Consider the following 65,751-nt stretch of genomic DNA (forward strand, 5'->3'; position numbering starts at 1 on the left):
AGGAGAGTATGGCGAGTTTAGAAAGAGTATGGAAGAATTTGGTTGGTTGGAAATTTGAGGTTGTTGTTCTGAGGAGTTTTTTAAGACGGTGTTTATTATTCCGGTCAACTAGGCCCCTTGCCCGACTTCTACAGCGTAAAATGACACCATGTACCCCTTTTCCTTGATATCCCTGACGATCGATTCATACTTTGTGACTTTCCTTTGGTGTGCGTCATCAATGTTGGTTTCAAATGGGATTGTCAATTCGGTGATAATTATCTCTTTCTGATCTTCCCGTAAAATTACTAAATCTGGACGCAAGGTGGTTGTGAGAATGTGGGGAGGTATGGTTCCCCCGGCAATTGAATGCCCTTCTAAATCCGTATAAATTTTCCCGTTGGTCAAATTTTCAAGAAATGCTTTGAGCATGAACCTCAAAATGTTATTATGACGCCACTCGTATCTCTCAAGGAAGACTGGGCAGTTTGAGAGTATATGATGGAGAGTGCCTGTGGTACCAGGACAGAATATACATTTATCATTTAGGCGTTTACCCCAGGTATGCAAGTTTGTGTAAGAGGGCAAAGAGTCAATACATGCATTCACAACAAAACTTAAAACTCGTTTTGGGAGATTATACATAATAGATTTCCAAGTTAGGTTTTCATTTTCCAGTAATAACAAGGAGGCAAATTTTCCCTGGACCAAGAGTGGCTCCACTCTATCAGACCAATATTTAACAGTGTCTTCCTCTATTATCTTAACGGTTTTCTTCACAGTATGCCATGTACTGGTCTCAACATTGATAGCATTTTCAACTCTACGATGGGTTTCGTTACATTGTACGACAGTTGATTGTTTACGTGACCATTGTGACTCTCTTTCAATAGCAGAGTCAATCGCTTCATTAACTACTGAATCCGCTTTAACTCTCGATCTGCTAAAAGCGGTGGATTGGGATTGGCGGTAAATGTCGGATAATCTCGGGATATTGAGACCTTGAGGTAAGTGGACCATAGCAATGTTGGCACCTCGGGAAGGGATACCTAACCAAATTTTCAGGTATTTATCGGTTAGAACGTCGAGTTTATCTAAGTGGGTCTTTTGTAATGTATGAACTGTGAGCAAAAAGCGGATAGAATTGAGTACGTATCGTGAGTAAATGGCAACTTTGAACTCAGGACGAAGGGATAATTCGTCTACTCTTTGGATTCTGTCAGCAATTTCCTTATGGACAAAATCATATACTTCAGATGGTTTGCCACTGAAACAGATATTTGATCCCAGAAATTTGTGCGGCTTTTCTCTGATTGAACGGATACTTTCTGTGCCGATTGAGAACTTGATTTCTTTCGGGGTACGTCCAGAGATTGACAGAGTGCAACATTTGGAAGGTTTTAATTGAAGTCCCATCGACGATGTGTATGAATGTAATTGATCAATTATCTTTTGATGTTGAACTTTATTATTGGTTATTAAATTAAAATCGTCGGCGTACGGAGTTGTTATGATCCTGGTGCCATTCAGGTCATATCCCAGACTATCTTTCATTTGACCGAGGTATTCAATGAGGGGGTTAAAACATGACAAGAAGATAATAGGTGAAAGGGGATCTCCCTGGAACACACCTTTTTTAACATAAAAGTTTCAGATGACCATTTATTGCCTTTTACATTACCTTGCAATCTACCATATAAATTACAAATATACACTGACAGATTATTAGGCACATGAAATCGACGTAGGGAATGGGAAATTAGCTCGTGAGATACACTACCAAAAGCATCAGCTAAGTCAAAGAACGTGACATGTACAGTACGTTTCCTAGCTTTACTATGTGACATTATTTCATGAAGGACTTGATTGTGTTCCACGCAACCATTGATACCATTAATAAATGCCTTCTGAACATTATGGTCTATGTAATTATTTGTAGTTAAGTAGTCAACTAAACGATTTGCTAGTATTTGATGGAAAACTTTACTTACACAAGAAGTTAATGAGATCATTCTGAAATTTTCTGGTGCATTGGTATTCCCGCCCTTGTGTATGAGCGTTACTTGACAACGGGACCAGCTCTCAGGGGGGTCGTGTGTTTCGAGAAGAAGTTGAGAAAATAGGGTGGCCAAAAAATGATGAACACACGGGGTATTTTTTAACAAACCATACATAAGGCCGTCTGGCCCGGGAGCAGAAGATGCCTTCTTGGCATATAATACCGATTTCACTTGCTTAGGGGTAACCGGGGTTAAATCAAAATCATGGTTTGAATCATTAACATCAATATAGGGAAACCAATTACATCTATTAAAGTCAACCTGCTCTGTTTGAGAATATTTTCTTGGGTAGTACTCGTCCGCGATTTCTTTCGAGAAAAAAATGGTAGGCGTGGTTTTGTTAAAGTCTCCGTTACATATACTTGTTTCGAAAAGTTCCAAAAGTCATTTCTGTATCTTTTTTCTTGATAAGCTGCGGTCTTTTCGGCTTTTTCTCTTGTCAGATCGCTTTTTCAGAAAAGATACTGCTTTAACGGCCGATCGGAAGTTTTTCCTGTCCTCGTCCGTGCCCTCTTTGCTGAATGCTTTTCGGCGAAGAAAGTTTTTTTTTCTTTTCCGCGCATCGGCGAGGGTTTTTGGTTCATTCTGGACATATTCCTGGGAGTTGTTTTCTTGAACGAAGTCAGGTTGCGAAGCGAAGTAATCGAAGACGGTACGACTGAAAGAATCGGCGGCCTCCTTTGGGGTCTGGATACGATGATTTAAGTCCTCATGAATGGGAGTTATCCGTTCTTTCAATTCATTGTTCTTTTGCTGCCATTCATTTCTCACGTACTGCGGAATGATGAAGCGGGTGAAAGCTTCTGAATGGGCAATATGAACAATGAGTAGCCAAAAGCAGATATGCATTATACCGTGGGAACCCATTGGCTTACGATTGATGATCACGTGGTCAATTGGTGGCGCCAACTTTGATAACAGCTAAAAAGCCAGCGGACTGTAGACGATCGGCTAGTGGGGAAGGTCCCCAAGTCAACGTCTTGAACGCACGTTATGTTCGGTACAGTATTCCTCGGATGAGAAATGCAAAATAATATGACATCGGTTCTCCAATAACGGCTGATAATATTTCAATATCAACGACTGCTAGAAATACTGAGTCACTCACCAAAACGATGATTACATTGACAGTGATGGTGGACGCGGCCAAATCTGGAATTTTAAGCAAAATTTGCAGCGGTGAAAAAACCTTTTCCGAGATTGCCGTTGCGCCCTGATTGATGTTTAAACAATTGATGTTTAAACAAATTTACAATGCCAATTTACAATCGGTATACATTTGTAGCCGTGATATGATTTGTGCAAAATGGTTTGGTAAATAGACTAGGGCATTGTGCTAGTCTATGTATTCAGACGAATTTATAGCGCATTTTGAGAAATATCATAGCTGAGTGCCTTGGTTAAAGACTATGTCAGCTCGAAAACATGAAATGGACCGAAATTTGTAAATCATCGAACCAAATGGAAAGTAAATGGAAAATATTTCCTCCCGGGATTGAGGGGACAGTGATCAAATCACATGGGATCATTTGCTCACTTTGTGGTGTTTTGAGTGTGTTCTCTCGGCCGGCAATTGATTTTTCTTTCATTAAACGGGGGGGGGGGGGAAGGGGGGCACTGACATAATGTTTGGGTGTGAATTGTTTGTGCAACGGTGTATGAAGGGAATATGTATGTAATGTAATGTCTATAAATATACATTCGTCTTGTTTACAAGCCGTGGAAAAACTTAAGAAAGTTATTAAATTATATTCATTTAATAACAATAACAATAATAATAATAATAATAAAAAGCATTTAAATAGCGCCATCTATCTAGAAATATTCTATTCCGAGGCGCGTTGTTATTATTATTATGATTATTATTACCCCGGCTTTAGCTCGAGCTGCCTTTCAGCGCTCATGCATTCAAGGAGTTAATCCTGCCGGGTACCCCTTCACCTCACCTGGGTCGAGTGCAGCACAATGTGGATAAATTTCTTGCTGAAGGAAATCACGCCATGGCTGGGATTCGAACCCACGACCCTCCGTTTTAAAGTCAGAAGACTTATCCACTGGGCCACAACGCTCCACACCAATTATACACATTTCAAATTAGTTCACTATAATGCTCTTAGTAATATTACCGTATCCTAAACGGCTAGACTAGACGATTTTCTTTAGCGGATTTCGTGTGTATCAAAATTCACGACATAATATGATTTTCAAGGATACTTTATAAACGACAACAAGTAGCAAGAATATTCTAAATTATAAGTATTTCGGTTATTCATGAGTAGCAGTTTATTTAATTTTAGAAGTATTTATAATGCTATTAATACTTTTAAATTGGCATATCTCGAAACCAAAGGTGCTTTAATCTTAAATTAACACAAATTAAAAAAATAGACCATAACTTTGATTCATATTCCTGTAATTCAAACAATTTAGAGTTCAGCGAACACTAGCGCTTCCTTATTTTCATGATCGATTTCTTCTTATGATCGTTAACGCACGCTTCACAACTTGCTGAATGTGCGTTCTGGGCTCCGCAACACACATATAAGCGATGAATAGAAAATATGAAAGAACACTTCTGATTGGTTCCTGTTGATTATTTTGGACTAAATGCGCGTGTAACATTGATTTTGATTGGTCAGTCCATTTGGTGATTGATCGCTACTCTTTGTGTTGTGGAGCCCCGAAGTTCACCCTTACAAATGTCGGAAGCTAGTCTATGTATTAAGACTCATTTATAGTGCATTTTGAGAAATATCAGAGCTTAGTGCCTTAGCTAAATAATAAAATGTTCGGTTATATAGCGCTCTTACAATATATCATCGTTTCACAGCGCTTAACACAATGATGGAATAGAAAATTACAATAACGAATACATATAAATATTATTGATTAAAAATCATGTATTGAGATGTTTCTTAAATACTTCCAAAGAAGGAGAAAGTCGCATATATCTTGTTATGTTAGCTCGAAAACATGAACTGGGCCGAAATTTATAAATCGTCGAACCAATTAAGTAAATGGAAATTATATTCATCCGGGATTGAGGGGACAGTGGTCGAAGAACATGTGATAATTTTCATTATCAGTTTGTGTTCTCCTGGCAATTGATTTTTTTTCTTTGAATTAAGCAGGGGGGCACAGACATACTGTTTGGGTGTGAATTGTCTGTGCAGGTGAGGATGAAGCGAATAAGTATATAATGTCTATAAATAGACATTCGTCTTGTTTACAAGCCGTGCAAAAAGTTTTAGTAGGACAACAAATCATATTCATTTACTAACATTTCAATTAATTTCACAATGCTCGTATTCATTTTACTGCAACAAATTAAAGGTAAATGCCAGTTGTGGTAATCATGATATAAAAATGAGCCGTACAGAATCCATTGAAATGACCACCAAAGTGTCTGTTTGTATAAATAAAACGCATGTTCAAAGGAATTATGGAAGAAATTGTGTAATTGCTGAGAAATCGGCAAATAAGCAAAGGATTCGGGTCAAGCGTCGGGCCGACATACAAAGCAATAATACCAATACTCTGTCCCACGTGCGCTTATCTTTGTTGGTGGTCTTCAGTGTGAACTTATTTCAGGGTAAATTTCAAGATTTCACAAAGTTCAGTTTATGTTACTGTAGCAGATCTCGATCCTCGATGATATGGTTTTACAGACTTGCTCATGTGTTTACTACAACAACTGACATTTCTCTTACAGCGACGTTCTTCACGTTGATTCAGTCATTTCTTCCATATGAAAATAAAGTGGACTTTGTGTTTATATAAAAATCCACGATAAAAATAAGTAACAAATTGTTTTTACGCTTCGGTGAAAGAGAGGTATTTATATATTAGATTTAAGATAATGATAAGTAGCAGTTTATTATAAGTTTGGAGTATTTAGAATGCTATTAATACTTTAAAATTGGTTTATCGAAAAATAGAAGGTGTTTTAATTTTAAGTAGAAACAAAATCATTAATTTTTAGCCATATCTTGCATTCATATTCCTGTATTTTAAACAATTTAGTGTTAAGCGAACACTGCTGCTTCCATCACTACTGATCGATTTCTCGTGATGATCGATAACGCACCGTCATAACGTGCTGAATGAGCGCTCCATAACAAATATTAGAGATGAATAGAAAATATGAAAGAAAACTTCTGATTGGTTCCTGTTGTAAATGTGCGTGTAACATTGACCTTGATTGGTCAGTCCATTTAGCGATTGATCGCTAATCATTGAGTTATGGAGCCCTGAATTTCACCCTTACAAATGTTTTTTGTGAAAGCAGAAAAGATCGTATTTAATTTGACTCTGACGCTACCTATATTTACAAACAATGGGAGCGCTTAGACCACTTACTACTTTTGTTTTACACTAGCGATCTTAACCCCATACTATCGCTCTTATATCACCGCAATTGCTTGTGGCTCAGAAGGTAGGTAGGCTGGAATGGAGGGTAGCTATAGGGTTGAGGGGAGGGAAGCAGGCCGCGCTTCTTGGGCTTGGATGAGATGTGGGGGAGGGGGGGGGGCAGTTGGGATGGGAGGGCTTTTTACTTCGTTTACTCATTCAGTTCAGTTGCGTCGCTATAAGATCTTTTGTTCACTCTAAAAAATGAAGTGCTAATTTAGCTCTTAAAGAGCGTGTATAGGCATTTGACTGGGCGTTGTGGCGTGCGCATGTAATCCAAGCTGTGGAGAAGTTACAAATTGATGCAGAGGTTCGAGCCCTGGTCACGTCTTTCGGATGGTGACGTAAAAGGTCGGTCCCAGACGTAACTAATCATATCTGATTGATACACGTCTGACAAAACCCAAATACACACTTCGGAGTGCTGATTTGTCCAGTTCAAATTTGAACTAGACAAATCAGCACTCCGAAGTGCAGTCACTATACACGCTATCGAGAGCTAATTAGCGCTTCATTTTTTAGAGTGTTGTATCTATTTTGTTCTTGATGACTCGATTCTGTATTTTTTATTGTATGTACAATTCTTTTTTGTATTATGAATAATTATTTATTTGACTTTGTGAACGGTGTTTTCTTAATATATTTTTGTATGTATGATTTTGAACTGAATGATTTAATAAATACTACTTCAAAACAAAAAAAAATGCTGGGATAACCCTGCTTTTTTGCTGGGCCAAATAATTCCGTACTAACGGTGGGGTTAGCCCACAGACTTTGCAAAAATGCCGTGTAAAAAGAAACTGGGCTACGTTTAACCGCGTACTATAATAGGTGGTGCTAAATTTAGCCCCATCTATAGTACGGGGTTATAAGGAAATTTTAGCGTGTGTAATAAGGGTGAATGGAAGTTTGACTTCCGACTGGAGCTGAAATATGTTTTGTATATTGAGTTCAAAATTTGATATATAAGCTCCATATTGAGCAAGATATGTAAATCACCTAAAAAGCAATGCGAGCGCAAAGCGCGAGTGAAAATTTTATATAGGGACATGGAAATTAAAAAAAACAACTTCCAAGTCTTCCCCTCATCTTATTTCATTCAATCGTCTTCGTCCTCTTATGTTTCCCCTTCCTTTTTCCTCTCTTTTCCCTTCTTTTTCTTTTTTTCTTTCTTTCCCCCTTTTCTTTTTTTTGCTGCGCCGATGGGGGGGGGGGCTCCCCCTGGATCCGCCTATGCATACAAATAGGCCTGTGTGGAAGCTTAAGGTGTTTTAATATTGTTCTTTAAACAAATTTACAATATTTTGACACATTCTGCATTTATATTGTTGTATTTCAACAATTTAGAACGTTTTACTGACGCTGCTTTATTCTGCCTTTTTATGAGTGTGGTCGATCACGAATTATCCGTTATAATCCATACGCATTTGCAGCCGTCATATGATTTGTGCAAAAAACTTTGGAAAATAAACTAAGGCACTGTGCGTTAACAGGGATGATGATGGCTCGGCGCTGGAGCACCTCGGATGTTAGTCTATGTATTCAGACGCATTTATACCGCATTCTGAGAAATATCATATCTGAGTGCCTTGGTTAAAGACTATTCTAGCTCGAAAACATGAACTGGGCCGAAATTTATACATCATCGAACCAATTACATGTAAGTAAATGGAAAACATTCTCTTCCGGAATTGTGGGGACAGCTATCGAAGCATATGGGATCATTTTCATTATCATCATTATTTTTTGGTATATGCATCGACAAAAACCTTACGTGGAAGAAACAGGTTGACATTATCTGCAATGTGCTAAGCAAAAAAAATGGAATATTTTAGATATTGAGGAATTATGTAACAAAGAGAATCTCAGTTATGTTATACAACTCATTTATTTTACCACATAATATCGTATGGTCTGGAAGTATGGGGTGGGACGTGCAAAACAACCCTGAACCCTATATTATTACTTCAAAAAACGATTAGCTAGAATAATGACTTTCAACCATCATACTTATCACTCTGCTCCTTTATTATATGATCTAAATATTCTCGATATTTTCAAACAATACCAATATTTGATAGGAGTATCTATGCACGATTTAATTATCAATCGGTTGCCGCATAGTTTTATTGATTACTTTTCATTAATAGACAATCCTTACAATACAAGAAATAGAGAAAAGCGAAATGTTAATCTTGACAAAAATAATACCAATTTGGGAAAACAATCAATTTAATTTTCTGGTCCTACTTTATGGAATCATCTGCCAAGTAATATTAGAAACACCACCAGTCGAAAGATATTTAGCAAATCGTTAAAATTAATGCTGCTGGAAGATAATAATTAATTTGGTATGGTAAAAGACTGCCTGAAACTAATAATTCTATATATAGATTTTGTGAATAATTAAAATATTTTTTTCTTGTAAATAGTGTAAACATGTTCACTGAAAATGATCGAAATTTTTTGCAATAGTAAAAGTAGAATTAGTATTGAATTTGGTGTACAATATTGAGATTTAGTAAAAATTTATTGTTAAAACTATTATAATGAGATTATTTGAGGCCAACCTTGATTAGCATCTTGCTATTATGTAAGCTCCAATTACCAAATATTTCGTTTATATGTGATGTACTATTCCTTGTAATTGTACCTGGCAGTGATATTTGGTAATAAATTCAATTCAATTTGCTCACTTTGTTGTGTTTTGTTTGTGTTCTCCCAGCCGGCAATTGATCTTTTTCTTTGCATCAAGTGGGGGGGGGGGGGGCTCAGACATAATGTTTGGGTGTCAATTGGGTGTGCAACGATGGATGAAGGAAATAAGTATGTAATGTCTTTAAATGGACATTCGTCTTATTTACAAGTCGTGCAAGAACTTACAACAAATTATATTTATTTACACACCTTTCAATTTAGTTCATAATGCTCGTAGTAATTACAGTAAGTCTGCAAGCCCCTGCGTTAATGAGAAAATGAGCAAGATTTACCCAAGTCCTCTCGTAGCTGAATTCATGTCCCTGCAAAATCTCGTGAATTATGAGACTATGTTTCTCAAAGAATTTAACCATTTTCTTCTTAAGTAACAGAGTAAAGGTTCCTCTTTTATACTGATTATTTCTTTAAAAAAATATTTTGATAAATAAGTTAATTACAGGCATGAAAAGATGCCTCAAACTGAAATTTCTTTCTCTTTTTTTTTCTTGCAATTTGTGCAAAATTTTGTGTTTTATGAGGCACAAACATTATTTATATCATCAGAAAGCTCAAAATCTATACTTTCTTACAATGTCTCTCTTGATATATGGCACCTTTTAGATGGGTCAGCAGTCAGCTTTTTCCACCAAAATGCAAGACGAGATTTCTAACATTTCTGAGTAGCATAAAATCCAGAGTTCTGATTGGTTGAATAGTGTGTTCAAAACAACAGGCGCGGGTAATTTGAAGAGATTACCACATGGGGAGTGTGACCTTGCAGAAGCCCAGCGTGGGAACATTGGAATTTGCGTGGGTGTGTGGTCTCTATGACCAATCAGAGCGCAGTATTTAACTGCTAAATGTGCTTGGCCTCTGAAAAGCTGGCTGCTGACCCATCTAAGATACCTCTTCGTATAAAATTATATCATATTAAAGCTTAGATCTTTAGCTAAAAATTGTTTGGGCCCTACCAGAAATTCACTGTAAAAACAAAAAGGTTTGCTGCACGAAAATTATTGTTTGTTTCATGTTTTAGATCAAAAGTTTCACCTATGTTACAAAAGCTTTTTAAAAATCCAGACACATGACATGAAACCTTGATTTTTCTTCTTTATAAAGATACAAAAAGCACGAAACTTGGTCAATATTTAGGGTATCAATCAGTCAGAGCGCAACGCCGCACGTAATGAGCTATTTGAGCGGGATTTATCGTACGGTCTCGTGACAGCACCGTCGCTGTTTTGTCGCGAGATTCGTCTGAAAGATTCGTAGCGAGAAATGCATACTTATACTGTATGGGATATAAATGAAGTTAGACACCATAATTTGTATCCTCTTTATCTTTCAACATGATCAGTATAAAATTATCTATCTTTTGATGTATGAATTTTTACATTTCACCTTAAAATGAATTTAAAAAATATATTAAGAAACAAAATATTTTTAGCTTTTTTTTTTAAAGTAAAATTTGCATCAACTTACGTTTTTTGATCACTTGACCCGTGCATTCACAAAAATTACTTCAGATTGGCACATGCTTTGAGAAAAATAGAATTGAGTTGGAGTGCTGGTTAAAGTATTTTGCTTTCGGACGTGAAAACATTAAAAAATCACAAATCTCGTCTTCTTTTTTTCACCGGAAGTTGGAGGAATATTCTGATAGATTGGCGCGGGATATTAGCGGAAGGTAAGTTGGCGCGTGTTTGTATTTTGCAGAAATCTTATGTCAGTCCCACGTATACGGTACGGTGTGCTGCACCAGTGCATGTGCCAGTGGCAGTGTATTATGATGGGGTGTCCAAACTTCGCGCACTTTTCAAAAATATTCATCAGGCTTAATTTTGTTCACAAAATATTCATAATTTATACAAAACCAATTCAAGAAATAGTTACCACATTGACGGCAAGATCGTAAACTATAAAATCATGGAAGAAAATGTAAAGTAGGTCAAGGGGTTTCGCCGGTATCGCGATCTCAAAATTCTATTCCGATCGGCGAATGCGGGCTGTGCTGGAAAACCGTTCAGAAAAAGTGTGACCTAACTTCGCGCACCAAAGCTTTTGTGGAGATTTAAACAAAAACTCAAGCTCAAAAAGTGAAATATTTATATCAGATTGATGGCAAAATGCTATGGAATCGGTTAGTACCATATTTAACTCACATTTTTTATGATTTCTGCTTGCAAAATGGTGATATCATGATGCTTGTTGATTTCTTCAAAACGGTCGCCAGCGGTGACGAATTTGCCGATCTTTTGCCAATATTTTCTTGAATACTGAACTCATCCTAAAGAAACTTTCACCGAAGGGTAATTTCAGGTCGCTTTTCACGTTGATGATGATGTCAGATTTTATGGATATTGGCTAGTTTTGGAGATAATGACCGTCCGCAAAGTTTGGACACGCGCGAAGTTTGGACTCACTGCCATACTAGATGGGGGGTCGGGTGTCCGGACACTTTATAATTTTGAAGCCTTCTTTTTTGTCTTTGGATTACACTAAAAATATCAATTCAATAGCTGTAATCATGTATTTTGTTCTCTACAATATTTCCTAACATTTTGTACTAAAAATTGAAACTTCACTTGTAATTTTTTCCAAATGACTTTCTAAAATTGATCGTCCGGACAGATAACAACTGTATGACTAGTAGTGCCAGTGGATCGTATTACCGCACACTTTTCATGAATTCAATCATATCGAACACATTATTCTCATAAAATTCACCAGACTTTCATTAGTACATAAATTATCGACTACAGTAGGCCTAGGCCTACTACATTTTGCCATTTTTTTTTCTTTTTAGTAGCTTCCTATCGGACCCCTCGCAAATGCATGTGAAATATTTCTTGCGAATCTTGGTCACTTGATTGAATTTGAAAATGAAATGTATCGTATTAGGCCTACCAAATGTGTGTTGGTTAGACTTTAGGAAACAAAATCACTGTTGAGCTATTTTGACCATTCATTACTTTTGGAATATTATTAAGACTGAAAATATTTTTTAAAACATTTTTCATCATCTTTCGCTTTCTATTGACTGTTGTAAGTTCCCTGGCTTTGCTTTGCCTTTTCCCGGATGTAGCAAAATTGTGAGTGTGTATGATTATGAAATTACTTTCTGATGCATACCATGACATGTGCACATATACTAATACAACACTGTTCAGTACTACAAACACTATTGGCCTACTACATTTTTTTTTTTCACACATTGGGGAGTTTGGAAGTTAATGTATGGGCTCGTCCAAATAATGTACATTTAATTTCCATGTAAACTTTTATCTGTGAATGACATATTTGCTGCATTCAGGGGCTTTTTTTATCTTGAATTAACACACTATTACTCTGTGTTTCTTGACAGGCATCAGCTGTCCCTAGCACGGATCAGTCCCACTTTCGTCCATCTCAGCTGTCACCATTTTCTGCCGAAAATTCACCAAATAGTGCTTTGCCATCAACGTTTCCATGTTCTAGGCCAAGTGATGGTTCATTAAATGTAAGTTAGTCACAAAATGATATCATATAAGTAGCTGTACAATAAATATGTACATGTACATCCAAGTTGATAGAGCTTACCCTTACCCATGCTCAATATATTTAACCAAAAGGATCAAGAATTCCCTGTTTTTGTGAACTTTATATCTTGGCCGTCTCTATCTCTAAACACTGCCCTGAAGAAATTACCAATTGCAGAATTCAGGCTTGTGTATTTTAACAAAAATATTAATATAATCTTAACAGTATATGGTCATACTTATATGCCTTGTTAAAAAGGAAAGCATGTTAGTACGCATGTTAGCATGGGTACCAGTAGGAAGTAATACCTTAGAAAGATGTGTGCGCTATGAACGCCTAGCTTAGCCGGGTAATATAGGAGCGCCTTGAGCACCTAATAAGGTGGATATGTGCGCAATATAAATATCCTATATTATTATTAGTAGTAGTATTAGTAGTACCATGTACATGTATATATGTCTCAGAGCTTTGCAAGAATATCATTACCTGGGCAGATGACATAACATGTACAATAAGAATTTTTTTTTAAAAAGAGTTAATATGATTTTTCCCCCTTTCTCTTCCAGGCTACTGGAGTGACCATCTTGTTTCCTACACCTGCTTCCAAAATGACGGACAGCATTGTTCGTCAGCCCTCTGGAAGGCCACCTGACTTGCTGTCCACTCAACCTTTGCCATGCTCACCACCAAGCTTGCCGTCCAGCCAACCTTTGCCATGCTCACCATCAAGCTTGCCGTCCAGCCAACCTTTGCCATGCTCACCATCTATCTTACCATCCACTCAACCTTTGCTAGGCTTGCACTCCAGTCAATCTTTGCCATGCTCACCATCAAGCTTGCCATCATTTAATGACAGCCAACCAACCCAGCCAACAGATAGGCCTCCTGAACCAATCTTGTTGCTGAGATCTGATGTTACATGTACATGTAATACTTCCAATCCATCGTTGGGGTAAAGAAAAGGCTTTTACCTGCATGCCAGAAGCAGGAATGTGGTCCTTGCAAGATATGTAATTGTAAATCTGTTAAATATTCCCATCTGTTAAATGTAAAATCAGTTGAATTAGTTGAACTCATTAAGAATTTATGTCATGTAGATATGGAAAGTTGTATTTGTGCTAAATGCATGGCAAAATACACAAAAAAATTGAAGGATCCCATGTACACTCCACAAAAACATAGGAAGAAAGAAAGGAGTGTTTGTTTTTTATCGTTTTTTGATATGTGCACTGACACATCTCAGAGAGATTGTAATTGCACTCTTGAATCATTCAATAATTGTTTTTCCTTAAAATGTATTTCAATCCCGGAAACATTATCATTATGTATAAAGCACCGCACACAGCTGTCACGGTTCCAGAATTGGGAATGCTGTTCTGTTTGTGAAGATTATATTAAAACGGAAGACAGAAGGTATTCATGTGCAACGATGGTTGACATAGATAAAGAGAGACTTAACAATATAAATGAAAATCTGTCTCTTAATGCCGAGAGTATTTTATGCAGTTCATGTTACAGATACACTTTGAAACAAATGAATAAACCAGCTTCATCAATTGATGAACTACAAAAAATGCTGAAAATTGAAGCTGCACAACATGAAATTAACAAGACAACTCAGGAAACAATACCAGACAAAGTGTTGTATGATGTTTATTCGTATGTATGTACATTATGTGAAAAAGATAAATGTTTTTTGCTTTTAACTGTATACAAATACTATGTTTCAAAACTGAGAATAATATGCAAGGAAGATATGTATTATGAACATATGAAGAAAAGCCCTTCATATCTTAACGGTAGGATAATTCATAAGTTTGGTGATCTTTTGTCTACGCACAGAATTGCACGCAAATATGGTTTGTTTTATTATCCTTCACATTTATCACATGAAGATATTCTATGCGCTTGGCATTTGTCACACTCAAAACTCAACAAGGTCCAAAGTAATCAATCAAGTGATGATATTGAGATGATGGATGATGAATCTTTTTCCTTCACTAATACCGAATCAGATTGTAATATGCAGTTCAGAAAAATTGCACTGGAATGCAATGAATTATTACGCAAACAAGGAAGGGACATAACCGCTCATTTTATTGCGAACCCAATGTCCTTAGCTGAATTCAAATTTGAGACTGCTTTTGATTTATTCACCCCCCTTATTTGGAACATTATTTGTATCATAACATCTACTCAGGATGAGATCAAATTTTTCAAGCAATCTGACATGAATATTGTTAAAGAATATGTACAGTTTCCATCTGAAAAAGGGCAGGCCAGTCACAGAAGGAAACAGAGAAGAGTTGCTACAATACTCTTGTTGCAATTCATCATAAATGATGAGAACAACTACCCTTTGCATGTCATTGTTGCCAACTGTGTCAAGAAAATGTCTCATTCAACAAAGTTGTTAAAGATCTTAAATCAAATAGGATTTTCTTGCTCTGAAAGTACATTAGATCGATTCTTACAGGATATTCATGATAAACGTGCACAAGCTGGGCCCCTCTCTGAAATTGAAACATCTGCATTTACCATTGTGTCCATTGATAATGTTGATGTTGTCACTCCATATGCTGCTGTTACTTTTGATAAATCTAGAAGTTGACATGGGACATCCATCATGGCTCAGCAACCAAAACCAACATCTGAAATTTTACACAAAAATGAGCAACTTGATGTGCAATATGCAGGTCCTGTTCAGGCAGATACATCCTCTATTGACAACCCATCACCATCATTCAGTATTGAGAATCAATCCCAGCCTGCCACTTTGGTAAGAAAACCCAAAGTGCGTAGAAGATTAGCGACTTTAGATTCAAGAGAGGGAAAAAAGACACACAATGTGCTGTGTTTGCATCGTATGTTACATGTATATGGAGTTTTATTGTTACAAGAGCTCACAAATTTGTTTGCAGTACTAATTGCTGTCTCCAAATATAAGACCTGTCAACTAATTTGACAATTAAAGAACTTATTTCTACATGCACATGTATGTTAGTATGCCTTGTTTCATCAAGATTTTTTCTTTTCTTGGAGTTAGACCTGAGATCTACATGTGTACATATATATTTATCTGTGTCGTGATTTGCACGAAGGCAAACCAAACTTTTCTTGACAGTTTGGTCTTTGAAGAAATGGCAGAAACTATTTTTGTTATAAAACGGTATCAAAATCGGTTTGATATCTTTCTCGGCTGAAAACCATAGTGCAATGTGAAAAGATATTCAATACTGAGACTATTATATTTTACCTTTTAACAAACGTTTTAGTATGCAGTCATTTTGTTACCATTGCATTTAAGGATCTCTTACAGACACTATTTTTCATGTGTGCCTACATGTAGCAATATTGTGTTCAAGATTTTATTCTATATAAAGTTGTGTTAACATTTTATATCAACAGGAAATTTCATAGAGCAGTTGTCTTTTATTTTTGTGAGCCTCCAGAGTAATAAGATAAAATGAAGTGTGCATGTTTGACTTTGAACCTTCAGTGTTTTAAGCTGTGTAAGAGTGGGAAAGTGAATAGATATGTTTTTGTTTGTTGTTGTTGATGTATGTGCTGAATACCATGTGAAAACACTTATAATCGACACAAGTTTTCAGAACGGATGGATGTTTCATAAAGTAAGTTACAAATGACTTTGCACACAAGTGGTGACCCTTTCTTGTGCTGAATGATATATTTCTTTGTAACTGGATTAGCACCTGAGAACATTGGAGCAGAAGCAAACAATTTAGGGGGACCACCTGAAATTATGGGATGGATGCAGGTAAAAAATGTGAAAGCAAAAAAAAAGAAGGGTATCAACCACAATCACCCCCCCCCCCCCAAAAAGGTTATGAACAAAAAATTTAGGGGGGGGGGTCGTCCCCCCGCCTCAAATTTAGGGGGGACGGGTCCCCCCCCCGCCATCTAAGCTTGAGAATATGCTCCTGTTGTGCATGAAGTTGTGCGTAGCTTTATGAATAGCTTTATTAGAACTCTCCTGGGGCCCGTTGCAGAAAGAGTCAAGTTTATACGCAACTCAAATTTCAAGCGCAAGTTCCTTATAATTATGTGCATTCATTGGTTAAAAAGCAAATTGTGTTTGATCAGAACTTTCTGCAATGGACTCGGGACTATGTAACTAAACAAAATCATTTAATGGTAGTCATGTTATTGTATACATAAGTTATCAAAATAATTTTGGCTTCAACCCCCCCAATGTAAAAAATGCAGTGTAGACTCATCCAACATTCTATGCTAGAACTTCAAAAAAATTTAATTGTTAAATTGATTTTGCATGTCATTCAGTGCATTGCATGAATCCAATCGGTGTAAATCCCAAGGCACAACACTATGTAACACTATGGCTCGATCAATCTGAACCCCTTCCCCTTAGTTTAAAATATGATTTCTCCTGTTTTTCAACTGCAATGGATAACATGGGTTTACTACGAAACTATCCGACAGTCGGTTTAAAATTCCAAGAAGGAAGTCTGTTTTATTAGTTTGTTAAATTTTGTTTTTAAAATATGTTATCATTCATATCTGGATCCAAGAATTTATACGAAATGTGGTTTTGTTTCTGGGAAACTAGATTGCAGGCCAAGCATAGATCTCCGCGGTAGAGATCTACTGGCAACGCCTGTATGCCTGGCCGGTCAGCTGCGAAATCCATACACTAAGTTGGTTACGTGGGACCGAAGAAATTAATCACGGGCTAAATAACCAAAATCCAAAGCTTAATTTTGTCTTAGAAGAACAGTTTTATCCCTTGAATTGAATAATGATAGAATTATTTTCATAATTAGCACGGGACATTCACAAAACATTTGTTTTCATGGAATAATCCTGACGGAAAAAGTGTCGTCCTTCGAGAAAGTTCGTTCTCATCGTCGCACTCGGAGCTCTGACCAATCAGGTGATCGCATTTTCGCGAAACCTGGAATCTTGTCATATTCGTCAAAATTAACTATGCAAGGCAATGATTTATTCGTTCACCTGACCCGTGCAAACAATTTTGTGATATAATCAGACATTATTCTTAAAGGTAAGAATATATTCTTTCAACTTGTACCTCAAACATTTTGCTTTCGGGTCATTACGCTGGTCTATTTTACCCATGTTTAAAGGTGAAAAATATTCATATTTTTTATGGTTTTCATCCGAATTAATCATATTTTAAATGTTTAATTCTTCAAATTGGTTAGGTTTACGAGAAAGAACAACTCTTAAGCTTTCGAATGGTATATAACTCAACGTAATTGGGATATGGTTTCGGGTCTTACAAGGGCAGTAGAAATTCGGTCTCCCAGCTCATTACGTATTCAAGCCGGCGAGAGTCTTGCATACGCGTACGATAAAATAGCGGACTTTTCTCAGTGTTGCGGGCTGACTGCAATGGCCGAATAAAAAGAGGTATTTTCATCCGCACCAAGCTGCAAAAACTCTCTAGTATTACTTGGATAAAAGGAGCTATTTTTGAGGTCTTTTCGACTGATTGAACTAATTGTATGACGTTTATGATGTCGAATCCGCCAGCGCGGCCAGCGAGTAATATTAGTGGACTTCGTAAATATATCAAAAAATCCACGACAAAATTTGGTAACAATTCATTTTGATTAACAATAGGAAAGGGGAGCTTATATATAAAAATTAAAATTATTTATAAGTTGCAGTTTATTATATTTTGAAGTATTTAAGGCTATTAATACTCTTATATTGGTATCTGGAAACTTAAAGCGCTTTAATTTTAGATAAAAAAAAACGTTTACATATTTTTTACCGTAATTTTCATTCATATTGCTGTAATTTAAGCAAGTTAGAATTTAATGAACGCTGCTTGCTCCCATATAATCAAGATCGATTTCTCCTTATGGTCGATAACGCGCCTTCATAACACGACAAGGGAGGGTGGGGGGGTAAGGACCAGGGCTGAGTTTGTGTTTGAATTTATTTGGGTGAGGAGGCCGAGGTGATGGGTTAAAAAGTATATATGCTGATGGCTTCAATTCGTTTAGGTTTTATTAATGTTTTTTTTATTTATTTATTTTTGTATTTGGAAAATTTCTCTTATTTATTTGACACTGAATAAAAAACAATATGTTGGAATTTTCTGTAGAAGTTTCTTCTTGATGCATGTAATTATCATCAATGTTATTTATAATTATGTATTGGTAGATGTCTGACATTGTGTTTTATTGTAACATTCAGGAAAATATTATGTTTCAAAGTTCTATTTGTTATATATATTTTATTTTGTATATGAATTGAAGTTGTCAATAAAAACTACTCAATAAAAAAAATCACTAAAAAAATAAAATGCTGAATGTGCGTTCTTGGCTCCGCAACATACATATTAGCGATAAATAGAAAATATGAAAGAACACTTCTGATTGGTTCCTGTTGTAAATGTGCGTGTAACATTGATCTTGATTGGTCAGTTCATTTAGCGATTGATCGATAATTTTTGTGTTACGGAGTTCACCTTTACAAATGTTCTATTGTCAAATCAGCAGAAAAATAATCTGAATGATATTGTTGAATGTTTAAGGAAAATTCATCAAATATTTGAAAGTTTTCAGATTTTTTATTTTTATTTCATCATATGCCAGCAGCTCCTCATGTATTGTGAAATTAAAAAAATAAATGAAATGTCACTTTTTAGAAAAATGATTTATTTTTTAAAATTTAAATTCTGCATATATACATATTTCCTCACATCCACATTTTGTGTTTTAGTATTGGCAGTTGTAATGGCAGTTTATAAATACTCGCGTCGCGGCGGGTTCGTAATCACTCGGGTTTTGTGATTTCGAACGCGACGTGAGTGATTACAAACGCGAGTGATTACAAACGTTGTGATCGTATCTCATTCAAATAATTGTTGCATTCGTCACTTGTGAGGTTTATTTGAGAGAGAAAAAAAGAAAAAAAAATATCATTTCATAAAACATAAATTTATAACCCCATTAAATTGGTATAGGGTGAACTTTCGATTCTGAAACCTGCTTTCATCATTCTAAATAAAAAAAAGGAATGGTAGGGTTACATCAAAACCGAATTCTCCCTAAGGAATTCGGCCCAAATATAGCCTGATTCGGGTAAATTCGATAGATTCGGATCCTATTCGTCTCTGATTCGGGAACTCCCCGAATCAGAATCGCCGGGAAACGCACCTATGTATAATAACATTGCTTGGGAGCCCCCCGAATCAGAGCAGAATTGCCCGAAATTGACTGCCCAGAATATGCTGAATACCTCCCAGAATCTAATCGAATTCCATTCGAGTACATACCCTTATATAAGCCTTAGCTAGATCAAATTGCCATTAATGATAACACAAAATGCTGGGCTAGGGCATTAACTTGATCTCAAATCTGGATCTGTCTAATGTCGACCATTGCCATGGTTAATGTACAACTGGTCATTTTAATTCCGAATTTTAAGTTTACTTACGTTAGAGCTTGGTAGCCTTCATATGGAACTAGAAACACAACTGCCGAATTGATTTAATGCTGAATTTAATTGATTTAGATTTTTTTTTCCGATTGGTCTAATGCGAATATTCCTCCAATTACCAATCGTCAATTTATAACCCCATTAAATTGAAATAGGGTGAACTTTAGATTCTGAAACCTGCTAACATCATTCTAAATAAAAAATAAAATAAATAAATAAAAATTGGTAGGGTTACATCAAAACCGAATTCTCCCCAAGGAATTCGGCCCAGATATAGCCTGATTCTGGTGATTTCGGTAGATGCGGATAATATTCGTCTCTGATTCGAGGAACTCCCGATTTAGAATCGCCGGGAAAGCATACCTATGTATAATAACATTGCTCGGGAGCATCCCCAATTAGGGCAGAATCGCCAAAAATTGACTGCCCAGAATATGCTGAATGCCTTCCAGAATCCAACTGAATTCCATTTGAAAACATTCCGAATGTGGCCCGAATGAAACTTTTCGTGCACAGTCGGGAGTTTTATTGGGTTCTTTTGTAGGGGAGGGGGGGGGGGGCATTTCGGCTTCTTTTTTATACTTTAAAATGAGCCGAATCCATCCACGAATGTTCCTGAATTCCTCGCGAATTTTCTCGCATTCGGGGAGGGAGAACTGGAATTACCCGAAAACGTCTATACGGATGGCTCCATTGATGATGTAGGGGTCTAGTTCCTAGTACACCGGAACCGAATCAACTGCGAAACCATCAATCGTATGAATTTGCAGCTGATTCGGTTCTGATGCATACCCAAGCATCACCCGGACATTATACCTTAATCTGGCACATCCCCCCGACCATGGACCTGATAGGTCCATGCCCCGACATAGAATCCGACCGCTGTACATGTTCGATACGTGGGTTTCATTCATATAGTAACCCAGTCCAAAATAATCATTAGTAGTTACCTTACGTTACCACTAGTACCATTGTTACATATCGTGGGTATCCACAAATTAAATTTACTTATAAAAGACAGTTTATCCTTAGTAATGGTAATTTTACTTCAAATTTGGCCAATGTTGGAATTCGAAGCTGCTTTAGTCTTACAATTGCAACTAATTTACGTTATTCATCAAATTTTAAACCATAATTAGCATTTCTTACCCGTATTTAAACAATTCAAATTGTTTTGTAAACACTGCGTGTCTTGTAATATGATCGATTGTGTTTTTCGCTTATGATCGATAACGCACGTTCCAAAACATGCCGATTCGCATTCAGTCAACTTACCGTGGAAAAAATATATATTGGTAAAGATTTGAGGAAAATTCATCAATGATCTTTGATCCCAATCATCCTGAATAAAACACGCACGGCATTACTCAATGATCATTTGAACCGAATTCCATTCGAGTACATACCCTTATATAAGCCTTAGCTAGATCCGATTTTTTTAACACCTATCAAATTGCCATTAATGACAACACAAAATGCTGGGCTAGGACATTAACTTGATCTCAAATCTGGACCTGTCTAATGTCGACCATTGCCATGGTTAATATAGAACTGGTCATTTCAATTCCGAATTTTAAGTTTACTTACGTTAGAGCTTGGTAGCCTTCATATGGAACTAGAAACACAACTGCCGATTTGATTTAATGCTGAATTGAATTGATTTAGATTTTTTTTCCGATTGGTCTAATGCGAATATTCCTCCAATTACCAACTCATCTACTGACACTTGGTAAACCAGCAGTTTATCCACCATCCACATGGACTAATTGCTGTTTGTTCAATAATAACCAGTTGGTCCAATAGCATTTTATTTGTATAAGGATCTTTGGAAAATAGACTAGGGCACTCAGTGCGATAACAGGGGTGATGACGGATCAGCGCTGGAGCGCCTCGAATGCTAGTCTGTATATTCAGACGCATTTACAGCGCATTTTGAGAAATATCATAGCTGAGTGCCTTGGCTAAAGACCATATTAGCTCGAAAACATGAACTGGATCGAAGTTTATAAATCATCAAACCAATTAAGTAAATGGAAAATATTTTCTTCCTGGATTGTGGGGAGGGCGATCGAAGCACATGGGATCATTTTCATTTGCTCAGTTTGTGGTGTTTTGAGTGTGTTCTCCCGGCCGGCAATTGATTTTTTTTCATTAAACGTGGGGGAGGAGGGGAGGGGGGCACTGACAGAATGTTTGGATGTGTAAGGTGCATGAAGGGAGTAAGTAAAGTATGTCATGTCCATATATGGACATTCGTCTTGTTTACAAGCCGTGCTGATACCCAAGTCATCAAATTGGATTCATTTATATACATTTTAATTCACTTCCCAATGATGCTCATAAGAATTGTACCACACTAACTAAATTACATTCTTTGTGTTAGATGTGCCAGCAAAGCCAGGCTTTTTTTAGTGGGTTTCGTGTATATCTCAACCCACGACAAAATTAATATTTTAAATTTGTAGTTTACATATGAAATGTATAAGAGAGTATCCTAATAATGTTAAATTTAAGTCATTCATAAGTAGCAGTTTATTCTATTTTTTAGAGCTATAATGCTATTGATACATTAAAATGGGCTTTTAGGGGAAATTAAATGTGCTGTTATAATTCATTAAAAAATTACGAATTTTGAACCATAATTTTCATTCATTTTGTTGTATTTAAACAATTTAGAGTTTAGCGAACACTTTTTCGTTACAACGCTTTCCATGATCGATTTTTTCTAAGGATCGATAACGCACTCTTCACAACATGCTGAATGCGCTCTCCGTGACACAAATATTAGCGATGAATAGAAACTATGAAACAACACTTCTGATTGGTTCCTGTTGATTATTTTGGACTCAATGTGCGTGTAAATTTGATCTTGATTGGTCAGTCAATTTAGTGATTGATTGCTAATCTTTGTGTTTCGGAGCCCTGAGTTCACCTCACATGTTTCATTGTAAAATTAGCAGAAAACGTCGTATTAAGTATATCTATAAATGTTACTTATATTTGCAAATTTGCTTGTTTGCAAGTTAAAGGTTATTTTGTATCGATCTTATAAACAATTTGACAATTGTTGAAGACATTTTGCATTTATGTTGCTGTATTTCGACAATTTATGATAGATAACGGACGCTGCTTCATACTTTCTTTTTGTGTTGTCGATCACGAATAATCGGTATGCATTTTTCGCCGAGAAATTATTTGTGCAAAAGGCTTTGGAAAATAGACTAGGGCGCTGTGCGATAATAGGGGTGATGATGGCTCAGCGCTGGAGCTCCTCGAATGCTAGTCTATGTATTCAGACGCATTTACAGCGCATTTTGAGAAATATCAGAGCTGAGTGCCTTGGCTAAAGACTATGCTAGCTCGAAAACAAAACACACCTACTCGATTTTAAATCCTAGTAGATATCCTAATATTTAAAAAAAGAAAATAGAGAAAGAAAAAAGAAAGGAAAAAGAAATAAATATTTGAATTTGAATGGCGAAAATAGTCAAATTGACTGGTTGGCAAATAAAAATAAGAATCCCCCTCATGAACTGGATCGAAGATAATAAATCATCGAACCAATTAAGTAAATGGAAAATATTTTCTTCCGGGATTGTGGAGACAGTGATCGAAGCACAAGGGATCATTTTCATTTGCTAAGTTTGAGGTGTTTTGTTTGTGTTCTCCCGGCCGGCAATTAATTTTTTGCATTAAGCTTGGGGGGGGGGAGGCTCTGACAGAATGTTTGGACGTGCAAGGGTGCATGAAGAAGGGAGAAAGTTTGTAATGTCTATTGATGAACATTCGTCTTGTTTACAAGCCGTGCAGAAACTTTGGACAATCATCAAGGTGCTTTCTTTCGTACGTTTCTAATGGATTTCGTGTGTATCAAAATCCATGACAAAATTTGTAAACAAAAAATTTTCCAAGGAAGTTAATACAGGATGCGTATCATAATGTTTATAAATTTAGGTCATTCAAAAGTAGCAGTTTATTATATTTTATTAGATATTTAATGCTATTGATACTTTAAAATTTGCTTTTTGGGTGTCAAAGGTGCTATGATTTTTAACCAAAAAAATAACTTTAGATCACAATTTTCATTCCTATTGCTGATTTTAAACAATTTAGAGCTTAGCGAGCACATTTTCGCTAGCATCTACTAATGATCGATTTATACTATGATCGATAACACACGCTTCGCAACATGCTGAATGCGCGCTCCGTGACACAAATATTAGCAATGAATAGAAAATATGAAAGAACACTTCTGATTGGTTCCTATTGATTATTTTGAACTAAATGTGCGTGTAACATTGATCTTGATTGGTCAGTCCATTTAGCGATTGATTGCTAATCTTTGTGTTTCGGAGTTTACCCTTACAAATGTTTTATTGTAAAATCAGCAGAAAAAAATAATCTTAATATTTTTTTAGGTTTAAGGAAAATTCATCAAATATTTGAAAGTTATCAGATTTTTAATTTTTTTTATCATATGCCAGCAGCTTTTCATGTATCGTGAATTGAAAAAACCCCAATGAAATGTCACCTTTCAGAAAAATTATTTTTTTTTTACCTTCAGTATATTAACAAATTATTTCACATTAGCATTTGGTGTTTATATTGGCAGTTGTGATAGTATCTCATTCAACTAATCATTGCCTTCGTTAAATGTGTGAGATTTATTTAGAGAAAAAAGATGAAAAACAATGATTCTATAATTTTATAAAATATCAATTTATAACCCCATTAAATTGGTATAGGGTGAACTTTCGATTCTGAAACCTGCTTACATCATTCTAAATAAAAAAAAGGAATGGTAGGGTTACATCAAAACCGAATTCTCCCAAAGGAATTCGGCCCAAATATAGCCTGATTCGGGTAAATTCGATAGATTCGGATCCTAGTCGTCTCTGATTCGGGAACTTCCCGAATCAGAATCGCGGGGAAAACATACCTATGTATAATAACATTGCTCGGGAGCATCCCGAATCAGAGCAGAATCGCCAAAAATTGACTGCCCAGAATATGCTGAATGCCTCTCAGAATCCAACCGAATTCCATTCGAGTACATCCCTAATGTGGCCCGAATGAAACTTTTCATGGCCACAGTCGGGAGTTTTATGGGGTTCTTTTGTAGGGGAGGGGGGGGGGCATTTCGGCTTCTTTTTTTACTTTAAAATGAGTCGAATTCATCCACAAATGTTCCTGAATTCTTCGCGAATTTTCTCGCATTTGGGAAGGGAGAACTGGAATTACCCGAATACGTCTATACGGATGGCTCCATTAACGATGTAGGGGTCTAGTTCCTAGTACACCGGAACCAAATCAACTGCGAAACCATCAATCAGATGAATTCGCCGCTGATTCGGTTCTGATGCAAACCCAAGCATCACCCAGGCATTCTACCTTAATCTGGCACATCCCCCCCCCCTGACATAAATAAAATCCGACCGCCGTATATGTTCGATATATGGGTTTCCTTCATATAGTAACCCACTCCAAAATAATCTTTTCGAAACGTAAAAGGCAATTACTGTTTTGAAGGGATCTTAATATATCTATTAAATTTAGAATATTAATAAAAGGCAGTTTATTTTTAGTAATGGTATTTTTACTTCTAATTTGGCACATGTTGGAATTTAAAGCTGCTTTAGTCTTAAAATTGCTAGTAATTTTTGTTATTCATCGAATCTTAAACCACAATTTGCATTTCTACCCTGTATTTAAACAATTCAGATTGTTTGTTAACACCGCGTTTCCTAAACATATGATCAATTGTGTCTTTCGCTTATGATCGATAACGCACGTTCCAAAACATACCGAATTCGCATTCAGTCAACTTAACGCGGAAAAAAAATATATTGGTAAAAATTTCAGGGAAAATTCATCAATGATCTTTGACCTCCATCATCCTGAATAAAACACGCACGGCATTACTCAATGATCATTTGAACCGAATTCCATTCGAGTACATACCCTTATATAAGCCTTAGCTAAATCCGATTTTTTTTAACACCTATCAAATTGCCCTTAATGACAACACAAAATGCTGGGCTAGGACATTAACTTGATCTCAAATCTGGAACTGTCTAATGTCGACCATTGCCATACTTAATATAGCACTGGTCATTTCAATTCCGAATTTTAAGTTTACTTACGTTAGAGCTTGGTAGCCTTCATATGGAACTAGAAACAACTGCCGATTTGATTTAATGCTGAATTGAATTGATTTAGATTTTTTTCCGATTGGTCTAATGCGAATATTCCTCCAATTACCAATTCATCTACTGACACTTTGTAAACCAGCAGTTCATCCACCGTCCACATGGACTAATTGCTGTTTGTTCAATAATAACCAGTTGGTCCAATAGCATTTTATTTGTATAAGGATCTTTGGAAAATAGACTAGGGCACTCAGTGCGATTACAGGGGTGATGACGGATCAGCGCAGGAGCGCCTCGAATGCTAGTCTGTATATTCAGACGCATTTACAGCGCATTTTTAGAAATATCATTTTTAGAAATATCATAGCTGAGTGCCTTGGCTAAAGACCGTATTAGCTCGAAAACATGAACTGCCCCATGGCCCATGGGACCATGTTGCCATTTGGCCCATGTTAAAATTTAAAGCTGCTTTAGTCTTAAAATTGCAAATAATTTTTGTTATTTATTGAATCTTAAACCACAATTTGCATTTCTGCCGTTTATTTAAACAGTTCAGATTGTTTCTTAACACAGAGTTTCTTAACGTATGATCGATTGTGTCTTCCGCTTGTGATCGATAACACACGTTCCAAAACATGCCACTTACCATGGAAAAAAATATATTAGTAAAGATTTAAGGGAAATTCATCAAGATCGTTGACCTCCATCATCCTGAATAAAACACGCACGGCATTACTCAATGATCATTTGAACCATTGCCATGGTTAATATAGAACTGGTCATTTTAATCCCGAATTTTAAGTTTACTTACGTTAGAGCTTGGTAGCGTTCATATGGAACTAGAACACAACTGCCGATTTGATTTAATGCTGAATTGAATTGATTTAGATTTTTTTTCGATTGGTCTAATGCGAATATTCCTCCAATTACCAACTCATCTACTGACACTTTGTAAACCAACAGTTCATCCACCATCCACATGGACTAATTGCTGTTTGTTCAATAATAACCAGTTGGTCCAATAGCATTTTATTTGTATAAGGATCTTTGGAAAATAGACTAGGGCACTCAGTGCGATAACAGGGGTGATGACGGATCAGCGCTGGAGCGCCTCGAATGCTAGTCTGTATATTCAGACGCATTTACAGCGCATTTTGAGAAATATCATAGCTGAGTGTCTTGGCTAAAGACCATATTAGCTCGAAAACATGAACTGGATCGAAGTTTATAAATCATCGAACCAATTAAGTAAATGGAAAATATTTTCTTCCTGGATTGTGGTGACGGCGATCGAAGCACATGGGATCATTTTCATTTGCTCAGTTTGTGTTCTCCCGGCCGGCAATTGATTTTTTTTTCATTAAACGTGGGGGAGGAGGGGAGGGGGGCACTGACAGAATGTTTGGACGTGCAAGGGTGCATGAAGAAGGGAGAAAGTTTGTAATGTCTACTGATGAACATTCGTCTTGCTTACAAGCCGTGCAGAAACTTACGACAATCATCAAAGTGCTTTCTTTTGTACGTTTCTAATGGATTTCGTGTGTCAAAATCCATGACAAAATTTTTCTTTTTTTTCAAGTAGGTTACTAAGTAATTCAGGAGGCGTACCATAATATTTATAAATTTAGGTCATCCATAAGTAGCAGTTTATTATATTTTATTAGATCTATAATGGTATTGATACTTTAAAATTTGCTTTTTGTGAGTCAAAGGTGCTATAATAAAATTTTAAAAAAAAATTAAATTTTAGACCACATTTTTTTTTATTCTTATTGCTGATTTTAAACAATTTTGAGTTTAGCGAGCACATTTTTGCTAGCATGTACTAATGATCAATTTATCCTTATGATCGATAACACACGCTTCGCAACATGCTGAATGCCCGCTCCTTAACACAAATATTAGCAATATATAGAAAATATGAAAGAACACTTCTGATTGGTTCCTATTGATTATTTTGAGCTAAACGTGCGTGTAACATTTATCTTGATTGGTCAGTCCATTTAGCAATTGATCGCTAATCTTTGTGTTTCGGAGTTTACCCTTACAAATGTTTTATTGTAAAATGAGCAGAAAAATAATCTTAATATATTTGAATGTTTAAGGAAAATTCATCAAACATTTGAAAGTTATCAGATTTTTAATCTTTTTTTTATCATATGCCAGCAGCTTTTCATGTATCATGAATTAAAAAAAAACCCAATGAAATGTAACCTTTTAGAAAAAATTTTTTTTTTTGGTACCTTCAGTACATTAACAAGTTATTTCACATCAGCATTTGGTGTTTATATTGGCAGTTGTGATAGTATCTCATTCAACTAATCATCGCCTTCGTTACTTGTGAGATTTATTTAGAGAAAAAAAGAGGGAAAACAATGATTCTATAATTTTATAAGATATCATCAATTTATAACCCCATTAAATTGGTATAGGGTGAACTTTCGATTCTGAAACCTGCTTTCATCATTCTAAATATAAAAAAAGGAATGGTAGGGTTACATCAAAACCGAATTCTCCCAAAGGAATTCGGCCCAAATATAGCCTGATTCGGGTAAATTCGATAGATTCGGATCCTATTCGTCTCTGATTCGGGAACTTCCCGAATCAGAATCGCGGGGAAAACATACCTATGTATAATAACATTGCTCGGGAGCATCCCGAATCAGAGCAGAATCGCCAAAAATTGACTGCCCAGAATATGCTGAATGCCTCCCAGAATCCAACCGAATTCCATTCGAGTACATCCCTAATGTGGCCCGAATGAAACTTTTCATGGCCACAGTCGGGAGTTTTATGGGGTTCTTTTGTTTGGACGTGCAAGGGTGCATGAAGAAGGGAGAAAGTTTGTAATGTCTATTGATGAACATTCGTCTTGCTTACAAGCCGTGCAGAAACTTACGACAATCATCAAAGTACTTTCTTTTGTACGTTTCTAAATGGATTTCGTGTGTATCAAAATCCAAGACAAATTTTTTTAAAAATAATTTTCAAGTAGGCTAATTCAGTAGCGTACCATAATATTTATAAGTTTAGGTCATCCATACGTAGCAGTTTATTATATTTTATTAGATCTATAATGCTATTGATACTTTAAAATTTGCTTTTTGGAAGTCAAAGGTGCTATTATAAAATTTAAAAAAAAATTAAATTTTAGACCACAATTTTTATTCTTATTGCTGATTTTAAACAATTTTGAGTTTAGCGAGCACATTTTTGCTAGCATGTACTGATGATCAATTTATCCTTATGATCGATAACACACGCTTCGCAACATGCTGAATGAGCGCTCCGTAACACAAATATTAGCAATATATAGAAAATATGAGAGAACACTTCTGATTGGTTCCTATTGATTATTTTGAGCTAAACGTGCGTGTAACATCGATCTTGATTGGTCAGTCCATTTAGCAATTGATCGCTAATCTTTGTGTTTCGGAGTTTACCCTTACAAATGTTTTTTATTGTAAAATCAGCAGAAAAATAATCTTAATATTTTTTTATGTTTCAGGAAAATTCATCAAATATTTGAAAGTTATCAGATTTGTTATCTATATTTTATCATATGCCACCAGCTTTTCATGTATCGTGAATTGAACAAAAATCAATGAAATGTCACCTTTCAGAAAAATGATTTTTTTTGTACTTTCAGTATAAAAACAAATTATTTCACATCAGCATTTGGTGTTTATATTGGCAGTTGTGATAGTATCTCATTCAACTAATCATTGCCTTTGTTACTTGTGAGATTTATTTAGAGAAAAAAAAAGGGAAAACAATGATTCTATAATTTTATAGAATATCATCAATTTATAACCCCATTAAATTGGTATAGGGTGAACTTTCGATTCTGAAACCTGCTTACATCATTCTAAATAAAAAAAAGGAATGGTAGGGTTACATCAAAACCGAATTCTCCCAAAGGAATTCGGACCAAATATAGCCTGATTCGGGTAAATTCGATAGATTCGGATCCTATTCGTCTCTGATTCGGGAACTTCCCGAATCAGAATCGCGGGGAAAAAATACCTATGTATAATAACATTGCTCGGGAGCATCCCGAATCGGGGCAGAATCGTCTATACGGATGGCTCCATTAACGATGTAGGGGTCTAGTTCCTAGTACACCGGAACCGAATCAACTGCGAATCAGATGAATTCGCAGCTGATTCGATTCTGATGCAAACCCAAGCATCACCCGGACATTCTACCCCTGACATAGAATCCGACCGCCATACATGTTCGATATGTGGGTTTCATTCACACATTAACCCACTCCAAAATAATTAATTTTATTATACCAAACTTTGCTATTTAGTGGGATCGTAATATTTTTTTCAAAAAATTAGATTACTTATAAGTGGCAGTTTATCCTCAAAAATGGCAACTTTACTTCAAACTTGGCCTATGTTGGGATTTAAAGCTGCTTTAGTCTTAAAATTGCAACTAATTTTTGTTATTCATCGAATCTTAAACCACAATTTGCATTTATATTTGTATTTAAACAATTCAGATTACAGTAAACACCGCGTGTCTTGTACGTGTGATCGATTGTGTCTTCAGCTTATGATCGATAACGCACGTTCCAAAACATGCCGAATTCGCATTCAGTCAAAAAAAAATGTATTGGTAAAGGTTTGAGGAAAATTCATCAATGATCTTTGACCCCCATCATCCTGAATAAAACACGCACGGCATTACTCAATGCTCATTTGAACCAAGTGTGATCAAAATCGATGCGGACATAAAGAAATGAGAACAAAATTAATTACACAAAAAAACTTGAAAAAAGGATGGACACGCATGACCTCATATCACCTGACCGTTTGACCCCTAGATGACCTTTGTCCTAATTATCCTGATGGTCACGCCTGGTATTACCAACGGATCATCTTATTCAAGTGTGATCAAAATTGATGCTGAAATTAAGAAATGAGAGCAAATTACACCCAAAAAAGAAAAAAGGATGGACATGTAAGACCTCATATCATTTGACATTTTGACCCCTAGATGACCTTTGTCCCAATTATCCTCATGGACACACAAGTAGTATTACACAGTGGTCATAATATGTACCAAGTGTGAACGCAATTGATGCAGTAATGAAGAAATGAGAGTTGAACAAAAACTTTAAAAACAAGGATAAACATGACCACATATCATTTGACCTTTTCATTCTCATCATGGAGTTATTGCCAAGGATAATTGTGTACCAAGATTGAACATAATTGATGCAAAATAAAGAAATGACAGCAAGTTGAGCAAAAACTTTAACATTTTTGTTAGAGCCCGACGGACTAACAGACTAACGGACCAACATACCAAAAGTAAAAGCGATTACTACATCTCTGCCGAACTTTGTTCAGGTGAAAAACAGCATTGCTCATTACAGAGTGTTCCATCCCTCGAGTGGTAAGTAAATGAATAAACAAACAAAAAGAAGACTTCACTAATACAATAGTACGTCACCTTCAGGAAAATATATATATATTTTTTGTTTTTAATATTTTCTGGGTCGTAATTTGATATGGATTGATTTTACTAACAGTTATGCACAAATAAAGATTGAGATTTAACCAAAATAATATTCCAAATGGTTACAGTGAAAAAATAAAGATAAATCGTTTAAATAACAGTATGCAATGCAAAGGGATATATAATAATATCAATAATAATGATAATAATGATGATGATGATAATAATAATAATGATAATACTAATGATGATGATAATAATAATGATAATAATATTGTAATAAGATAATAGTAATAATAATAAGAGTAATAATAATATCAATGACAATAATGATAATACTAATAATAACAATAATGATAATTTATTCACCCAGGGTAGCCAATTTAATTACGAAACTGCTCTACCAACAGGTCTGCATAACATACTCTATGTTCTTACTTTTCTCCTTCTTTCTCAATGCTGAGCGCCTAGCAAAACGGCAGTTCACAACTGAATTAAAAAAGTCTTTGGTATGACTCGGCCAGGGATCGAACCCACGACCTCCCGTTCATGAGGCAGGCACTCTACCACTAAGCCACCGTGCCCATATCTATGCAATCCTAATGGATATATCAATATAATCTAATACAAATGAAACTGGTTATTCTTTTTAAAATACGATACTGTTCAAAAGTAAATTCCCATTAAAAAAATGATAATAAATAACATGCAACATTTATATTGCGCTTAATACATTGTTGCGAAGCGCTGCGTGCTATATAATTATCCCGGCTTGAGTATGACTACCCTAATCAGGCACACGAGCATTCAATGAATTCCTTCCTACCGGGTACCCATTTACTACACCTGGGTGGAGAGTGGCAAATGTATATAAAGTTGCTATGCATGAGAGCAACTCATGCTGAAATGTTAACTTTCATTGTGAGAGCCAATCAGGAAGCTTCATTTTCAACGTTGCGATGGTAATCACGTCGCAAGAGTTGCTGTCATAATTATCAACCCATTTAATGAAATATGATAAATTGTCCAAGGGTATTTTAGATTTTTAATGCATTATTAGATTTATTTTTTTTTTTGGGGGGGGGGTTACTCACATGTGAACAATTCCTTGACCATAGCAAGCTTAATAGGTCTCTACAAAAATGACCATTTTCAGGGGCCACTGATTGGTTTTGAATGGGGGAGGCTAAGCTGAAAGTGGGGGGGGGGGCTGACCATGCAAAAATTTACAATCAGCTGGTAATTTCTTAATGTTTTTTACACAATTTTCTAAAAAAAAAATAAAAAAAACGGGTGAGGGACTGAAGCTCACCCCCCCCCCCCCCATTCCGCGGCTCGTGATATCATGCTTATAATGTGAAGTGTAAATACTATTAGATAAAACAACATTATTCTGCGTTTGTCAAACTTTATTGCCCATGTCAATATATTGAAATACAGTACGTACCTGTTCTCAAATACACGAGTGAAAATTGCAAAATTCTGAGCTGCGTATAAGGCTTGCAATATAGGCCCAGTTTGTTTTTTCGTCCATTTTTTTTATTCTGCCCCTTTCTAATGGTCTTCTTTTCCATATTTTCCCTTCAACATCTTCCCCTCCTTTATATTTTTTCTGTCTCCTCCAATTCTCTCGCTTTTTGACACTCTTTTCCTCATTCATCCTCTCTCTCTCCACTATTCATTTGCTTTTTATATATTCGTTTCCGCGTGCCCGTTTCTCAACACCGTCATAAGTATTACTTCTTGACTATAATAATAATAACTCTTATTTACCCAGGGTAGCCACTCTCAGCTGTAAGCTGTTCTTCCAGCGGGCCCTGCATAACATAATATGTTATTATTACCCTTCTCCATTCTAAATGCTGAGCGCCAAGCAAGAAGGCAGAAGGTCCTATTTTTATAAGTCTTTGGTATGACTCGGCCGAGGATCGAACCCACGACCTCCCGTTCATGAGGCGGACGCTCTACCACTGAGCCATCATGTCCGGTCTAAATCGGAGATAGTGAGCTACTTGTCCGCTAACCGTTTCATGAAGCCCTCTTTCCCAAGTTCGGGTACAAACAACCTCACTAAATATTTATGACACCTCCGAACCTGTCACAACTTCTTTCTAAGTGACGTAGTGGCATCACGTGGGTAGACTACGACGTGCAAAAGTGCCCAGAAATTTGAAAATTATAACCTTACGTAATCAATCATAGAGGTTGAAATTACATCAAAAAACAAGTGGGATAATACATTCAATGATAACTGTAATGCAAAGAAAATATAAAAACTCTTGGTAAAACACCACAAAAACATTCATTTTGAAAGAATAAAATTTATTCGATTAAGATTCTACCACGTCAGGCCAACCATATCTAAACTCATATTCGTTGTTTTCAGACCCCTATTAATATTTGGATAAATTCTATCTCTAATTTATGCATAGAATTCGTCAAATCATATTATTCGGTATCTAATATTTAAAGAAATTATGTTAAACTATATTTTGATAATGTTCGGAATCATAAAATACTGTATAATTATCATTTTACAAAGAAAACCGTTATGGTTTACTTTCGTAAACTATTAAAATTGAATATCCCGGGGGTACCCATCTCAACGTCCATATGTGATTTTTTAGTCATGAAACAAATTATTCATAATTTAATTTATCAGCAATTGATTGCTCCAGTCTTCATGGCCTAGATATGTATGATGCATAATTTACCTGTGCTATTATTTTGAAAAGATGTATTTCCCAATTCATCACAATATTTGCAATTATGTCGTAATTTTTCTTTTTGAAAATTATGCTATTTTGTGACCATGGCTACGTCTCGTCTGCTCTTTTTATCGATAGTATCGATATCAAGGTGTTCTAGTTAGGAAGCCTTTTGAGAAACAGGTTTAGTAAGATCGGAACTAACTCCGTGATTGGTGGATAAAGATATGACTAACTAGTCCAGATGTTGAGAAATGGGCCACTGCCATCTTGGTTTCCTCTCTCTTTCTATCTCTTCATTTCTTCCCTTTCTTTCTGTCCCAATATTCCCTTGTTATATACATGTAATGAGCATGTTATGCCCCATTTATGTTCTGTTCGAATTACAGCATCAAACTTAACAACAGTTCACTACACAGTTGTCTATGAAATGCTGTGTTTCACGTTTACTTCTCCAATATTCCTGACAGAAAATTTACCAAATAATTCATTAAAATCATACTACACTCAAATATTTTTCATCCCATTTCACAACATAATAATAATCGAGGAAATCACAGAATTACAAAGAAAATTAATTTTTCCATTCTGTAAAAGACTGTAATTATTCAATATATATTATGAGAATGTTGTACAACTAACTTAGCTTGTATGCAAGCAAACGAGAGGCTGAATGAAAAACATTCATACCATTGCACATATATCATCCAACGAGTACCATTACATGATTTTATAGGTGATTTCAAAATAACACTCAATTCATTGTGCTAGGTAAATAAAATGCATGTACAATAGGATATGCATAGGTTCAACTGGCTAAATACACATTGCTGCTATTAAAGGATTTTGCTTTTTGTTTTGAAAATTCTACCCTCGTTTTTTTTCAGATTCAAGCTGGAAGAATCAATTATCACTTGTATGTAACTTACAAGTCATTATACAACACAAATAGAAAATATTCTTCACGGAAAAATAATAATAGGCATTTACATAAGTGCCATCTATCTAGAAATATTCTATTCTGAGGCGCATTGTTATCATTATTACCCCGACTTTAGCTCGAGCTGCCTTTCAGCACTCGGTGCATTCAAGGAATTAACCCTGCCGGGTACCCATTCACCTCACCTGGGTCGAGTGCAGAACAATGTAGATAAATTTCTTGCTGAAGGAAATTACGCCATAGCTGGGATTCAAACCCACGACCCTCTGTTCAAAGTCAGAAGACTTATCCACTGGGCCACAACGTCCCAAAAAGAGTGATAAGTCCATTCAACTCGGCTGTACCACACTGACCAATCAATATTAATGTTACACGCACATCAGGTTTAAAATACTGACCAAAGACCAATCAGTGCTGTTCTTTCATATTTATAATTCATCATAAAACTTTGTGTTACAGAGCCCAGGCCACATCTCTCAGATGGTGACGTTAAAGAGCATCTTTCTTTCCACTCATGCTCTATCTTGTAACATCGCATTGCCTATTTGCAATTTGTATACCATTATCCTGTCAGCCTCACAAATAAATAGCCTCTTCAATAATGAGCACAAGATGGAATTTAAACACATGATTAATGGAATGTTACAGAAATAAAGTCTTCTACAGTGCTGATATAAATCAAATCTTGCACCAAATATTCAAACACGATTCAGTCAACAGTACATGTACATCTTATAGGCTTACATGCCAGTATTATATGACTCCCAAGAATCTTCTGTAATCTGATTGGTCCAAATCGGATCACATGATATTCAGCAAATTGCACTATTGCATCCAAAATGCACTATCCTGCACTCTGACGCCAAAGTGCAGGATAGTGCGAGTTCTGGAGTTATCTAGAATTATCTAGAATTTAGATCAAATATAGCATTCGAGGCAACTCAGTAACACGAGGAGCGAGGGGGTTGTATAAAACAAACAATGCAGGCATTCTTGTGCATAGAGGACCTCAATAATGAACTCTGTGCTTGACTTGCCAAATGGATATATTGCGGTCGGTCCTGCGGACCTCGGTGTGATATATCCATTAGCTCTTCTAGCACAATGTTCATCATTTGGCCCTGCATAATGCATGCGCTTACATGCATTATTTGTATACTGTTAGTTTACAGTTAAAAGGGAACAACTTCTGGGTCCCGTTTCCTCCATAGTGCACATATGCCTATTTTGCAATCACATTTAGAAGATGCTGAACAGTGCTTTTTTTAAAATACAAACTTGTACATTTGTTATTTTATGTACAAGTATAAAAATAAAAAGTACACATAAAACAGGAGCCATGTTTTGTAAACATGTCTATTGGAACTGGTTACTGATGTTCAAATATTCAAACTATGACTTATCTTTCATACAAAAATTGGATTAAATTCAGATCAATGCATTGATGCCCTGTCATATAAAATCATGTGCATAACTAATAGCAACAAACATTGTGCTGTAATAATAATTTTTGATGTTTTTCAATATTGCGAATGTTTTTACTGCTGTGTGAAACAAAGATCTCAGACACAATTTGCTACAACTGGACTTTGTGGTGTGCGCTTGTAATCCAAGCTACACACAGTTAAAGTTACAAACAGATGCGGAGGTTCAAGGTTCAAGCCCTGGGCTCCATCAAACAAAGATTAGCAATCAAGCGCTAAATGAACTGACCAATCAATATCAATGTTACACGCGCATTAGGTTTAATAAACTGACCAAAGACCAATCAGTGCGGTTCTTTCATATTTGCAATACACTGCAAACCTTTGTGTTACAGAGCCCAGGTCACATCTCTCAGATGTCGATTCCGGACGTAAATAGTCGTATCTGGGGAGCGTTTTCATGAAAGGACTTGTCCCGTTTTATCCGACAGCTATCATGGTAACAGTGCCTCACAGCCAATCAGAATGAAGGGAAGTTGTCAGATCTGACAATTTGTCAGACAAAAATGTTGATGAAACACTCCCCTGATGGATACATGTCAGGAAAACACACACCCACCCAAACACACATCCAACCACACAGATCAGTTCATTATCCCGGGAGGGGCCACTTCCATTCACGAGTGGATACCGTGCGCGACCATGGGGTCTCGAAAAGCACCCTAAACAAGTAATTTCCATATTCTGAAAATGCACCCCTTTAACAAGTATGGGCGTGTGAAACCTTATCCTTAACAAGTATTGGAAACAAAACGATACTCTTGGCAAATATTCCCTGAAATGAACCCCTAAACAAGTACAGGAATGTTTTATTGTTACGGGTCCTTCGGTCGTCGGCTTTACCTTATTTGGTTTAGTACGACCCCACCTTCTACACCTCGCGCAAATAGGCCTCTAAACACGTAGTGTTGGGGCAAAAGGACATCCTTCATAAAACATTTTAATTTTGTTTTATCATCCCCGCAAATTCGACCCTAAACACATAATTTTCCTAGCGAAATAGATACCTTTCTTCCTTATTTTTGTGTTTTTGACACCCTTATCACGTTACGTACGTAACGTGCCCTATCGTGAAAAGGACATTCTTTTTACATGTTTTTTTTGGTCGCGCATGGTATCCACTCATCAATGTAAGTGGCCCCACGGGTTCATTATTAAACCCCTTCACACATCACTACACTTTTGTCAACAATATTTCTTAAAATCCTGACATGACAACATTTGTGCTTTCAAAAGGTAAAAACAAAGACACTTACAAGTGGAAGACTGGAAAGTCAATTAAGCACATAACAAAACACTTAGGAAGAGTGCCCAATGCTATGCCCCACAGCGTTGAGTAAGTAAACCTTCGCCAGCCTTCGCGGATCGCCGTTTTGAATTGTGTACAAAACTTATGAGGAAAATGGAAGAGGGGTGGAGGAATAGATGATTTATACATTTGAATAAAAATTTTCTTCAATTTTTTTTTAAAAAAATTAGAAATGAATATATTTTAGAGGTTTGCGGGAAAGGAAAGGTGAAATTATCCCCGTCGTGCGCCCTCTCCCAATCCCATCTGTTATTTTCCCCAATGTTTTATATACAGCTGCGTGCCGATGTGCGAAGGTTTACTTACTCAACACAAGTGGCTAGTGACCTTGCACCTAAGAACATTCCATGCGTGGTGAAGGTCCCACATAACTTTACAAATGGCATACATTACAAAACACCACCATCTACACCAAAAATCTCACAACTTGGCAACTTGGCAGATGATGTCATCTTTTTGTGCATTTCAGTATTTTCATTGCCATATTCCAGAAGAGCACGATAAACCTACATGTACCAAATTTGTCATGAATCGCTCTTTAATTTGTCGGTCAAAGTATTGTCAAATACTTAATATGCTCTATTAAAATCATTGTAAAATGAGTTCATAACTGCTTGAAACCAGGTTAATATACACTGACTTAAATGGCGCTAGGCTCGTAGTCACACTGTCATACCCTTGATCCCTTTGGAACAATACAACTAAATTTTGGTTGTGGATGTGTTTCATCGTGCTCTGCCAATACATGGTAGCATGGTTGCAAAAATGCCGAAATACACCAAAAAATAATTTCATGTCATATTTTTTTGTGTGTGATGTCATCACTTCGATACAACTTTCCAGTACTGCTATAATTCCACCCAGGGTACCCAAGCGTTTCCGTGTTCCTTTGGGTTGCTCTGAGGATCGCCAGGCTGGTTCCTTGGGTCGACTGCTGATTGCCGAAGTTGCTCCAGTCTTAACGTCATGATCTGGACTACAGCTGAAGGACAAAGTGGGGAGAAACAGGTAACTTTGACTTAGTTTAATCCTGTGTAACCATCACCATCATCATCACCAATGCCACCCCCTCCCCTCAATACCATCGCAATTATCATATCATCACCACCACTACTATCATAATCAATATCACCTTAAACACCATTATCACCATCATCCCAACCCCACCACCATCATCATCATTGTCATCATTATCAACTTCATCATCACCATCATCATCATGACCATTATCATCACCATCATCATATCATGATGACCACCAACACCACCATCATCATCATTGTGTGGAGCGTTGTGGCCCAGTGGCCTAGTGGCCTAGTTTTCAGGCTTTGAAACAGAGGGTCGTGGTTTCAAATCCCAGCCATGGTGTAATTCCCTTCGGCAAGAAATTTATCCACATTGTGCTGCACTCGACCCAGGTGAGGTAAATGGGAACCTGTAAGGAATTTATTCCTTGAAATGCTACCAAGTTGTAAAAGGCTGCGGGGCTAAAGCCAGGGTAATAATATCCAATTAAGCGCATAGTGACGCATTTGGCAGTGATATGGGCGATATAAGCATGTTAATATCAATATTATTATTATTATCCTAATCATCACCACCATCATCTTCATCCTCACGATCATCATTATCCTCCTCCTCATCATCATCACTACTACCATCAACACCACAACCACTATCATCATCATCATCATCTCCATCATCATTATCATTGCCATGACTACCACCACTAAAATACTAACCTTGGTTCCATTCTGCTATATTATCATATTCACAAGGATCCTCCCTGATATTATAAAGACAAGGCTCGTTATTCTCATAATCACAGTTTGTTGAGGCATTTTCTGGTTTGGGTGGACAGTTTACTACAAATGCATTGGGAACTCGCTCTGTTTCATTCCAATTCTCTCCTGTTAAAATGAAAAGGAAAACTTGTTGATAATTTCAGGAAAAGTTCAAAAAGACTTTATTTAAAAAAATTAATAAAATGTCAGAAAAAGGTCAGCAAAATGATGCATATAATAAAGTTGTGTTGAACGATCAAAACAGAGTAATACAATGACATTAATTGAACTCATTTATTTACCGTCCTTTAGGTAAATTACCAATTTGTCTAATCATAAATAATGTTGATTAATCAACTTAAAAGAGTTCGTCTGGAGTAGATGGCTCTTTTATATTTATGTTCTGTTTTTCCCTTCTCTCATTCTTTCTGTCTTGAAATACATCCATATACTTTCAAAATTATGGCTGAAGTTTACAAAATGAACCTCATTGAAGAATTCAACATTGATATCACAGCATGCTCAAAGTTCATTGACCCTGAATGACATAAAATGACCTTGATTTTGTGACCTGACACTCATGCAAGATGATAAGACTTTCTAAGTTACAACATTTCAAAAAGTTAACCTCGGTTGTGATTTCAATGCTACCGATGCTGCTATCAGAAAAACACCTATACCTCGCTTCTGTTTGCCAGGCGAGACAAAAATATATATACTGTATGGCCCGTATTCTGAAGTCAGGTTTAATTTAGACTGTGGTCTAACTCTGTGCTAAAATTATGGGAAGCCAAAAGTGCCAAATTTTTTTATTAAGTTTTATGTTTCTAATGTTTGCTATGCTCTTTCCTGATTCATCACTGGTGAAGACAATCATCCATTCACACTTCCTAGACAATTATGAATGATTTGAGAGCCAAATTTAGCTGAAATATGATATCTCTATCGTTAGTGATTTATGTAGCAATTGGCTATCCATACTTAAACCACAACTTTAAACCTGAGTTTAAGTTAAACCTGACTTCAGAATACGGGCCTATAAGTGGAAATATTAAAACGTACCTTCAGGTGGATACCATCCAGAATAACGACTTGAAAAGGCACCATAGTGAAGTTTATAATCGCCTATCCTGATAGCCGAGTAGTTGAAGATTGGTTCGATGTTATGAAGAACCTCAATCCGAGGTGAATTTGCATTCCTTAAACAGATAAAGGAAAAGCCAAGTAAAAGGAATTATTAGTTTCTCATCATTACCTTTTAAAGAAATACATTGACATGATGTTCCATCCACCAGGACAGAACTCGCATCGACAAAAGGGCAGTATCACTTGGAACAGTATATCACCTAAAATAAAATAATTGGCCTTGGAGATTTGTTACTTCCTTTTTTTTATTTATTTTTCTCATTTGTGATGTACATGTCATATAAAATTGTGCCCTGTGTGAAAGTGGTCTTGCCTTGAAAATATCGAAATTTTAGACAATGTGGGCCCTGATTTATAATACAGGCACAGTTTATTATTATTATTATTATTATTATTCATTATTATTTATTTGGCCATAAAACATACAAAAATTGTACAATGCAATTACATAAATACAATTTGAAATTGAAAAATTAAATATAGATGTAGTAGAAATGAAAAAGAAAAGAGTAAGAAAACGGTTTTTCCGTGGGCCAGGGCTCGCAAAAGTAAAATTCAGTACTATTGCCCAGAGGCATGCAAGCCCTCATGGAAAAACCGTTGAGAGAATATTGCACATTCGATATATAAAATTGCACATTATTAAAATTCAAATAAAACACATTGACAAACATTCTAAAAAGTATGTAACGCCAGGCAAGATATAGTAAAAGAAATAAAGACAGGTATTAGAAAGAATTTGAATACCCATGCCGGATTCTATACCAAGTACACTATCAGCCAATCAGATTAATGGATTTCAGTAGCTTTTAACCTGTTATTGCAAAGTTGTTATTATAACAAGTTTTATGAAACAGGTGCCAAAATGATAGAATTTTCAGACTTACATTGACAATGCATCCCATTGGTCGTATCCATCTAAATTCACAAGGTCCTTCGGGTCACCCCCGGCGGCGCCATAGAGCGTTGGGAGCCAATCACAGACATGCATCAACCGGTCACTGAAGCGTCTTGGTCTCTCAATGAGGGGGCTGTTCACGAAGGCGGTGCCCCGGACCCCGCCCTCCCATAGCGTATGCTTGCACCCTCTGAGGGGCCAGTTACTTGCGTGGTTGCCGTCGTAGCCATTGGTGGGGCCTCCGTTGTCAGTCGTGAAGACGATGATGGAGTTATCGTAAAGACCTGTATCCCGTAGCGTCTTGGAGATGTTCCCGACTGAGTCATCTAAACCCGCAACCATCGCTGATCAGAAAATAAAGTATACAATGGAAGGTAAAGAAAATTACACCAGGGCAATTTCATAAAATATGTACTTTCGACCCCCTGTATGTGGGACCTTCATGAAAGTTTTTGTCTCTGATTTTTTGGTCTTTCGACAGTCTGTAATGTTCTCTAATTGACCATGACTTGGTCGGTTTATGAAGTGAAGTAAGACTTGAGAAAAATGGGGGTCGGACGTACATAAAGGTTGATCATTTCATGGAATTGCTCACCAATCAGACTTACTGCGTATTTACACCATTTCCTAGACTAGGTTGTGATAAAACCAGGAGTGTTCCAAGCAGACAATTATTGACTTTTATCAATAATATGTTTGGCGCCGATCAGGGGCCCGTTTCATAAAAGTTTACAATTGTTGTAAATTTGTCATTATGGCAACTACCATGGTAACCTTGATTTTGATTGGCTGCTGAGCCCTGTTACTATGGGAGTTGGCATAATTGCAAAGTTAAAACAGTTGCAACTCTTTATGAAGAGGTCCAGATGTGATAATTTCAGTAGCTTATAACAGATGTCAATGAAAAATCACTATTGCTTCATGAAGTGCTCCCCAGACTGTACCACGGCCACGTCTTACAAAGAGTTACGATTGATCCTATCAATCTCAACTATGTAGAAATCCAATCATACCATAATTTTCTCAACTTTTTCTCAAGTAAAAAAAGAGAGTCACACTGAATCTTCAAGATAATGATGAATGTATGAATACACATGTACAGCATATCTAATAAAGAATACATTATTATTATTATTTTTCCCTGTCCCCTCCATTCCACTTCCCCTCTCTCCCTGTCCCCTTAGCCTCATTTTTCCCTTCCCTTCCCTTTCTCCTCCCTCTCCCTCCCTTTCCTTTGAACTCTCTAGGAACTCTCTATTTACATTTCTTTCTCTTCCCCGTCCCCTTTCTCTTTCTCTTCCCCTCCCTCGATCCTTCTCTTTCCCCGTCCCCTCCTCCCCTTCCCTTCCTGTCACTTTCTCTGTCTTCCCCTTCTCCTCCTCCTCCTCCTCCCCTCCCTTCCCCCTTTCTCTTTTCCCCTCCCAATCTTCTCCTCTCCCTTCCTTTCTTCCCCTCCCCCTCTCCCTCTTCCTCTCCTTCCCCTCTATAACATGGAGCCCTGGGGCCTGTTTTACAAAAAGTTGTGACTGATCCCATCAACCACAACTGTGGAAGGCCAGCTACATCAACCTAAAAAATGCATGTTTGTTCAAAATTGGCATTTATAGAGCACTTTATCAATCTACGACTGCTCAAAGCGCTTCACAATTATTACCCGGTCACTGGATTCATAGCATTCCAAGAAGCCTGTTAGGCGCAAACTTGCTAAACCAACCACAATGACAGTTTTTCCTACCGGTACCCAATTAGCACGTGGGTGACAGGGTGAGAGTGGCAAAGTGTGGATTGACGCTTTGCCAAAGGACGCTAGGCCATGGTGGGATTCGAACACACGACCCTCTATTCACAAGGCGAGTGTCAGAACCACTACACCACGGGAAGTGGAGGGAGAGGGGAAGGAAGGGTAGATGAAAAACAGAAGGAGAGTGGCAAAGGAGAGGGAGGAAAGGAGATGGGGGTGGAGGAGGGGAGTCCCAGAACAAAATCTTACCTGCATACTTCCTTCTCCCTTCTGACTTGATATGAGGGAACCTCTGGTAATACTTGTAAGGAGCCTCTAGCAGATGAGCTCCATACACACCTGCATGCACTGCTTGGTGTGCAAGATACAAGAACAGCGGCTGAACAAAAAAAGATAGAGAAAATAGATATATTTTCAATAGCATTATGCAACTGTTTGTAATGTGTATTCTAAGAAAATAGTTTATAAGATTACAGATAAACTAGTTTATGAGATTACAGATAAATAGTTTATAAGATTACAGATAAACTCTGCCTTTTAAAAAGTCAAATCTCTTGGAGCCGGAAAAATCTGTTCTATTTGGGCAAAGTTAGACTTTAAAGAGGATATTACAATTATTTTGACTATGACATCGACCGATTTATCCAATGAAGCAGCTTATTAGCAGTGAGTCGAATCAAGGATTATTTGCATTATGGAAGATCATTAGGCAGAATTACCTGTATTTAAAAGATGGTTCATGAAAAAATATAAAGCAATGGTGATTGACTTGCAAAATATTAGGGTGGGGATGTTTTATCAAGATTTAAGAGGTCATCATGCAAACTACATATACTAATGCTCACTAGTGCAAGCATCAACCAATTTATCCGATAAAGCAGCTTATTAGCAGTGAGTCGCATCAAAACCTAGGATATAATAAATGAAATCCTTATAGCTCTACTCATGTGATGCCATTTTTGACATACCACTGACTGAAAACTATTAAAAATGCATGTAACATCTATATATTTTGTTACTTTTGTTTTGCGTATATCAATCAGCTATGAATATTTGCGCCAAGGTCGGAGTCAACAAAATAACAGGCTTTACTTTAATGAGGAAGCAATATACACAAACAAAAACAGTCTTACCTGAGAGGCATTATGATCCATAATAATCTGCTGAGCTTCTCTGGTGAATATTTCTGTAGAATACTGACCAAATGCGCTCCAGTAGACCTCTCCATTCTTGTGAAGATCGTAACCGGCACAACCAGCCTAAAGGATAAAAAAAGAAGATATTTTCTGAGTTTCACAGGTGACGCAAATGCATGACATGGATACGATCAAGGTGTTAATCCACAATGTGCCACTTTCCACCCAGGGGCTAAATGGGTACCAAGTAGGATGTGAAAGCGATCGCTGCTTGTCAAGTACTGTGTACGGCTCAATGGTGACTGGCTGGAATACTCCCCAGGGAGTGGAGGATGTGCAGACATTGTAAGAGGGAATGACTGATTGAATACGATGCCCAGGGAAATAATATGATCTGTAAGCACTTTTAAAGGGGAATCAAGCCTTGGCTATAAAATGTTGTGTTGGGAAGGAGAAAAATAAATTAAACAGAATGGTGAAAGTTTGAAAGAAATCGGACAAGCAATTAGAAAGTTATAGCTTCTTTAAAATTGAGATCACTAATACTATGTAGATTTCAAATTGGCAACTGGGTAAGTAAATTATGACTTTATTATCAGGGATTTGTGGTTTTCTTCTAAGTACTCATTCCCCTGGGGCAGTAATCTAAATATAACCCAGGTAGTATATTGTTTTATGTCCTCATGAAAGAAAAATATAATTTTAAATAAAACTTTCGGGAAAAATGACATTTTAGCCATAATATGTATTGGAGTACATGGAAGAGTAGTCCTTGCCTTACATCACTATGACATCCCATATGCGGCCAATTTGAAGTCTCCATGGTTATAGTGATTACCAATATTTACAACTTTTAAAAATTCATAACTTTCTTGTTGTTTGTCCAATATTGTTCAAACTTTCACCTATCAACTTGTCTGATTTTTCCTTCCTTATAAAAGCAAGTTTTTATTTGGGTTGGATTCCCCTTTAAGTACAATGTATGTCTACAGTGCATTTCAAATAACCAGATTATTATTAGATCCACAAGGTTCTATAATAGTCTACCAATGTATTTTTTAGACTGGGAGCCGGTGTCTGTGCTGCAATCATCATCAAGCGATCCTCACTACTATCGACGATAGCAACTATGGAAAGCCAGCAAAGTCAACATATAAAATGCATGCTTGTTTTTAAAAAATCTAGATATGAGTGTACATCCATAAATTCATTGATTTCTTGACAATTTGGTGTGTTCTCCTTTGTTTACAAAGGACAATTTGCAAATTTCCTGTAGAAAAAATGATGACACTGATGGATTTCCATAGAGTTACGATTGATTGGATCGATCGTAACTCTTTGTGAGACAGGGCCCTGGTAGCTTGAAGGTAAGAATGGCATATGGCGAGAGAGAGGACAGAAAAAGTAAGTTTAACAATGATTCCTCTTCGAAATGTAAGATGAGATTGAGAACACAATGTGAGAGCGTATGCGATTATCGTTAGTCAAGGTAGACAGGAAGATGATGGGTCTGACATCATTGAATAATAAGTGGAATTCTAGTTCAAAGCACAAAGTGAATTGCAAAATTCACGCCATGCACTTTTCCACAGGAACTTTTGATTATTGTCCAGCATTGGCTGTGGAATGTTGTGAGCGGATAGATGTTCATAGGTTGAGACCATTTTTGAATGCACAATGTGTTGCCTCACAAAGCTTTAATTTTTTTTATTATTTATATATTTTTGGGGGGAGGGGGATGAGATGACCCTTTTCTTCAGGATGGTGTACAAAATTTGAAATTTGGGGGGAGGGCACAACCTTAGCCCCCTCCACCTTTATCGTGCAGCACACATTTTCTTACCTTATTATCCTCATGTGTGAAGTAGTCCCCTCTCCCGTTATAGTAGCCAAAGAATGAATCGAATCCTCTCTTCGTTGGAATGTACTCCTCCGCATAATAACCCAAATGCCACTGAAAAAATAACAAAATAAATGAACAAGTATAAACATGACGAAAACCTCCATTTGTGAACACTACACCCCAGTTTTTCCCAATCAATTCTCTTCTCCAAGTACGACAAACCCTAAGTATCAAAACACCTGTTTCTTGACCTCGGTACGAAGATAAAACAATAGCCCGAGCGCGGTCCCGGCAAAGCACGCCGCCATTTTTTATTCACTTACTTTCCTTATTTCGAGGTTGATTTTCTTCGTTCAAAATTGAAAATGGACTAACATTGAATTTCTGAATACAATATGCCTTTGAAAACGTGATTAAATATCAAATACAATAATTTAATTCCGAAGGTCCTACTACAGGCAGAGAAGTCTTACGTAATAGCACAGCTGTTGTTTATCATTTCCTCCCTGGCTCAACGCTCATAATCTGGCCTGTGGTGAGACGGAGGGGATTACCTGGCCAAGCGGGGATGATTAGGTGGGTGTTTCATAAAGCTGTTCGTAAGTTAAGAGCGACTGGTGATCCTGTCTTGCGGTAAATGGTACACACCATTGGCGACGATCACCAGTCGTTCTTAAAATAGCTCTTAACTTACAAACAGCTTTATGAAACGGCCCCAGGGCTTGGAAATGATTCAAAACACAAAATGGAGTCCGATACCGCAGTTTGCAATCTGAACTGCGGTCTTTCCCCAAACGAGGGTTTGACGTAATGATTCAAAACCACTAGCTCAACTTTTGCAGTAAAGTCAAATATCTTTCAACCTTTCTAATCTAAATCATAAGAAAAGTTTTAAGAGTTTAAAAACACACACCAACTCCCAATTCTCAGGTAAAAAGCACTTAAGAGAATTCAATTTTGTCTAATAGTATGTATGTTGCGCTATACAAAAGTGTTTCATTACTGTATTATAGAATATTTTGCATACATTCTGGGGCCTGTTTCATGAACAAATATGATAACTTTTATAATATGGTAACTACCATGGCAACAGGGCTCAGCAGCCAATGACAATCAAAGTTTCAATGGTAATCAAAATAATGACAAAGTTTCCTTCATTGTATTTTATCAAAGTATTTATGATTTGAAAGATTGAGTCAAATTAGGCGATTATTACGCATACACTGTACATTCGTAATTCCGAAGCTCCGTTATTCCCAAAGTTCGGTTATTCCGAAGGTTCGTATTTCCGAAGGTTAGTATTTCCGAATGTTCGTTAATCCAAAAATGAAATAAGGTTTGTTGTTCCGAAGGTTCGTTAATCCGAAAACGAAATGAGGTTCTTAATTCCGAAGGTACGTTAGTCCGAAAACGAAATAAGGTTCGTTCATCATTTCGTTTTCGGACTTACCAACCTTTGGAACAACGAACCTTATTTTGTTTTCGGATTAACGAACCTTCGGAACATCGAACCTTATTTCGTTTTCGGATTATCGAACCTTCGGAATAATGCCACAAATGTTCGGATTAACGAACCCTTTTACGTTATCGGATTAACAAACATTGAGGTACATGTATAGGCAATTTACGTGTTTCAGAAATACAAAAAGTTTTGGAATAAAGAACCTTCGGAATTACGAACCTTCGGAATTACGAAGTGTAACCGATTATTAGATCTAAGAGTAAACCCTGTTCACACTTGCATGCATTGTGGTGCCCGCACTGCCCTGCAATATGCCAGTGCGCAACATTTAATAGCACAACCTGCCTGTATCAGGGCACGCATTGTTTTGACACATTCACAACATACATGTAGCTGCGACATGATCCTGAATGTAGTGCAAATTTGAATGTTTCATGCATAGACTATGTGGTAACTACAATGTTTCCAGTGTCAACAGGGCTGAAAGGAGAATGAAACCTTTGGAACAAGATTGCTTGGGTGAAAAATCAAAGAAACAGATCAACGAATGTTTGAGGAAAACCCTCACAGATAATGTGAAAGTTATGAGCATTTGAATATTGCGATCACTACATGCTATGGAGAACCTCAAGTTGGCAATGCAACAAAGATGTGTGATGTCACTTGTAAACAATATATATTTCACTTAAATTGCCTCTTTTATCACATCTATCAGTAGATCATGTGTTCTTTCTATACGAGAGCATGTAATACAGATTTTTGAAGAATACATCATGGATAAATATTTTGTATCACCATAAGGAAAAGCAAAAAGAGACATTTTGAGGGTATTTTATAGTCCATCAAAATGAAAGTTGTTCACATGTGACATCTCACATCCTTGTCGCATTGCCAAAGGGAGGATCTCCATAGCATTAGTGATTGCAACATTCAAATGAATGACTTTCTCATTATTTGTCTGATTTTTCTCAAATTTTCTTTGTTCTTATTCTTTGATTTTTCGGTTTTTGACACAAGCCTACCTGTTCCAAAGGTTTCATTCCCCTTTCAGGTTGACTCATACAGACTCTACTCTTTATATTATCACAAAGAATGAGAGAAAAAAACACACCTTCCCAACTGCATGAGTGCTGTATCCCAATGATTTCAGATGCTGAGCAATAGTCTTTTCATCCAGACCCAGTCCCCATGGCTCATCAGCTGCTATTGTATCATGTTGCATGCCTGTAAAATGTATGAAAAGCAAGACTATTTAAGGAACTCGAGTTCCCTACAATTCTATCATGTTGCATGCCTGTATAAGTACCTGAAGGAATTCTGGCATTGGTAGAATCTTCATCACCGATCTGTATATTTGTGGATAGGATAAGGAGAGGGGGGCAAGATATATTGATAGGGGCAAAACAAACTACGATTTAAAAACTGAAAGATCATTGTATGATTCAGTGTTAGTGTATCAGTGTTAGACTTTAGATACCTTTCATTTATATCTTTTACTCTGTCATTTTATTCTGCCCATTCCTTTTTTTTCTCTCTCCTTTTTCTACTTATTTTATCATCACATAAAAAAGGGGGGGGGGCAAGGAGGAGGGAGAAGGGGACCCTGGAGGAGGGTGAAGTGGTGTTGTAGGGTAGTCATTTCTAGGCCATCCCTGTTTGTGAAATATACTGATGAAACTTGCCAAACTGATTCCCCCTACAATAAAGTGATATTTAATGCACTATCTAGGTAACACAAAAAGTTGCTCTGTTGAAAATTGCTACTCTGAGGATATACCGGTATACAGTATACTGAAATGGTTTATAGATTTGTGATCTAGGGTGGTTGTTTTTTTTTTTGTTCAGAGTCATCTGAGGATTGGGGTAAGAATTCAAGCTCTGCTTTATGTTCAGCTTTATGTGTAAATTATTAACTGCCCCGGGAGCAAATGTTGTGGAACATTACCATAAACCTGCAGCAGAGTAACAGTCAAAACCAAGCAGAAAAAAATGGCTGCTCCCATAAAACGGCATGTTGTTGGTGGAATAATTCAACCAGGCAAATTGAGATATTGGATGTCCAAGAGAATTTCCCTTTTCAGGTATAATAAACCTACATGTTAAAGCCCATTTAAAAGATACCCTATTGCAACCCGTACCCTATCCCTACATCTGAAGACAAAATAAAGCCAGGAGTAATTGTAACAGGAGTATTTGTCACATGAGTAACTGTCGCAGGAGTAATTGTCAAAGGAGTAATTATCACAGGAGTTAATGTCACAGGAGTAATTGTCGCAGGAGTAATTGTCACAGGAGCACTTGTCCAAGGAGTACTTGTCATAGGAGTAATTCTCGCAGGAGCAATTGTTGCAATAGTAATTGTCACAGGATTAATTGTCGCAGGAGTAATTGGCACAGGAGTAATTGTCACAGAAGTAAATGTCGCAGGAGTAATTGTCACAGGATTAATTGTCACGGGAGTAACTTTCGCAGGAGTAATTGTCGAAGGAGTAATTATCACAGGATTAATTGTCGAAGGAGCAAATGTCATACAACCCTAAAGGAAGATGCTGTAGTTCAATGTCTAAATCCTGTTGAATTACAAAATTTTTAAGTGATCTATACAGAAAACATTTGATACCTGTATGAATAGGGTGCCTGCCCGTCATGATGGCGCTTCTTGTCGGAGTGCAGATGGGTGACACATAGTAGTTTGTCAACGTCACGCCCTCTTGGGCCAACCTGTCAATGTTCGGAGTGAGTATCTGGCTTGATCCATGCAGACTGACATCATCCCAACCCTGGTAGTATTGAATTGTAAAAAAATATTAAATTGAAGGCTTGGTTATGGGAATGATAAATGAATTATTGTGAGCTCTCAAATGATTGCTTTAATATGAAAGAATGTAATGATATATTCTTTGTCATAACACTATCTGAAAGGAAGAATGTAAAGTAGCAATGCTTTGATTGCGTTTGATTGACAAGTCACCAAGGACACAATACCGCCTTCTCTCAGGAATTCGAATTCAACTCACACTTTTCGAGTGAACGTGTGAATGGTACAATGATTCTAAAGACAAATTTGCTATCATTACATGATTTAAGATTCTCGTATGAAAAGGCCCTTACTGTCTTACAGCCTCAACCTTATAAAGTATCCAACCTAACTAATATTTTCGCAAAACAGATCAAATATGCAGAATAATGTACATCACGTATTTTAGCTAAAACTTATTTCACCCCTAATTTTCCCATATGTGCAAAGGAATGCTTAAATTACAACTAACCTTTTCAAGGTTTACAAATCCACATAGAAAGCATAACTGAATTACACAAAGTTTTCTATCCATGAATGACAAACCAAAACTATGAATAAGTTGACTAATGACAGGGGCTGTGGGGGGGTGGGGGCTGGAGGGGCTTCAGCCCCCCACTTTTTTCCAAAACCATGTACAAAAACATAAAAAATTACCATAGGATTGTGATTTTTTGCATGGTCAACCCCCCCCCCCCCACTTTGAAAACTACGGCCCCATATGTATGATCAAAGGGCAATAAATACACTGTCAAATGAATTTGACCAATTCAAGAACTTTAACCTTGCATGTATACAAAACAAAGGAAAATTCAGATAGCAATAATTCCTGATGTTGTTTGTCTGAACTGAAGACTACAATACCTGTATATTCTATAAATCTCTCACAACCAGTAGATATTACAGAAAATTGATATGTAATCCTCTCTTGATTTTGATAATAACCTTCAAGACACCTCATCTTTTAGCTCTAGTGTGGAGTAGATTACAATTTGCAGTGAAGATAAATTGAGAAGACAACTCAATACCTGTGCAAAGATTGTGGTAATGACCCAATCAAGACGACAGCCTCTTTGAAATGGCCGTTTGAAGATTAAATTTTTATGAATTCAAAACTAAGCGAAACTAATCAGAATGGCATATAATTTAAATAAAGTCCCAACACACTCTTTCGGCAAATCCGGGGGTAGGGTTACCGACATCACCTGTCCTTTTTGTACAAGCCAAGGTAACATGGCTTTAAAAGAGTAATTTCTCCAGCATACGGCAGCAAGAATTTCTTCTGGGCCTGTCCTACAAAGAGTTGCGATTGACCCAATCAACCACAACTATGGAAAACCGTCTAAAAAAATCTAAAAACATCTAAAATACATGTTTTTTTCAAAATATTTTCAAGAAATTAAGTATTTTACTGTTTTCTTGACATTTCAGTATGCTTCTATCTGTTTCAAAGGACATTGGGCAAATTTCCTAAAGAAAAAATTATGACATTTATGGATTTCCATATACATATCATAACTCGAGATTATTCAGATCAATCCTAACTCTTTGTAAGACGGGGCCCAGAGGGTTTTTATATTCCAAGGCCACTAATGCCACAGTCTTGGATGCCCAACTGATTGGCCTAAATGCCCTTTTCATTGACCTATGAGATTTCTTTATTTTTTATAATCATTCCTGATAGTGCTGTACGTGGAATTATAGAAATGTTCTCTACACTGTAAAGACAGAAATATTGCTTTTCCACCATTGGGCAATTCAATAAAATGATCAACCTTTTGTGCGTCCGACCCCCATTTTTCGCAAGTCATCGTTCCCTTCATATACTGACCAAGTCCTAGTCCTTTGGGAGCATTACAGCCTGCCAGAAGAACCAGAAATCAGAGCCAGAAAATTTCCTGAAGGTCCCACATGAAGGGGATTGTATTAAATGACATTTAAATTTAAGGCCGGTATTATTACCATATCCCCTCGTTCAATAATGACAATCTGGTTACTAATGATGCGTTTTAAGACATATAGGTGCGATAGCTCAGTCAGTAGAGCAGGAGTTTCGGATTCCGGTGACCGGGTTCGGTTCCCACTTTGTACACTAATGTCCTTAGGTAAGGCATTAATCCTCATTACTAGGTCCCTCAGAGAAGACCTTAAGCCATCGGTCCTCTGGTTACTTGCTTACAAGCATTCATGCTACATGTAGCAATCAGGTAAAAAATCAACACCATCAAAATATCAAATCAGCATACATCAATACAAATTATCAGCACAGCCATCGTTGGATTCAATCGAGCATTCTCCACTCCCTGGGGAGTATTCCAATGTAACCCTTACCAAATCATCAGCTACAATGAAGATAATGTGCGGTGGCCCTTGATGTTCTCTTGATTTACTATTCCGTGCCTCTACCAGAATCAACATCAAACACACACTGAGCTGAAACGCTTTCCTCAATTCCATCATGGTTCACCTATCTGTTAATAATCCAGGAACTGTTCATTTGGACAAAGAAAATAAGTTATAAATACAAATTATTAGACAGCTGAATAACTTCCTTTTTGGAAGAGTGTTTAAAGGGATGCTCCGTGCTGAAAATATTGGCTAAATAAAGGTAATAAAAATTCACAGAGCAAAATGCTGAAAACTTCATCATAATTGGAAAACAAAGTTTAACTTTGTTATCCGATTTAATGAAAGATTTACATTATTCAAGTGAAACAGTTCTAGGCATGTAATAAGGATCGCTTTATGATATTTATCAACCAATGCAAGTATTCTACGATTCACGATATTTATCGGCCGATGAAAGTATTTTTTAAATCTAAGTTGGCAGCAATACACACGTGTGGTACTTAGGTATCGATAACAAAGACATCCAGATGGCAACCAAAACAGACTGGGTAAGTAAACACTCGTGCTCTTAATTATTTTTCAAATTTACTACTATTTATTGAATAAATATATGCAAACTTATCAAATTTGGGGGTAAATATTGTTTTGGCCCATGTACGTTAGTTTGGGCTCAGAACGTGTGTGATTTAGATCTAGTTTCACCATGGGAAAACCTTTAGAGACCAATGCTATCCCGACCCAGACTCCATGGAGAGTAAGCCTACGTACAGTGAACTGATTCTTACTGTCAAGGCTAGTCTTCACGAACACATGTATTTAGGTAGGCTGATGATGTCACATCCCCATGCACTTTCCTTTTTATTAATCTTATATTACTCCATGAAATCATAATTGTTTCATTTTTTCATAAATGAGTGAAGGATGTGTCTGAGGAGCCACTATGATGAAATATTAAGTTGCAGTGCATAACTAATGCACTATCAATCCAATTCTTTTAGTTCTTGGGAGGAAAAATTTTGATAAAGCTAATGTAATAAAATACAAAAGAACAAGTTGGGATACGACATCATCAGCTTACCTAATGAATATTTGTGAAGATATGCCTAGAAATGTTTCACCAGAATAAGGCAAATTTATCTTTGAAATTCAATATAAGAGATCTACATGTATAGTTTTATTATTTGTTATCCGATTTTGATCAAATTTTCAGCATTTTGCTCCATGAATTTTACTCTATTTCTTTTAGATATTAATATCTTCAGCCCAGAGCATACCTTTAAAGAGAAATTCCAGTAGTTGCAGTAAACACTGATTTCATGAGAAAGTCTGTAAAACCAGGCTTAATTGTCAGTATATCATCGAGGATGAAGATCTGGTACAGTTACATAAACTGAACTTTGTGAAATCTTGAAATCTACGCTGAAAAACTTTCACACTGAAGATCACCAACACAGATAGGTACACGTGGGACAGTGTATTATTATTGCTGGAATAAAAACCCGACGGAAGTGACCTAATCCGCGCTTACATGTATTTTGCTTATTTCTCAGCAATTACACAGTTTCTCCAAGAATCCTTTGGCACATATTTTTTATTCATACAAACAGACATTTGGGTGGTTATTATACTAGATTCTGTAAAAAGTCATTTTGAGATCGTTACCAAAACTGGACTTTATCTTTAAACATTCATTCTAACTTTTTTGTTTCTCCAGACATCAGGGGCCTGTTGAATGAAATGGTCTTTGGTAGAAATGCTTGATGTAAGAATGAGATATCACTCAACTGTTTCACAAAGCCAATTTGGGCGAGACGAAGAAAATCCAAGTTGGCAGTTTGACTGCCAACTTGGATTTAAAAAATACTTGCATCTGCCGATGGATATCAGGAATCGCAAAATATTTTTTTTATCGATAAATATCATATAAATTATTTTGATATTTATCGACCGAAACAAATATTTTACGAATCGTGATTTTTATTGACAAATGCAAGTATTTTTTAAATCTAAGTTGCAGCTTTGCACGCGTGTTACCGCGTGTGTATCTAGGTATCATAACAAAAGAAATCAAAATGGCCGAGTAAACAGACAGGGTAAGTGAACGCTCTTGCTCTTAACTTCTTTCAATTTTACGACTATTTATTTAATGAAAAGTAAGAAAAATGTAATTAAATGGGGGTAAACATAAAACTTGCCCATGGCTGATGGCATGTACATAACTTTGGGCGAAAAACTAAAACTAAAATTGGTGATCAAGGTGATTTAGGTCTAGGTTCACCATGCATGGGTAATCCTGACCTCTACACCCAGGCATAGGTAGCCGAGCCAGGCGTTAGGGGAGTAAGCCTACGTAAGGCCCCCATCTCACTAGGATGGCGATCATGGCGACCATGGCGACCATGGCGATCTGTCTAAATCCCGCAAAGCGTAGCAGAATCGTCCTCGAATTCTATTTTTAGCCTGCGAGGCGATTGCACTACAACTTCACTGCGACGGACCTGCGCTGAAGGCGATGGTAATACGCTGGTAATACGACGCTGCCACTCTCTTGCCACGATTTAAGGCAGATGTGATGCGCTGCTTCTGCGATCAAAGCGACCGTACAACGAGGCCCATACGCTAATTAGGACCTCGGTACGATGGTGCTACGAATGGAACGATTGTGTTACGTTCATGATGGGCTCTTGAAACGATTTTAAGCAATCGGCATATTGATCGCGGAACATGAGACATTTTTCAGTCGATTGCCAACCTCCGACCAAGATGGATGTCCAGAATTTGGTTGGACTTATACATCTTAGCATTATACAACAACTTCAATTAGAAGTTGAATACGAGGACCTGATACAAGGACAGTAGAAGGAGGAGGCCAAAAAGATACTGAGTCCGATCCTGGCTGTCACTTAAGTCATAATATACAATATATATATTAAAATTTCACTCAAAAGATGTAGATGAGTCTAATAGTTAATATGAGGGATGCATCCAGAATTTCATAAAAGAGCATAAAAATGTTTTATATTTTGTTTATTTTTTCCACAAAAGTTTGTCACTCAAAATTGTTAGGTAAATTCCTTTCAAATTTGCTTTCAAGAAGTAGTCTACTGATGTGAGAGCACTCATAAGGGGGGGGCACAATGCAAGAATCCCCATAAAGTGTGCTTTCCCAATCAATACATCAGTGATCGAATCATTAAAATTTTAATATTGTTTACTGTCACTGTAGTTAGAATTCATTCTATTTTTAAAACATATTCAATTTATATATTTTTGCGGAGGTAACCCAAGACATGCGAGCGTCTTTTTTTCTGTCTTTCAAGCTGACTCAGCAGTTAGATTTTCATCCTCCTACGAGACCTCCTCCTCCTCTTCCTCCTCTACCACCACCATAACCTCTTGTTCGCTTCCTCTTGGACCGCCGGCATAACAGATTGGGCAGCTTCCCTTTTTGGTCCTTTTTCTGGGAAGTATATTTGAAAACGTCGTGGTGTCGCCTCGTAATCTGTTGAAAATGTGATAATCCGCTACCATCGGCACGTTGTATCATAGCAGCGCAGACGGTCGCTGCTCAATCGCTGGCCAGTCATCAGCGGCGCAGCAAAAGCGCAACGCGAATGCCTGCAGCGGGCTGAGAACGTGTGCCACATGCCACCCAAAGGGAAAGCGTCGTGGTGGAAACGGTGTGAAGCGTGTCGAGCGCAAGGCAGTCGCCTCGTAAACGGAAGCAGCGTAGCAGAATTGTCTTGGGAACGGGCCTGAAAAACACGGGCGATCGGTGCCGCTTTTAATGCACTTCTACTATGCTTTGTGCGTTGGAGCTTCGTTACAGCTACGAATATGTCGTTTGTAATACGCTCTTGACTCGATTATGATGCGCTTTAGCACCTCCGCGATCTCGATATCTCGCTACGTAAGTTTTGAACATGTTCAAAATTTTGTGGCGACCAGGAAGATGGTGGCGATCCTTGCCGCTTCAGAAAAGATCAAGGTACGACGGAGAAGATTGAAAAGATCAAGCCACGTTCAAGCTACGATATATTACCACGCTTTGTCGATTTTTGACGATCGCAGCGGAATCGCCATCTAGTGAGATGGGGGTATAAAGTAGATGATTTTGGCCAAATCGTGGTTTTGGAAACCACTCATAGATTTGTGTACGCGCATTTGTGTACAAAGTGAATGGAGGTGGAAATAGGGAACCGTGCGTGCGACTGAATAAAGCGCTGCTGTATGAAGTGAATAGTGGTTACCTATATCACGATAATGCCATGATTTTTACTCCCCAGACGCCTCCAGGCTAGCTGTGCATTCTGCCGGCTCTGGCCGACTGCCAGCGAGCTCGAGCGATAGAGCAGCGCCCTGCAAGTGCAACCTAAGCCTTGCCTGCGCTGCCGGCCAAGCAAGGCAAACGCTCCCGCAGGCAAACAAACCAGCCAGTAAATAGCTAATACTAATAGCTATAATAGCGACATTTTCATTTGATTCAATGAACCAATTTTCAAGATCTAAGTCCTCATAAATCTTTGATAAACACCGGTTCAATAAACACCCGTAAATCCCCATTTAGACCTATAAACATAAATGTTATTGGTTCTTACCTTTATATTCCAAGTACAAAGTAGCTTTGGCTTTGTTTGGCTTTGCTTTGCCTTTGCATGCGCATGCCTAGCCTTTTTCTTTTTTATTGCTGCCAAACAAGTATGGAAGGCGTTAGAAAGATTGTGGAGTAATTGATATATTTCCAAATTAATGATAAAATGGCATAAATATTTGCTATCGCCTCATAACAAAAACATTATTGAAGAAATTCATTTAGGAACCCCCTCCACTTTGTTCATGTATAAAATTTGCTTGTAAAATTATTTTTTTGGCATATTTTTCAGAAACATGAGTGGCTTTACATACTATTACAGAGCACATGACCGACCAACCCACTATGCAAATTATATTAGTGGACCAACCACACCCCCAAGTTCATAAAACTAAAGTGGCTGCCTGAGCTAGCTTTATGCTAAGAGCCTAAAAGGAGGAGGGGTGTGACAAGGGTAGACAAGTTGGTTTGTACGCATAGGTGGCGGAAGCGGGGGGGGACAGGGGGGACGTGTCCCCCCCCCCCTAAATTTGTTGTTGATGACCTTTTTTTTTTTTTTTTTTTTTTTTTTTTTTTTTTTGCTTGTCAATTTAATTTTTGGATTTTTGGGTTGAAAACTTTTTTTTTTTTTGGCTTGTCAAAATTTTTTTGGTTGTCCCCTCCTAAAATTTTTGGCTTCCGCCGCCAATGTTTGTACGATGAGCTGCGACGTACGTACGGTATATAAATCCCCCGGGGGCAGTCAAATATATTGCTGTGACAATTAACAACAACAACAAAAACGCGGCCAAAGGGGCGTTTTTCACTAACTGGACGAGGGTCGCGCTTGCACTCGTTTATAAAAAAAAAAACACTGATTTTCAAAAAAGGGTGGTTTAAAAAGATTAATAAATGGTCAGTAAAACATTTTTAGGGTATGTTTTTTATTACTTCCAATAAAAGCTTTTTTTTCTTTAAGACTAGCCAAACGTACACACTAAAAAATGAAGTGCTAATTCAGCTCTTAAAGAGCGTGTATAGTGACTGCACTTCGGAGTGCTGATTTGTCTAATTCAAATTTGAACGGGAAAAATCAGCACTCAGAAGTGCAGTCACTATACACGCTCTTTAAGAGCTAAATTAGCACTTCATTTTTTAGAGTGTATGTGTTTATATTATGTTTTTACCCAAGCTTTTTCCCCGGGGTCATATTCTTGGTTAGGCTTTAATAGAATTAAGCCCGCGAAAAATTTGTTTAGGGGGTTATTTCCACAAACAGAAAACTCGTTTTGGGTGGACGTGTTTGGAAATAATTTAGTCACGCATGTGTACAGCAGTACATTTTACCCCCCCCCCCCCCGGTAATAAATGCGTCCTACCCCCATAGATTCGCCACTGTTTTGCTTGGGGAAGGGGTGCTGGAGTTTGATCTTAATTCTTTTGTTCTTCTTTTTAAGGGCAACACTCTCCCCCTAGGCCACCACACACCTAACGACAAAACCGATTTTAAAGCTATTCATATTTTGCTCGTTTTCTGACAATGTGATTGAAAAACATTTGAGGCCCATATTGACTCAAAGAATACTATTATACTAATTTACTACTTTTTGACAGATTTACTCACAGTATTGGTAGTAAATCTCTTTGACTAAGTCACCCAATTCTCCCGGATTGAAATTGAAGTTTTAAACCAAAATATTTTAATAATTAGTATTTATAATATATTTCTTCTGCCCTGAATCGGCAACGAAATAACAATCTATAATTATGTCTCTCTTTTTTTGACAGATTTACTGAATACGTTTATGGTAAGTCTACTGTGATACACGTTTCAAGTATAATTGCCACGAAGACCGAGTACAGGTAGACAGATACATAAGGCCATGTATTTGTATTTATGAAAAGATCACTTGTGTGCCTACCACGTGTTTTGGGGGTAAGTACTTGGTCTCCACTAACAGTGAATTATCGGAGTGGTCTAATACAACTTTGTCCAACTTCACATTGTCTAAACTCATTTCGTCTACAACGAGTTCGTCTAATATTCAATTCGTCTAATTTCCATTTGGGCTAATTCTCACTCGGTCTAATATCCAATTCGTCTAATTTCCATTTGGGCTAATTCTCACTTGGTCTAATATCCAATTCGTCTAATTCCCACTTGGTCTGATATCCAATTCGTCTAATTTCAATTTGGGCTAATAACCAGCTGGGCTAATTCTTACTTGTTCTAATATCCAATTCGTCTAATTCCCACTTTATAGTCTAATATCCAATTCATCTAATGAGCAGTTGGGCTATTGCCATTTAGTCTAATTATCCAGTTGGCCTAACGCCACTTTGTCTAATTTCCTCAGGGGTTAATTTCCATTTGGTCTAATTTTCACATGGTCTAATGACCGTTTGGTCTAATTTCCACTTGGTCTAATAACCTAGGGGGTGTTTCACAAAGATTTAAGCATGACTTAAGTCGCACTTAAATGCCGACGCGTACATGATATGCAACGCGCGATCTTATTGATGAATACGCATTAGTGCGCGTCCTCATGACACAATCTGACCAATGCGGTCAAGCCTTTCATACCGTACGCAACTCGGTATTTAAGTGCGACTCTAAGTCATACTTAAATCTTTGTGAAACACCCCCTAGGTCTAATACAACGTACGTAGAGGGCAGCAACACACAAGCGTCAAGGCCCTATATATAGGGCCTTGACAAGCGTGTTGCTCTAAGGAAGGTCAACTCCGCTCGAATTTTGTGACCACTCTAAAAAATAAGGGGGACTTTTCGGAAATTTGTCGAGTTGATTTTTTTTCATTTGTTAATTTCAAATATTTTTTAATCAACAATTATTAGATCGGTTATTCTGGGTAGAAATATTAAAAATATTAATTTTAATTTTAAAGAAATTATTTAGCTTAAATAATCATGATTTTGACATTTTTTCTCATTTTGGAATATTAAGTCTATGACGAGGATCCCTCTTATCTCTTATTTTCCTCTGCTGAATTTCGCTGCACCACTAATAAATGCATAGACAACCACCGTAATAATCGAGGTCATTTTTCTGGCCTGGGTGCGCCGAGTCTGGGCCGGTCGCGTAGCTAACTAGTGACGTTGATGATGCGCTGGGGCTTCAGTCGACTCGTCATAGATCTTCTAGCAACATAGACAATGACATCTAATTTGCCTGGTCTGATTTGAAGTGCAATTGCTTCAGGGCTGATGTTTATCAACGATGATTGTTCAAGGTCAGATTTCAAATTTTAAATTGCATTTGACTTTTAAGTCTATAAATCTTAATAGAAGAAGCTGCATCCCCGAAATCCGGGTCTAATTTCAACTTCGAGTCCGAGACTATGGACGGCGAAAAAAAACCCCATGCATCGGATGCATTGCATTGGCTGCGCTGCAGCTGAGCTGCACAGCCATGCAGGCGCTGCGTCGCGTCGAAGGTCGATAATCATTGAGCAACCAAACTTCCAAAGCCAAATTAAAGCTTGAATAAACGGCCACCTATTCACATTTTCCCTGGTTTTCTTCAATAATTTCTAAGAAAATCAGCCAATTGAGGGAAATTGATTGCAATGTTACATCGTTTGCAGAGTGCCATCATCGACATTCGTTTTGCGTTAGAAACCTTAGTTATAGGCCTAGACTAGAAATGGGGGCTAGATAGATTAGACCATCTTAATTTCTGATTTTGGGTAGAAAGTAGACTTGATAGACAGCATCCATATCTTAATTTGACCATTGATTCTGTGCAATCAATGTTTAAATACTTTTACATAATTTGTTTGCCATATTGCAATTGGTAAATTTTCATGGGCCTGCATGGCCTGGGCTTGGCTGGCAGAACGCGTTTTTTTTTTTTGATAAATTTCGAAAGTGAAAGAGCAAAGTGACTGAGCTCGTCGTGATTTTATTTTTATGCATTTTCTGACTGAATTTTAAAGATTTCATGCCTAACGCTAATGCCTAACGGTAACTTGTCAACCATATAATCTTCTAGTTCTAGACTTTACCCTGTATGTAGGCATTTAACGGACTAAAAAATCGGCTAGCCCATGTAGGCTGGCCTTAATTGAACCAAACTTAGCTTGCATGGACCAACCCTCAAATGGTCTAGATTTAGGCGTCCTATACTATAAAGACAATGTGGAATTCGTCTGTTTTGAGTTGATTATTATTTTAGTATTTTTTTATTGTTGCATAGACTCATACCAACTCATACCAACAAGACGTGCTAGATCTATATAATATATATTCTAGATCTACTTAGATATCCAGTGTGGAACAACATCTTCAACAAACAGATCGAGACTGGTCAAAGCATTTGTCTACAGTCTAGTTAGACAAATAAAGTTTTCTAGATCTTTAGACTTGGGTCTATCGATCAACTAGACAGGAATAACCATCGTTTCTGGGGATTTATTCAACAATTTCTGACATTTTACTTTAATCTCCATCGGTGAGTGAGCCAGCGCAGTTCAGCAGAGCAACCAAAATACAGAGACTGAAGCTTTTGGTCTATCGATCAACATGATCAAGATCTATGTTAGATGTAGACTTCACTTATTACTGATTGGAATGTATTTCTAAATTTATAAGTTTTGGGGAAAATGTTGAAAAGAAATGATAACATACTACTGATAGATACGTGAATTATTTTTTTTAATACCCATTGGCATTGCTGCCTGCTCTAATAAATAAATAAATAAATGAGTCACGGCCTATATGGACTGCAGATAAATGCTGATCGACGCCTAGCAGAACAAGTACGTACCAGTGCTAGACTAGGGGGTTGAAATCTAAGCAGACGACGGAGCATAATGTAGCTTAAGCATAGAATGATGATGGGTTCAGCGAAGAGCCCAGAGAAAATAAGGGGGACATATTCAATCCCGAAATGCTTTGCGAGTGGTCACAAAATCGTCTCGGCGCAAATCACCTAATTCAGCCGTCTGGTGAAATCGCTGATAACAACAATCACCGATTTGGTAATTATTTTAGTTTCCTGAAACTTGCATTTGTAAAGTTTTAAATATCAAAGTATGTTTTCATATTTATGTATATCCTTCAACATATTTTTTAATGTTATCTTTGATATCGTTGTAGTCATATTCTTTCATATTCGTTTCTTGATCACTACTAATTTGTTGTTGTATTGGATCGGCATTTGATTTCGTTGTCATGAACAATAAAATATGCGCGCAGCTCAGTTGCATGCGCGTATCGAGTTGACCTTCCTTAGAGCAACACGCTTGTGTGTTGCTGCCCTCTACGTTCGTTGGTCTAATACAAAGAGTTGCGATTGATCCAATTAATCGCAACTACACTCTAAAGAATGAAGTGTTAATTTAGCTCTTAAAGAGCGTGTATAGTGACTGCACTTCGGAGTGCTGATTTGTCTAGTTCAAATTTGAATTCGACCAATCAGCACTCCGAAGTGCAGTCACTATAATACACGCTCTGTAAGAGCTAAATTAGCACTTCATTTTTTAGAGTGTATGGAAAGCTAGCAAAGTCAACATATTAAATACACGTTTGTTGAAAATGAATTCTAAATATGAATGTATATCAATAAATTCGTTGATTTTTTGACAATTTGGTGTGTTCTCCTTTGTTTCCAAATGACATTTTGCAAATTTCCTGTAAAAAAACATGACACTGATAGATTTCCATAGAGTTAATAATGATATGATCAATCGCAACTATTTGTAAAACGAGGCCCAGGGGGTGTTTCATAAAAGACTTGTCAGACGTTTTATCCGACAAGTCCCATTTCATCCGACAGTTACCATAGTAACACTGCTCATAAGCCAATCATAAATCAAGGAAAGTTGTCAGATCTGACAACATGTCGGACGAAAATGTTGATAAAAAACACTCCCCTATTGGTCTAAAAACTTTCGACAAAAGCCTTTCAGCTCTCCATTGTGATTGGACCTGCATTTTCAAAGGAATTAGTACGTTGTACAGAGCGGCTCCGGACTCACTGCCAGACTGCGAAAACTCTCTAATATGATAATAGTGGTTGGGTCGTTTTGTAGTTGCGCAATTGGTTTTGTTATTATCATATCCAGAGAGATTCCAGATTCTCGAGGGGTTTTGATGATCCAGGTTGCGCAAAATCTCTATAGATTTACCATCATCATAATGAGTAAATCGGTCAAACATTACCTAACGACTTTCGCCGCGTTATTAACAACTATCATTGACGTTGTAGTTATCGGAATATATATTTTTTTAAGGTATTTTATTAATCGTTTATAACTTTGAATAGCTAATGAAAACAGTAGAACATATTTTAAATATTTTTTTTATTTTAATTATTCCTATTTTTTTTTTAAATTGAAAAAAAATGGGACTTTTATTTTTTATCAAGTACCAATAAAAGTGAAAACTAAGAGGGATGGATTTAAAGAAAAGCCCAGAGCGATTCAAATTGATTTGTTTGTTTCGCAATTGACAGATAGCAGTAAGAAATGATAGAGTACCACCATACTCGCTGCACTTCCAGCCATGTTTGATGCCGCGGGGATATGTAAGGTATATGCTTCATTGCATTTTCTTGTAGATTGTAGAAAATAAATATTCATGCAAAACTACAGACTACCTGGCCATTTACCAACGGAAATGTGCTTTTAACTTTATAATCGATTACTAATGCTCTCATTATGAATCTGAAAGTTTGATTTAAAAAAAAATTGCATGATAATGAAACTCGATTGAACTTGAACCAAATCACCAATATTATTATTGGTCACGAACTTCAAAAAATTGGAATTATTATAATAGTAATGCGACGGCGGTGCGCAAGTAGAAGCTTTAGAGAGATGAAGGCAAACGATTATTTGAATTTAATTCATTATCGATTCTTACTGTCCGGTAGATATATATGAAATAGTACACCACACAGGGAAAAAAAATCTCAGTTGAACAGACATATTAGCAAGATGATAGCAACATAGCAACATGCTAATCGAGGTTATAGTCCCAAATAGTGTAATTATTATAAAGGTTGAATAATTATTCTAACTAATTTTTTTTTTTGTAAATCAGATTTAGTCACTTAATTGCTGTCATCTTCAAGTGAAAATATTTACACTATTCATATTCATTAAATTAAATTACACATATTAAAAAACTCATTATACACTAAAATCTTCAAACATGAATTATTTGTTTTAGGCAGTATATAACATCCTCAAGTTCAGGCATGAAGGATGAGTTTTAAAAACTCATCTCTTTCATACTTTGTGATTTTTTTTATATATTACATCTTATCAATTCATTGTAAGCGCTTTGGGCCTAATGGGAAAAGCGCAGTACAAATAATAAGTAATAATAATAATAAAGGACGTTTCAACAGGTATGATTATAACACATATATATATATATATATATATATAAAACCCTCAAAAAGAGTTTGGAAATCTGATAAGAAACAAACTTATAAAGACAAAATAAATTCAGGCATGTACAGTATATGATATTTATCTATGTGAAGAAGTAAAACAAAACAGAGCATTTTATATAAGCAAAATATCATAACCATTATCAAATAAAATTCTGAGAAAATGGAGGGATCCACTAAAAAGAAGTGCTTGTATAGATGAAAATTAAATACATCAAATTTAATCGATCCAGGATGCCATTTAAATCGATCTAATAAAGAAATTTTAAATCTTTGGAAAATTAATTTTGATTTCAAATTAATCAAAACGAAAAAAAGGATTTGGAATCTTTTCAGTAACCTTGTATTATTTTGGAATTTAAAAATGAGACTGAATGAAATGAAATCAAAATGCCATTTATATTCTAACAATTGATAATTGAGCT

The 65,751-nt window shown here is 36.8% G+C and overlaps 2 protein-coding genes across 2 annotated transcripts; one reads left to right on the plus strand and one right to left on the minus strand.

Annotated features, from left to right (window-relative positions):
- The first annotated feature begins 10,314 nt into the window (after positions 1-10,314).
- On the plus strand, positions 10,315-16,077 carry LOC121422054. The gene is made up of 3 exons (XM_041616857.1): positions 10,315-10,833; positions 12,511-12,645; positions 13,232-16,077. Exon 3 carries the CDS (start codon positions 13,765-13,767, stop codon positions 15,274-15,276), a length of 1,512 nt encoding a protein of 503 aa, XP_041472791.1. The 5' UTR covers positions 10,315-10,833; positions 12,511-12,645; positions 13,232-13,764; the 3' UTR covers positions 15,277-16,077.
- A 22,267-nt stretch (positions 16,078-38,344) lies between these two features.
- LOC121422056 (arylsulfatase I-like) lies at positions 38,345-57,971 on the minus strand. The gene is made up of 11 exons (XM_041616859.1): positions 57,934-57,971; positions 53,318-53,475; positions 50,810-50,969; positions 49,301-49,413; positions 46,728-46,838; positions 44,882-45,007; positions 43,998-44,127; positions 41,997-42,351; positions 41,026-41,162; positions 39,922-40,089; positions 38,345-39,161 (listed from the first exon to the last, which is right to left on the minus strand). The coding sequence occupies exons 2-11, from the start codon at positions 53,444-53,446 to the stop codon at positions 39,028-39,030; spliced, it is 1,563 nt and encodes a 520-aa protein (XP_041472793.1). The 5' UTR covers positions 53,447-53,475; positions 57,934-57,971; the 3' UTR covers positions 38,345-39,027.
- Positions 57,972-65,751: the final 7,780 nt, after the last annotated feature.

This window comes from Lytechinus variegatus, chromosome 9, assembly GCF_018143015.1.
Source record: "Lytechinus variegatus isolate NC3 chromosome 9, Lvar_3.0, whole genome shotgun sequence".
Lineage (NCBI taxonomy): Eukaryota > Metazoa > Echinodermata > Echinoidea > Temnopleuroida > Toxopneustidae > Lytechinus > Lytechinus variegatus.

Bases quoted from the DNA above. Each gene is read 5' to 3' on its own strand.
- LOC121422054 (XM_041616857.1), top strand. From the start codon at position 13,765: ATGGAAAGTTGTATTTGTGCTAAATGCATGGCAAAATACACAAAAAAA.
- LOC121422056 (XM_041616859.1), bottom strand. From the start codon at position 53,446: ATGATGGAATTGAGGAAAGCGTTTCAGCTCAGTGTGTGTTTGATGTTG. The intron at 46,839-49,300 runs GTGTGTTTTTTT...TTATTTTTTCAG, and splicing joins GCACTCATGCAGTTGGGAAG to TGGCATTTGGGTTATTATGC. The intron at 45,008-46,727 runs GTAAGAAAATGT...TTTATCCTTTAG, and splicing joins TCACACATGAGGATAATAAG to GCTGGTTGTGCCGGTTACGA.